This window comes from Pleurodeles waltl, chromosome 4_2 (assembly GCF_031143425.1).
Source record: "Pleurodeles waltl isolate 20211129_DDA chromosome 4_2, aPleWal1.hap1.20221129, whole genome shotgun sequence".
NCBI classification, from domain to species: Eukaryota; Metazoa; Chordata; class Amphibia; order Caudata; family Salamandridae; genus Pleurodeles; species Pleurodeles waltl.
The window spans coordinates 148,209,784-148,281,872 of NC_090443.1; the positions used below are offsets into that span (position 1 = coordinate 148,209,784).

The window sequence follows — 72,089 nt, forward strand, 5'->3', positions numbered from 1 at the left end:
CCTCTTTCTCATAGAATGGGTGGAGCATTACATTACTGAGAGGCAAGTTGGTTCATAGAGAAAAAATTACTTTTTATGTCTTTTATAAATTATAGAACTGAAGCAAATCTTATTCCTCTCAATTCTCCATGTGAACATTCATGTAAAAAACCCTACCTCTCGTAGTTACACTCTTAAAGTATGTAATTGTTGGAAAGATTATTTTTGTATTTAAATGTATTATTTAAGTGAAAAGTCATAGAGATAAAACTAAAACACAGACATTCAGACAAAATACATCGAAGCACAATGACAAAACAGCATGCAGCCATGTTTTTACAATCTGCAACTATGTTGCAAATTATGATATTGTACTTAATGAATTCAACAAAGTTATAACCTATCCAATTATTCGTAAGTCCTCAAATTCTTAGGAATTTAGCCTGATTAGACCTGCCATTTAATGTATAAAGAGCAACATCAAGCTGGTAAACTCCAGGATACTTAGGCCCATATTTATACTTTTTTTTGCGCCGCATTTGCGCCATTTTGTGATGCACAAGCAGCTCAAACTTACAAAATATGATTGTATTTTGTAAGTTTGTGCCGCTTTTGTGTCAGAAAATGACGTAAATGCGGCACAAAAAAGTATAAATATGGGCCTTAGTCCACTAATGTCAAATGCCAGACGGATTTGAATTAGCACATTCAGTGGCGATTGCTATTTCTCTTAGTGCAAATACTAAGGGCCTAATTTATAAAAAGTTAGCGCCGCCTTTACGTCATTTTTTTTATGCAAAAGCAGCTCAAACTTACAAAATATAATTACATTTTGAAAATTTGCACCACATTTTGGGGGTTATTACAACTTTGGAGGAGGTGTTAATCCGTCCCAAAAGTGACGGTAAAGTGACGGATATACTACCAGCCGTATTAGGAGTCCATTATATCCTATGGAACTCGTAATACGGCTGGTGGTATATCCGTCACTTTACCGTCACTTTTGGGACGGATTAACACCTCCTCCAAAGTTGTAATAACCCCCTTTCTGTCAAAAAATGACACAAAGGCAGCGCTAACTTTTCATAAATCAGGCCCTAATTGAGTTGAACGACCAGGGACTGATCGCTTGAAGGCTAAAATAATAACCTGTCTCCAAACCTGAATTTGACTATTAGAAATGCTATTCAACGTGTCAAACATTTCCTTCAAAAATCTGATAGGATAGAACAGGAGGTAATAGGTGAATTTGGTCTCCCTCCTCGATCTAGCAGCTAGCATGTCGGGCGTCATTACAAATTCTTATGTGTTGCAGCCATTCTGAATGAAGTCCCTATTATGAACCAAAAAAACCTTGCCACTGTAACACACAGAAAATAACCCGCATTATCATACTCAAGACAAGGTTCAAAGATAGAAGGTATGAGTGAAGATGTTAGTCTAATGAAACTAACATATATTTCATCATAGCTGACCAGTGATAAAGCTTAAAACCGGGTGAGAACCAGCCACCTCTTTCCAATGATTATTAGATATTTTAGTACTTTTCTAGATCACCTATAATCCAGAGAAACTAATAATCACTGAATCTTGTTTTAGCAAACGTTTTGCAGATACAAAAATGAGTAACGGAATTGTACGAAACAATATAAACATTTGGAAGGACCTACATCTTGATGGTCTTGCATCTCCCTATATGCCCTAAAAGTGTGCAGCGTCAATTTCAAAGATTTTGCTCATGCTTCTGAATTAGTGGCTCACAATTTGCTGAACAATATTATTTAAATCGGTTTACGCCAAGATGGGTAGTTACAGCAACACACAAGTATCATTCGTCTAACAAAGCATATTACAAATAATGTTAGTCTTGATTTCACTGCCCGACTCTATTTTCATCACCTCACACTTCCTGTCACTGGTTGCTGCATATTTTGCATCCCTTTTTCTCACTTTCATACTGTTTTCCTTTGAAAGCTTTCCGTCCCTCCAACTTTCTCCCTTTCCTTTCTTGCTCTTCCTTGCCCTGGGTGAAACTTTGATGATGAGAGATGAATCCCAATGGGTTATTTGGAGATTCATGGGCTGTACTCCATTCCACCTTGGCAACGGAGGAAGGCAGACCACTGCCCTGGCAGACTGCACTCTTCTATATTCAGAGTTTTCACCTGCCTCTCTGGGATCTCCGGGCCTTCAGAGGAGGCCCTCCCGCAGTGTATCCTTGGAACGGACTGTGAGTTTATTGAGAGGCTGCAATGTTTCACGTGGCCGCCCAGCAATCTATTCTGTTCTTAAAAAACAAGTTTGTTTCTGAAAAATAAAATACCAATGGTCCTGACACTCAGTTATCTCCCAGGGTGTGGCGGTAATTTTGATGTTTCTGTTCTGGACCCCCAGGCTCTTCCTGGTGAGTGGGGATTACAACTGTAATACAGATGAGGACTTCCTGAAGATTTCCAATAGCAATAGAGGTCAGGATTTCCAACTCTAGTCCAGGTGGGGATTTCCAACTCTAGTCCAGGTGGGGATTCCCAAAGTAACGCAGATAGGGATTTACAAAAACTAATGCAAAAGCTATGTGGTGTTGCACCGTGCTCTATTCTCATTCCATAGTCTTGAACATCACACAAGAAACTGCTTGGTGTTGCATTCCAGGTACATGGACACGGCTAGAAGACAACACAAAAATATTCCTATTGGCGCTTTCCATCAGTGACTTCATACATCTCAAGACATGCCTCCCAAACACTGAATCTTGATTTTCTTGAAACTACATTTACTAAAAAGTTAATTCGGGCTAAACGTTGCAAAATAAGCCTTGCGTAATGCAATTCAATAAATCGATAGGCATCTATCCACAATAATAGGGCATCTGGTACCACCACAACTTGCAAGTAAACACTCTGAGACTCATGCTGAGGTCCTAGCTGGAGCTCAACTTCACAAAAACAAGCATTTTCAATGCAACGGGTCTCGTATTAGCTCGAGTTATAGCTATTAGCAGCTTAAAGAAAAAAAAAGCAGCGCGATCGCACTATGTAAAATGCAGCACGATTATGCTGCGTGGAAATTAAACAGATAAAGTAGTCCGGACACCATGCTGAAAACATCGTGCCTCGTATGTTTTTAGTAGTTTACTGGTGCTGTGTAGGTGGGAAAAACACCGGAAAAGGCATGACGTATGCATGCCTTTCACAAATGAAAGCATGCGGGTTTTAAAAGACAACCCCATGAAACAATGTAAGTGACTGACGTGACATGGGCATGGTTTGAAGACGTTGCGCTCGTCCATAATCAGCCAATTTTCAGCTGCACTTTATAAAGATAAAATATCCTTATTGCTTTTGCTACTTTAAAACTGTTGTCCCTGTCCTGTGACATCCTTTGTTGATGAGAAGTTATTTACTATATGATAATAAAGGTTAACATAATAATTGAATATTTGTTCAAAGAGATTGCTGGGATTTATAAATGATATGCCACGGTACGATTCCTAAGAGGTGTGGGTTTGAAACAAGTGATACAATTCTAATTTTCTATCTGATGAGAAAAACAAAAAAAGTTGAATCTTTATGTGCATGGTTGAACTTAGAACTTAGCATTCAATAACAATACTACCCCTACTTGTCATCAGTCCTGAAGTAAATAAACAGCGGACTCCCATACTGCCCGCACTAAAGGTACTGTATGTTGGATTACAGGGATCTAACATTTTATACAAGTAATTTGCTACCATACCTTTTATAGGATGAGTAAGGCAACAGCAGCATAAAAGGCAATGAAGTTGGTAGTAGAAAGTATAAACTTTAAGTATAGGAATACTTTAGAATAATATAAAGTTACAGAATGCATTGGTGCAAATTAGAGTTGCACCCTGATCTCTAGAGGTTTCGCTTCTGGAACTTCAGGACGCAGCCACCAAAGATCAAGTATCTAAATGTACTGATACCAGTGGCAGCTAGCTCGTATATACGAAGGAACGGGGATACAATAAAAATAAGAAAATAAAAACACCTACCACTCCACAATCTTCTCTCCTCACGTCGCGTTGTCTCTCCCAGCTCTGACGCGCAACGGTCACGGGACCCAGGAAACTGCACAAGCCAATCCTGATGCTGGTTTCATGCTGGTCACAAGAGCGCTGGAGGCCTGTGCTTTCTCTAACCCAGCCTGGGTTAGAGATGTTCAAACCGTGCATGTCAGGCTGGCCGTGTCAAGAGGGCCAGCCAGAGGGACATGTGCACTTTAATCAAGTGCACAGCTCTCTGCTGCCACTCGGCAGCAATTGCCACGCCCTGTTTTGATACTCAGTTTATGACAGGGAGCTGTCGGCAGAGCGACGCTAATCTCCCCACGTGGAGGTGCCGCCCCTGATTGAGACCTAAAAAAAAGCTGTGTTGCTTAACAGTTTGCTTGATGTCCATTAAAACTACATGATGATTTAGTTACTATGCACTAGCATAGGTATTGGCAGTATATACTATTTAAAGAAAGGCTGCTACTACCATTCAACACAAGAGGATTCAGTCTACTAAATTTGACACCTTTGTCCTCCATCAGAAGATTTGTTAGCGGGAACTGGTTGAAAGGCCTGCAGAAAGGGAATAGGAGCTAATTTTATTGAAGACAACAGTTGTGCACTATTTATCCTGCCTGAAAGCCCCTTTCCCTTGTGGTTGAAGTTAGAATGTTGTTGGATTCCAAATATGTTCTGCTATTTTGGGTCAAAGTAAAAATGGCTACGCTATTTCCACATCCATGTGCTTAACCCCCTCCAGTCAAGTCATTTCAATTATGATAGGAGTAAAAACTAAAAGGGGAACAAATCATAAAGGGGGTCATTCTGACCCTGGCAATAGACTACCGCCAGGGCCAACGACCGCGGGAGCACTGCCAACAGGCTGGCGGTGCTCCCATGGGCATTCTGACCGCGGCTGTACAGCCGCAGTCAGATACGGGAAACCGGCGGTGTCCCGCCAGTTTCCCCCTGCCCAGGGGAATCCTCCATGGCGGCGCTGCAAGCAGCGCCGCCATGGGGATTCCGACCCCCTTACCGCCAGCCTGGTTCTGGCGGTTTTGACCGCCAGAACCTGGCTGGCAGTAACGGGTGTCGTGGGGCCCCTGGGGGCCCCTGCAGTGCCCATGCCAATGGCATGGGCACTGCAGGGGCCCCCTAACAGGGCCCCACCAAGATTTTCAGTGTCTGCCAAGCAGACACTGAAAATCGCGACAGGTGCAACTGCACCCGTCACACCCCTTCCACTCCGCCGGCTCCATTCGGAGCCGGCATCCTCATGGAAGGGGGTTTCCCGCTGGGCTGGCGGGCGGCCTTCTGGCGGTCGCCCGCCAGCCCAGCGGGAAACTCAGAATTACCGCGGCGGCCTTCTGACCGTGTAGCGGTATTCTGCCGGCGGGACTTCAGAATGACCCCCATAGTGTGGAAAGCACATATTTATTATTTTTATCCCTTTCAAACCTCTGTGAATTTTTCTGGAGCTTCATCATGTAATTGACAATTTGCTTTTATTAACAAGAGTACATATTCATTTATGTATTGAATTTATATATGACAAACCTAGACAGAAAGCAATAGACTGCTGCAAAAGTGAGTATGTTATAATGAGGCTATACCATGAGTGAGGAAGCACATGGCATGCTCAGGAGAAGGGACTTGGGAAGGGTAAGGCGGGGGTAATCAGGAGTGTATTGCAAAAGGGAGTGCAGGAATCTCCCTATTGAAGTTAATGGAGATGCCTCTATATGTGGGGGCAATATTCCAGAAAATGGAGTAGAAGAGAAAATGGAAACTTAGGAGGAGGAAGTGAGTCTAGTATAATCTAACAAAACTAGAATTTTAAGTAGTGCAATCTTTGGGACAGCTGACTGAGGTGATTGTAAAACCAACTGATGCAGGATGGGATACTATTAAAAACCCTAATAGACTTTGGGGGTGATTCCAACCCTGGAAGTCGGTGATAAAGCGGCGGCCAACCCACCAACAGGCAGGCGGTCCAAAAAATGCAATTCTGACCCTGGCGGGAACCGCCAACACAGACCACCATTTTAACACTCCGACTGCCACGGCGGGACCGACAAACAGCGCAGCGGTCACCGCCAACAGGCAGGCGGCAGACAATGTACCGCCCACCCTATCACAACTCACCAATCTGCCACCTTTTCCGGGGCGGGAGCCCCGCCGATAAAAACACGGCGGAAACAGACTACGAACGGGAAAACGCTCACCTCCACACACTCCACAAGGAATCTGGACAGCATGGAACCCGAATTAAACATACTACCAGCTCTTGTCTACCTGCTCATCTACCACGAGTACAAACGCCGGCGCAGACGACAACGGTGAGTACTGCACCTACGACACAGGGGAGGGGGGAGGAGGAAAGGTTACGTGCACACACATACGCGATACACCCACCCCCCAACCCACCCCCCCAATACCTACACACCAATGCAGAGCAACAAGTCAGAGTGACACCCCCCAAGCCCCCCAGAAGAATGCAAAGACATAATTAAAATGAAGTTTCAAATTTATGTATAAAATAGGTTCATTGAAGTCATGGTAAATATGCCATATGAAATATACAAAAGAAATAATGAACATAGTGCAAAGTATAAACATAGTCAATAAGTCCTGCACAGTCCGTTAAATATCCATAGTCCGTGGGCCAATGTGTACAAACACATGGGCAAAGCCCACACAGGAGACCGGATACCATTGGAGAGAACACTGCAGGGGCATCAGATGATAAAACAACAGGCACCTCAAGGGGAAGGGAAAGGGGGGCACCTCAGCCACATGAGTCCTCGACGCCAGATCCACGAGGGGCCTCCATGCCCACTGTACCATCCTGGGGAGTGCAAAGCCACAGTCCATCAGATGGATAACCGACTCCACTGGTATTGGAGGAGGCATTGTGCCCAGTGTGCTTCGTGAACACCTGCTCGACACAGAACCGGCACTGTCAATGGACCAGCGGTGCTTGAGACGGCGGTGCCCAGCGGAGCGGTGCTTGAGAGGAAGGCCCCAGCGGAGCGGTGCTTGAGATGGCGGTGCCCAGCGGAGCAGTGCTTGAGATGAAGGGCCCAGCGGAGCGGTGCTTGACAGGAAGGGCCCAGCGGAGCGGTGCTTGAGATGAAGGGCCCAGCGGAGCGGTGCTTGAGAGGAAGGCCCCAGCGGAGCGGTGCTTGAGATGAAGGGCCCAGCGGAGCGGTGCTTGACAGGAAGGGCCCAGCGGAGCGGTGCTTGACAGGAAGGGCCCAGCGGAGCGGTGCTTGAGATGAAGGGCCCAGTGGAGCTGTGCTTGAGAGGAAGGCCCCAGCGGAGCGGTGCTTGAGATGAAGGGCCCAGCGGAGCGGTGCTTGACAGGAAGGGCCCAGCGGAGCGGTGCTTGACAGGAAGGGCCCAGCGGAGCGGTGCTCTTCACGGCGGGGCCCTGTTCAGCGGTGCCTGTCTTGGCGGGGCCCTGTTCAGCGGTGCTCTTCACGGCGGGGCCCTGTTCAGCGGTGCCTGTCTTGGCGGGGCCCTGTTCAGCGGTGCTCTTCACGGCGGGGCCCTATTCAGCGGTGCTCTTCACGGCGGGGCCCTGTTCAGCGATGCTCTTCACGGCGGGGCCCTGTTCAGCGGTGCTCTTCACGGCGGGGCCCTGTTCAGCGGTGCCTGTCTTGGCGGGGCCCTGTTCAGCGGTGCTTGTCCTGTCTTTCAAGGGACCCAGACCTGGCCAAGACTCCCCGCTTAGTCGCCCTCCGACCTTGCGGTAGCGGGGCCCTCCTGTGATGGAGACTTGGGCCCGTGGGTGTCGTCCGTCACACCCGGTATGGGGCTGGTGGGGCCCTCCTGGTGCGCTCGTCTGCTGCATGTCTTCTCCGCCCTGCTGCCCTTGCCCTCCTTCGCTGCAGCTCTCTGGCCCTTGCCTCCCTTAGATGATGTGGCAGGTGACGGGGCAAGGCCACTCTCCTTGGTGGCAGCCGTCTCAGGCTTTTCGCGCCGGCCCTTAATTTTTCTTGTCCTCTTCCCAGGGGGTGGGCTGGCTGTCCCCTTGCTGCTGGCCGATGTTCCTTCCCTAGGAGCTGGTGGACTCCAATAGCCCTGCACTATGGTGATACTAGATGCAGGGCTGGTGGTGGCTGAGGTGCTCTTTGGACTCTTACCAGATGGAGGGGGTGGGTCAGGTGATGCAAAGAGGTTAATTTTGGAGAGGAAAAGTTTTTTAGGAGCAATGGGAAGGGTAGGTGCAGTGGGTATGGGAGTGGAGGAAGAGGATGTGGTTGTAGGAGAGACAAGTGTGCTGTCTTTGGGTGCAGGTGCTTGGGCTGGAGGCTGTCGTGAGGTGGATGGCTGTTGGGTGGGTGGCTGCCTGCGTTTGTGTGGTTTGGAAGAGAGGGTGACAGACACAGTGGGAGAGGACACAGGGGACGTGTAAATGGCAGTGGGGGTGGTGACTGCACGTGTGCTGACTGTAATGGAGGGTGTGCTGGTGATGGAAGTACTGGCTGATGGTGGTGTGCATGCAGGTGTGAGTGGAGACGTCACAGGGAGGGAGGAGGGAGACGACGAGGAGGGGGACACAGAGGTGGTAGTGACTGTTGGCATGTCTGCATCTGGATGTTGTTTGTGTGAATGCTTGTGGGATCTGTGGTGCTTATGTCTGGATGAGCTGCCCTTGGGTGTTGAGGTGTGTGCAGGCTGGTCTGATGGTGTGGATGGGATAGGCAGAGGAACAGGAGACTGGGACTGGGTGGAGGGCGTTAGAAGAGGGAGGCTGGAGACAGGGACAATGGCTGCCGTCAGTGCTGAGGCCAGAGCGTTGAACGATCGCTGATGGGCAGCCTGACCCGAATGAATGCCCTCCAGGTATGCATTGCTCCGATGCACCTCCCTTTCTACACCTGGATGGCATTCAAAAGGGTAGACTGCCCAACAATGATGGTCTGGAGGAGGTCAATGACCTCCTCACTGAGGGCAGCAGGGGTAACTGGGGCAGGGCCTGAGGTGCCTGGGGCGAAGGAGATGCCCACCTTCCTGGGTGAGTGGGCACGGAGCGAAGGCTGAGGGGCTGCTGGGAGGGCGGGGCTGGTGCGCTGGGTGGCGGCTGTACCTGTTGTGGCGGTGGGCACGGATGTTGCCGCCACCGCAAGGGAGCTCCCTTCCGAGGACGTGTCGGTGTCGCTGACGTCTCCACGGGTCCCCGTTGTGGAGCTCCCCTTGCCCTCCGTCTCACTGGTGAACTCTGAGTCGGTTGCATGGCCCTCCGGGGCCATGTGAGATGCAGCTCCCTCGTGCGCCGATGCCACTTCTCCTCCGCCTGATGATGCTAATGCACACATGCACAGGAAGAAAAAGAAAATGGGTTGGGGGAGAAATGAAGACAGGTTGAGTGCATGCATTGGCAACACCGTTGGCAGAGAGGACAGACACAGAAGCCCCCTGCACTACGCTGCGCAATCGGGGTACACTACTCAGTTCTTGTGACTCGGCCTACAGGTCTGTGGACGACAAATGCACACATGGGTGATGCAGGACCATGGATAGCTGTACTTGGCACCCTACAGAGGTGGGGGGCGGGGGCACAGGGCCATGCCTAACGGAGGGGACTAGCCTACAGAAAGCGCCCTGGCCTTGAGTTACCCACAGCCCTCCTCCCCAACCCAGACACCTCAACTGCGCGCAAAGATAGCAGAATGTGCTGATACTCACCCCCTTGTGTCTGCTGTGATGTCCTCACGCGCCCATCCAAATCGGGGTAGGCCACCGCCAGGATCCGGGACATCAGGGGGGTCAATTGGCGGCTGGCACCCCTCCTACATTGGGAGGCCATCCCCAGCAGAGACTCGGCGGTCTTTCTGGTCCCGCAGCGGATGTCCTTCCACCTCTTTCGGCAGTGGGTGCCCCGTCTGTTGTGGACGCCCAGGGCCCGGACGTCCTTGGCGATGGCACGCCAAATGTCGATCTTCTGATGGGCGCTGACCTATTTGACATGTACATGGTGGGAAAGGAAATATCATCACTTTTCTGCATGGTCGATGTGAGTGGCCCCCCCTCCCCAACCTTGCCATGTGGCACATGTTCCCATCTGTTGTGCGTTGCACTCCTCATTCGCTCCCCTCCCCACCATCTTACATCCACCCCACTCAACACAGGCATAGCCCATTCAGCGTGCACCCTGTGTACTAACCTGTTGGTCTGGAGGACCGTAGAGTAGCGCACACTGGGGGAGGACCCCATCAACAAGTTTCTCCAATTCCTCAGATGTGAAGGCAGGGGCCCTTTCCCCAGTCGCAGCAGCCATAGTATCTCCCAGACCGAGGTCACAGCAGCACTTGCAGTATAGGTCCTCTCCTGTGGATGATCAGGTCTCGAGTGATTAATCAGATAGAAAATGGCGGTCACGCCCACGGCGGTGTTTACTGCGGCGGTGCGTACCGCGACCGCCGGCGCACATCGTCATTGGCTCATGAAACCCATAGGGTGCAATGTTAACCAATGCGGCTTCGCACCGCGGTCTTCGACCGCCTACCGCCACGGTGTGCCACGCCAGCGCATTGACCTCACATCCCACTGTCACACTTCACAGGTCAGGCAGCCGCCATTTCCAGGGCCCACATGGCATAATTTCAACTGCGTCACACAGGCCTAGGCCGTGCATTGCCACTCATACAAGCCTTTCAATGCATTGCGATTCTTTTACTGTGCAAGCTGTGTGAACGAACCTGTGGTTTGCTTGACTTTCTGCTCCATGTTGTCCTTCCTAGGCACCGTCCGCTGGGACTTGCGAGGAGAAGGATAAATCCTCCCGTGTACCAACCGCTGGTGGACCTGTCGACAATGGAAGAACGACATGTTATACTTAGATACAGACTTGACAGAGCCACTATACATGAACTGTGTGCCCAGCTGGAGCCAGACCTGATGTCCCCCATCCGCCAACCCACAGGGATTCCCCCTCTGGTGCAGGTTCTGTCAGTACTCCATTTTTTGGCAAGTGGGTCTTTTCAGACAACAGTGGCCATGTCATCAGGGATGTCTCAGCCTATGTTTTCTAAGGTTTTGTCCAGAGTGTTGTCTGCCCTGATGAAATACATGCGGAGCTACATTGTTTTCCCTGAGGAGGATGATTTGGCTACCGTGAAGGGTGATTTCTATGCCCTTGGACATATCCCCAACATCATTGGTGCCATTGATGGGACCCATGTGGCTTTGGTTCCCCCCAGTGGAAGTGAGCAGGTGTACAGAAACAGAAAAAGTTATCATTCGATGAATGTCCAGGTGGTCTGTTTGGCAGACCAGTACATCTCCCATGTAAATGCCAAGTTCCCTGGGTCAGTGCATGACACGTATGTTATGAGAAATAGCAGCATCCCTTATATGATGGAACAGCTACAGAGACACAGTGTGTGGTTATTGGGTGACTCTGGTTACCCCAACCTCTCCTGGCTATTGACCCCAGTGAGGAATCCCCGGACCAGGGCAGAGGAACGGTACAATGAGGCCCATGGGCGAACTAGGAGGATCATAGAAAGGACCTTCGGCCTCCTGAAAGCCAGGTTTAGGTGCCTACATATGACTGGTGGATCCCTAATGTACTCACCAAAGAAGGTGTGCCATATCATCGTGGCCTGCTGTATGCTTCACAATCTTGCTTTGCGACGCCAGGTGCCTTTTCTGCAGGTGGATGGTCCAGATGGTGGTGTTGTTGCAGCTGTGGAGCCTGTGGAGAGTGAAGAGGAGGAAGACGACGGGGACGACACGGACAACAGGGATACAGTCATACAACAATACTTTCAGTAGCACACAGGTAAGAAACAGCCACCCCAATTTACATTTACTTAAGGCCTCCTGCGTCACTACTGTCTGTGTTTCCCCCCAGTTCCTTTTAAGTTAATTGTGACTTTCCCTTCCCTTTTCAGAGCTGTATGACCGACTTCGTGACTACTGCTTTGTTTGCCCATGGACTAAAGCTTATTGACATTGGTATGTTGTCATCACAATGTTACTGAACATAATTGCACCGTTATGTGTAATACATTTGTGAAAAATACAAGCAGACTCCTGTTATTTTAGGTGCAATGAGTGATTTATTTCAAGTGCTACATATAGGTAAATGATTGGGAAGCGGGGATGGGCGGGGGTGGAGTAATGTCCATGGAGAGTCCAGTTCTCAGTCGCACAGGTGCATTGTCCATATGCCTGTGGAAGGATGGAACAGGGGCAATTCAAGGTTGGACAGGGTGACTATGTGGGACAGTGGGATGACATCAGGGGGTATCATATGCTGGCGGGGGTCTTGCAATCCTACTCTGTCTTCTTGTGAGATCTCAGGTTCCGCTTGTGGGGTGGTTCTTCTTCAGCAGGAGGTGGGGTTCTGGTGGACTGTCGTTGTGTGGGGGCCTCCTGTCCACTAGCGCCGGCGGATGTTGTAGCCTGTTCCTGGTCCTGGCTAGTGACAGGGGCCCTTTGTGGTGCCACATGGTCCCGCAATGTGGTGACTATCTGGTTAAGGGCCAGGACTATGGTCCCCATTGCGGAACCGATGTTCCTCAGTTCCTCTCTAAACCCCATGTACCGTTCCTCCTGCTGTGCCTGGATCTCCTGGAACCTGGCCAGTACCGTCGCCATCGTCTCCTGGGAGTGGTGGTATGCTCCCATGATGGAGGAGAGGGCCTCTTGGAGATTGGGTTCCCTGGGCCTGTCCCCCCCCTGTTGCACAGCAGCCCTCCCAGTTCCCCTGTTTCCCTGGGCCTCTGTCCCCTGGACGGTGTGCCCACTACCACTGCCCCCAGGTCCCTGTGGTTGTTGGGGTGGTGGGTCAACCTGGGTGCCCTGTAGTGGCGGACACACCGCTGATTGACGTGTCCTGGAGACAGAGGCATGGGCCCGCTGGGTGGGAGCTGTGCTGGTGTTCCCAGAGGGGGTTGGGTCTGGTGTAGCCTGTGGCTGTCTGTGGGGAACTGTCCAGAGGTCCCCGATGGGCCGGGCTGGTCGTCTGGCTCCAGGGAGACAGAGCTGCTGTCATCGCTGGGGGCCTCATCTGGGGGTGGGATGGACATCTCTGGACCCTCTGTGGCGGTGTGGTGGCGTTCGGGTCCTGCAGGGGTATTAAGGTATGGTTATAGCTTCTGTGTGTGGCATTTCGTGTGATGGGTGGGTGTCCGTGTACCCAAGTGCAGGCATTCCCTTATGGGGGCTTTTGTGAGGGTGGCTTGTGGGGGTGATGTGTGTGTGCAGTGGGCATGCTTTGGTGATGGGTGTCCATGCTTTGTGGTCGCATGCAGGGCTTGGTGTTTGGATGGGTGGGTTGTGATGGTGAGCCTTTTGCAAGGAGTTGGTGTGATTGGGTGGGGGTGAGGGTGGGGGTATGTGCTGGCATGCAGGTGGGGTGGGGGTGGGAAGTAGTAGTTAAGATTTGACTTACCAGAGTCCATTCCTGCAGATACTCCTGCGAGGCCCTCAGGATGCAGGATGTGCAAGACTTCCTCCTCCCATGCTGTAAATTCTGGGGGAGCAGGTGGGGGTCCGCCGCCAGTCTTCTGCACCGCAATGTTGTGCCTTGATACCATGGAATGCACCTTCCCCCGTAGGTCGTTCCATTGCTTCCTGATGTCATCCCGATTGCGTGGATGCTGTCCCACCGCGTTGACCCTGTCCACTATCCTTTGCCAGAGCTCCATCTTCCTAGCTATTGTGGTGTGCTGCACCTGTGCCCCGAATAGCTGGGGCTCTATACGGACTATTTCCTCCACCATGATCCTGAGTTCTGCGTCAGAGAACCTGGGGTGTCTTTGGGGTGCCATGGGGTGGTGTGGATGAGGTGAGGGGTGGTGTATGTGTTGTGGAGTGTAATGTGTGTGGTGGTGTATGGTGTTTTGTGCGTGGTAATTGTGTGGGTGATATTGTGATTTGCCTCGGTGTGATGGTCTACTCTAAGCAGTGCTGTCTCTCTCTGTCCTTGATTCGCAATTGTTGTCGTAGGGGTTTGTGGGTGATGTGGGTGTGTGTTTTATTTTGTATTGGGTGTGTGGGAGTGGTGTGTATATGTATCTCAGGTGTGTGTGTTTCAAATTGACCAATGTGGGGATGTTTTGTAAAGGTGTGTGTATTTCAACCGCGGCGCTGTGTACCGCCAATAGAATACCGCGGTTGAAAGACCGCCGTGTGGATTTGTGGGTCGTAATGGCATGGGCGTATTTCTGTTGGCGTGACGGTGGAGGTTTGGTCATCGCCATTTTTTCGCTGACCTTTGGTGTGCCGGACTTTTGTGGATGTCGGGTTTTTGGAGGTTTTCAAGTTGCGGGTCAGAATGACCGTGGCGGTTTGCCGCGGCGGTGTTATGGCGGGCTTCTGACCGGCGGTAAGCGCCTTTTACCGCCGAGGTCAGAATGACCCCCTTTAATGCTTAAGTGCTCAGACACCTAACCACCTAGGAACATTAGAAGAGACTAACTTACGATCCCACCAAATACATGTAAGTCATTAATTCAGGCAGTGACTAAAGAAACTGTCATTTGATGAGCAATGACTAAGTGAAGTAGAGTATATGTTTTTCAATAATCCAGAGTTCAGAATTTCAGTTTTGTATACTCCCCTACAAATTAACAAATGTATTGAGACACCCCCAATCAGACATTTTGTTGTGGGTTTTTAATCAATATGTGAACACATCACAATATGTGAATAGTATGGTGACATTATTTGTTCCAGTTAGCCGAACATGCCTCAATGATAGTATAGTGTGATTAATAAAAATCTGATGCTTTGAATTCAATATGGATACTGGTTGATTTGTTACTTTAGACATTTGAAGTCTGTATGTAAATATTTAAAGAAAACAGAAGCATTATTGGCAACTGAGACGTATCTGATCACTAATGCTCGGATTATGAGCGGGTCAGTGTTTTCTAGCCCCTCTGCTAGCCCCTGTTTGCACAGAGGTTGGAATTCTGAGATGTGAAGTATTTAGCAAACATAGGGGGTTATTACACCTTTGGAGGAGGTGTTAATCCATCCCAAAAGTGACGGTAAAGTGACGGATATACCACCAGCCGTATTACGAGTCCATTATATCCTATGGAACTCGTAATACAGCTGGTGCTATATCCGTCACATTTGGGACAGATTAACACCTCCTCCAAAGTTGTAATAACCCCCATAGTAATTAAAAGGAGTGTTAAATACTTCACACTTAGTTAACTTTATGGAGGTCAAATCTAGGGACATTTAAGAGGAAACAGGGGAAAACAAAATGGAATTTATCATAAGATGCAGACTTTGAGAGTTTGGTGTGGTATCATACACTGCATGGTATCCTCCAAAAACACAGAGTAGCTGCTATTTATCACACCCAATAAACTCTGACCCCAGGACTTGAATTTTAACAAGTGACTTCACTTACACTTCTTACACACTCATAATTAGTGCCTTGGAGTGAACCACATAGGGTTACAATTTATTTTATCATTGAATACGCTAAAATTACTTTAAACGAGAATCATTTTATCTTTGATGGCACCTTTTACTTGCAAAGAAAGAGATTTCGAATGGCATAATTTTCACACCTAAAATAGATAATAATCATATTTCCAGGACAGGATTATGTACCATGAAATCAACCCCTTCTGTTCAGATATTAGAAATTGGGTATGCTACATAGACAACATACTGTTGATTAGGTCGTTTTCTTCAGAATATCCAATAGGGGAGTTCCATTAGTAGGTGAATCCAAAAAGTACTGATCTCAAGTATACACTTGAATTCCATAGGGGTAATATTGATTTAGTAGATCTTAAGATCAGGAAGAGAAGTGTTTAGTATATTCAAATTTATAGAGAAAACCAACTGAACATAATGCCATGCTCTGATATAATGGTCTTCATAGACATTTTTATTGACGTTTTATAGGTGAAAATGAATTGAGGAATAGAGACAAATAACAAAGAGGTGTCAGTGTTCGTTTCAGAAAAAGGTACAAGTGTGCACAAAAATGGTAAGTCATATGGATTGCAGAGAAAATGTATGGACGCTAGTACATATTATGAACTTTAGCTACAAATGGCGGGGCTTAACACCTAAATGAATATATGTTGTAAATTACTGCATAATGGATGTTTGATCCAACAAGAGAGAGTGAATGAAAATAAGCAGTTAAAGGAAGAAGTAAGGTAATAGAGAGTAAAGTGAAGTCAAGAGGTAGGAAAGGGGGTGGTAAATACGAAAGAAAGAAATCACCAAGTGGAGAGGTTGGAAACAAAAGGTGAGATATTGCCCACGAAGGTCTGGGTATTTATGGATGAATTTAGTCCTCCGAGAGAATTTGCAGGAATTTATCCAGTAAGCCCCATTTGTTTGTGAAAACACCGGGTTGCCCAGGTGATTTGCCTGCATGTTGTGTGTACTTCTGAGGTAAGTAACCCAGACACCAGCTGTAGAATGACCCATTATCTAACAGTTTCCATTCTGTGAGAATGACTTGATTGCGATTGTGAGTAAAAGATAAAGAAGAGCAAAATCAGATTCTAAGAGAGTTTGGTGTGTGCATTGTGTAGACCAAACAGCATTGTGGGAAGGTTTAGCACAAGGGATAGATAAAAGATATTAATAAATTGCACTTTAATTTTGTCCCAGTAGGTATAAGACACTTACGGCTGAAAACCTGTGCCCAAGGGTATCCTTTGCCTCTTTGCAAGTCCAGCACATGTGTGTGTCCATTAGCTTTGGTAGTATTATCTCTCTGGGGATCAGTAGAGTAGGTGTGTTGTGTAAAGTTTAGTTTTTGTAAGCAATAGGTCTAACGTCTTGTAAAGAGCTCGACAATAGACTGTAGACCAAGAGGCATATTTATGAGCCCCTTGTGCCACAGTTACATCACTTTTTGTGATGCAACGGCACAAACCTTGAAATCATATCTATGAGGCCATGCAGAGTTACTTTGCGTGGCTTTGAATGACCTCCTAGATATTGAAATAACGCACTTCAGCGCAAATCTATGAGTGTTGCAGTGGGTGTTCCCAAACAACACCCATGGATTTTGACATATCCCTAGATTTTCAAGACCTTGTAAATCTAGGGATGCACCAAAACTTTACACCTCTCCAGGGGAGGCGCAACGAGGAGCAATATCTTTATTTCTCCTCTTTTTTTCCTCTATGGGTGCTGCATTTTGCAGCACACATAGAAAGAGGAAGAAGCCTCCCAGGATTGTTTTTATGCAGGAAGGTGTGCCTTCTTGCACAAAAACAATCCTGCCTACAACACAGACAGGAATGTGCCATAAGCCATAGATATGGCGCATTCCTGCCATTTCCCTTTGTGGCAGGGCAGCACAGCAAGGTGACTTTCTCTACTGCCCTCCACCAAAAGCCCATACATATGAGCCCAAGAACCCACCCATGCAGGAGGTCTTCCAATATTCTGAATATGAATAGGGTTAGGTGAAATATTCTTACGGGAGCCCAGAAGTGTATACATCTCTGAAGCCGTATGGCCTAATCGAAGCCTTTGTGAAAGAGTTGTTAGTAATGTAGGCCCTATCAGGGGGCCTAGTCTGGAGATATTCACTTTACTGTGCAAGAAATGATAAAACTGAATATTGGGTGAGGAAAGTTTTGACTGAAGATTGGCAAATGTCTAGAGGTTCACAGCCATGATAGATATCTTTAATGAGGGGCATGCCTCTAGATGCGCAATAGAGGCTAAAGGAAGAGGAGTCAAGTGTCTGAGTTAATTTGTCGTTCCATAACGACAAGAGAGTGGATTTAGTAATGGGCAGGGACACATGTTTATCTATTAGTTTTTTGCTTTAGCAATATCCAGAAGTATCTGCTGTGAGTGGGCTAACTTGTGATGCAACCTAGGAGTGCTATAAATAGCAAAAGGAGAACATAGATGTTGCTCAATTACTAACCGTAGGGCTAAGATGATTGGTTATCTATTAGCCGGTGCACACCATGAGTAACAAGTTATGCTGTCTGATAGTTTAACCAACTCAGCAGATTAAAGCTGCAATTACTCTGTTTGAGACCATGCTTTGTGAAAGAGATTCTACCTTTCTTATTGTTCCAAAGGAAGCCTGCAGTAATTTTGTTGATTGAAACAAATACGAGTTGGTGAGTTGCATTGGCAGCATGATGGGAAGAAATATTATTAATGGAGTAATCATTATTTTCAAACTTTTCATACTGCCCCACCCTGAATTGTGTTTAGGAGACCAAGAGGGTGGTAGATCCTCAATTTTCTCACTGTTTTTTGTTTGTTGTATATCCCTGAATCTGATGTTATTATTGAACCATACACCTAAATATTGAATATTTTTGATTGCCAATGTTGCCCAGTATTACCAGTGCAGATGGGAAGCCATAGAGGGTTAAAGAGTAGGACCTCAGCCTTATCTATATTTAGGGAGTAACCTTGGAATTAAAAGAAATCTAAAGTGTAGCCTTTTCAGTTATGTGTCATAAAGTGTGAGTGTTGTCGCTCACCATCCTGCCCTTGATGAAACCTGCCTGCGAGACATGAAATATCTTGGCTTGGTGATGAGCAGTTATAAAGGCCTAGCCAGGATTTTAGCATAGATTTTTGCTTCCTAGTTTGTCAGGAAAATTGGCCTATAGATTTTCGGCAATGAATGATCTTTACCGTCTTTCGGGATAACCACAATAGTAGATTCCGCAGCAGTACCTCTCACCTTGCCAGATACAGCAAAGTAATTAAGAACCTATTCCAAAGGTGAAATGATGGAAGAGGAGAAAATTGTATAGAAGGAGATGGGGAAGCTGTCTGGTCCCGAGCTTTAGCTTTACCACCAGGGATTAATACAATAGCATCCAAAATCTCATTTCTTTTTGATGGTCTGCTTAGTTATAGTTTGATGGGTTAAGAAATGGATTTCAACTGAATTGTTTTAAAAAGTCGAGACAAGATTCTAGGGAACTTGTTTTTGAGAGAGTGTAAAGATTGGCATAAAAAGCCTTAAAAACATTAGGTATATCCTTAGTTGTTGTTTAGATTGCCCATTTAGGGCATTTTTGTTAGAAATGAGGTTGTTATTCCTCTTGAATTTCAAGGAGCCTGCAAGGGCTTTATTTAGTTAAATGTTTTTTAAGCCGGTTATATCCCCGAAGACTCGCATGTTTACTAATGACTGTGCGGTACTTGCATTTGGGACATTGAATGGTAGTTAGGAGTGCTGAGTCTTTGGAGTATCTGCATAATAGTTATTTATGTTTGCTTGCATTCGATAAGGAGTCCAGGGAGCGTCTTATGATTTATTTCCCTTAAGCAAGCATCTTCTTATCTTACCCCTGAATGAGCATTTAAGAGCGTCTCAAAGCTTCACCGGAGAAGAGGATGAATTCTTATTTCCTTGAATGAAAAGTTCTAATTCTTGCTGTAATGCACGTAAATCTGACTCGTTTTCGCTGTTCAGGCTTCAAGAGTGAGTTTTAGTCTGAAGGGTAAAATGCATAGTGTTATTGTGAGAGCTGCATGATCAGGGATTACAGTCGGTTCAATTGATGACGTTGTTTTCTCTTGGAGCAGCGAGGCATCAACAGATATTATGTGGGGGGGATAAAAAGGAGAAGTGCTACCTGTATCGGTGTGCAGACGCCAAACATCAACGTGGGTGTGGTCAGAGCAGAGCTTAAGCATGGATTTGGGGGCCTTACGTGGTTTGTACTTACAGGCAGAGTGTCTATCAAGAATAGTGTCTCTGATCAATTGAAGTCCTTTTCCAGGCTAATATGGGAAACAGATGGGAGTAGAGCAGTTTTGGAGTTTAACGAGGTCCAAATAGGAGGATCATCACTTTTTGGGTGCATACATGTGTAAATAATAAATGTTCCGCATTTGAGTTAGTAATAAGCCACCTTTCGTCTTTGTCCTGTTCCGATGCAATTATGAATAGACCTGAGGTTTTCGAGATGAGGATAATGACACCAGTTTTCTTTTCTATTGCAGCAGAACAAGTCAAATCATGCACCCAACCAGTGTAACGAAAGAGCCTCTTTATATCCTATTTTACTATCTTGAAGAAAAACTATGTCACCTTTAAGATTATTGCAGTAGTCAGATATTTTCTTCTACTTCAAAGGGTGGTTAGGGTGCTTTGCAGTTAAGTGAGATTACTTTGAAAGTACCCATAAGGTAAAAAGTATGAGCTGGAACAGTAGGACCGGTGATAGGTAGCGGTGCAGAATCTGACTACGCTGGAGAGTGAAGGGTGAAATAGGTCATAAGCCACTTAGTGCCAGACTTGTATAATGGGGTAGGAGGATATAGGAAAGGGAAAAAAAGAAAGAGAAAGTAGAACATGGTAAAGTGTGTAACGAAAGAGAATAAAAAGTGAGAGCGAAATACCTGATAAGAAACTAGAAACAAACCCCCAAAAATACCCAAAACAGAAAACATCACCCTATGAGTATGGCAGTCTCAGAGGGCCGAGGTCTGTTGATAAGGATTGTGTGTGTGTGTTGGGGGTGGGAGGGGGGTTAGCCACACACGGGGATTCCCCTGAGCTTACTGATTATAACGTAGCTGTGAATAATTCAAATGAAAGCTGGAAAGCATGGAAGCAGGGAAAAACAACCCCGAACATGTGCACAGACAAGGCTCAACAATGGAATGTAACTAGAGAACGTTGGTTGTATCTAGAAATGTGCATTTTAACAATGATAGAGAAGTAAAAACAGTAGATAGTTTGCCTTATTTATAACATCCAATAGATATTTTAAAAAAACTGTGTGTTAGAGTGAAATTGAACATGGGCCCTAAAAGACCTAGTATTACAAAGCACAACATAATGTTTGAACTAGATCATAATGTTTACCATGCAGTGGAGGAACCAAGGTCCAACTGCATCAAACAAACATTCCAACTGCAACTTAGCATTTGGAAAACATTAGGAGACCGCAATTTGAAAGAAGCATATCCTGTAATGACAACATGAATCAAGTCTGCCGAAGCACCAGAAGAGAAAAGGCCCTTAGAAAACAGTTGTAGCATGAATCCAGTTTGTGTAGATTCTGTGAAGGTGAAAAAGGCCAAACACTACAGATGACGTCAAGTATGATATGTACTAGGACATATAGATAGAAAAGGAATTTAAATCAGTTGTGAGGGCATCATCAGGCTCAGGAGCAGTGATGGGGAGGACTGTAATCGTGCTCCATTTGAGTTTCTAATGTATCCTCTAGAAATGTTGCCTAGTCAGTCGGTTCATTGAAAATCATAGTTTAGCCCTTGAAGATGATCTTAAATTTGGAGGGGCCAGTGAAAGAGAGTTGAATAGATTTTGCAATGAGTGTCTTCTTCAGACTGAGGAAACCTTGCCATCTAGTAATCATGCCCCTGGCAAAGTCCTGCAACATAGAGATCAGGGGCATAAAGCAAGCGCCCCTACATCCCCTGCGGTTTGGGGCGGCAACTCTCCAGGGGCACGTCACACTTTCAAGGGGGAGCTCCTAATCACCAATGGCCAATGCATGGATCTTATATATGTGAGACACCGGGGCTCCTCTTCACATTCTGCAGGGGAGCTCTACCAATGTGTTTTATGCCATGGATGGAGATTCTAGTGCCTTGCCATGAAACCGATGTGACTTTTGCTGATGTGGGCTAAGATATTTTCAGAGTGTTGGTGTCTTAAAGGTTTATAGGAATATAGCAGGGAGAGAGAAGCAATCAAAATAGAACCATCCTCCCCTTGCCCTTAGTATTACCATCCTTTACACAAGAGAGGGGAGCTTCGAAGCTAGCAAACTATGAATGTTATAAGAGTTTCCAAATTACTGGTCTCAATATATACCAATGTGGAAAGGGATCTGCACCCAGGTAAAATAGTGCGACCCTTGCATCACATGGATATCATAGTAGGATCCTCACCCACTAGTACCACCAGTGGCATGCTTCATCATTGGATCCTCACCCACTGCACCTGCTCATATTAGCCGAGTGGAGTTAGTGGCTTTTGAACAGGCAGTATAGAAAGATATTGAAGGTATTGACATTAAAACCTTGAACAATATCAAGAATCTCAGCAACAAAGAAAAACAAGCTCTACGTGAATTACAAACTGACACTGACATCATAATAAAACCTGCAGATAAAGGGCGAGGGATTGTTTTACAGTCCACCACAGCTTTGAGAGCAGAAGGCCTTAGGCGACTGGCAGATAAACACAACTATAAAAGATTAGTTGTGGATTCCACACTCACACTTGAAAAGGATATTTACTCCATGGTAGAGGAGGCAGAGTGTGAGGGGTGGATCACAAAGCATGCGGGGGATTTTGAGAGAAACACCAATTCGGTAATACCACATTTTTATACTCTGCCCAAGGTCCATAAAAATTGTGACCCACCTACAGGTAGGCCTATTGTATCAGGAATACGTTCCCTTTTGGAACCATTGCCACAATTGTGTGCCTATACTACAGAAGATAGAGACCTACATAAATGATACCAAGGACCTGTTGGTCCATATTAAAAATATTGAATTTGCTGACCAACCAGAACTCCTAATGGGTTTAGATATAGAGAACTTTTACACCAACCTTTCCAAGGAGGAAACCCTTGAAGTCATTAGGGGAGTACCTGGGAGTGGAGAATTGACCTACCCCACCCCCCTAGAGTTTGTGATGGACTCTGGGCATATAGCTTTGACAATAAACTACTTTGAATTCAAAGATACCACTTTTTCTACAAACACACTGTACCTCAATGGGGAGTAGATTCTCCTCAAGTGTAGCAGGGTTGTTTGTGCATAATCTAGAGAAGAGAAGAATTTTACATGAGACCAACCTGTACCAGAATAACATTTCAACTTGGAAGCAGTACATAGATTAAATTTTTGTGACATGGAGAGGGAATTTACAGACTTCCCTTGACTTCATTATTTGGCTCAATAAACAGGATAGGAATCTTGAATTCACACACACCATTTGTAAGTAATCACTAACATTCCTGGATGTGGATATTTTCTCCGAGCGAGGGACCCTGCAGACGAATATCCATCAGAAATCCACTGCTAAGAACATTCTGGTGCATTCTGACAGTCTTCACCCACGTCCATTGTGGGAAAATCTCCCGTGTGGTGAATTTCTCCACCTGCGGCAGAACTGTAGCCGCATAGATGACTTTAAACAACAAGCTGACTATTTGTCAGAAAAATTAAGGGCACAAAATTACCTTGAGAATATCATTCAGAAGACAAAGAACAGAAATGCCCTACTAGAAACATCAACTAGAGAAAAAACAGAGCCTCTGGTATGCGTCACCAAATATAACATTGTTTCAAATTGTGTCAAAAAGATCTTTAAGCGCAATTGGCGAATTCTAAATGAAGGACCCAGACAGAGGACTACCCTCTCTTTTGTAATAAAAGAGCTAAAAACTTGCGAGATATACTGGTAATCACCAGACCCATAGTCCTTATAAAACAAGTGAATATGATCCACAGGACACTAGGCCTCTCAGAAGTAGCAGGTCACTATCCGTGTGGTCATTGCAGCGACTGTAATTTGACCATACCTACGAAGGAAATTGACCTAGGTTTACATACTCCGTGGCAATTATGCTGCCATACTAATTGCATTACAAAACAAGTGATACATCTGATAACTTGTCCTTGCAAACTTAGGTATGGCGTTCCGAAAGGTCAGCACAAGAATCTGCAAACACAAGAGCAACATCAGATGTAGACGCAAAACCACCAAACTGGCAGAACACTGGACACTCAATTAAAGACCTCAGATAGGTGATACTGGAACATGTCACAGCAGAGACACGGAATCTGGAGAAAATTCTATTTGAGAAGGAGCAGCGCTGGATTTATAAAAGTATACACGCAGAAGAAAGGACTGCATATTGATATCCTCTGGTAGAACATGCTACAGTATAAAAAAACAGGCAATAAGGTCTTTAGCTTACTGCCCTGGAGCTTATATTATTGAATATGGACTGTTGTTTGTTGCAAAGTGGCGGCATAAGGTGCATATGTTCACTGCATCTAGAAATTGTCTCTTTTTCATTTTAATTTTGTGAATATATTTTTAATATATTCTTATTTTTTCATTGTATTTGGTTATATAAATAATCCCTCCAAGGTGGTGCTCCTAATGGTTACATTATTTTTTTGCCCCATATCTAGTGAATCCCTTGCACTTGGATTAAGGACTACATTTCCCAACTCAGGACCCCTTTCAACCAATACAGTTCTTAGGAGGTTGGACCACATTTCCCAACTTTCCCTCCCCATGTGACCCCACAGTAACCAATAGGAAACACAAGCTTCTTACTGGGATCATTTGACCTCGATCACATGACTCGAGCCTTGCTTCCTCATGCAGCTTATAGACAGCCTGACTCAGGGCAGGGCAGCGACGAAGGAGTACGGGGAGCTGAATAGGTGATTAGGATGATGATATCCTTTGGTGTAGTAAGTACGGCGGGTACCATGACATTCAAATTCCTTCCTCTTGGAAAGATTAGTTAAACATTAGGTTTTCTACCTCTATGAGTATGACTATAGGGATCACCCCACCCCCACTGCCTCATGGAGCCTGAATTCTCAAGAATTATGTAGGTGTCATAGACGCGACGAATGGTTTGATTTACCCTACCGTGTGCATGCTTAACACTATTTGCTATTTATTATTTTTTCATGTGTGTTATTTTTTCATGAGTGTGTTTATGCACACTTATATGTTTAGTCTATCATCTGGGGAAACTTACGTGACTGCCTGCTTTGTTTTGCACACGAGAATTGCAGTGTGCATAAACATGAACTGGGGCAGCAATTACCCCTTAAAAATATGTTTTTGTGTTTTTCTATTTCAGAGCCCATTTATTGGAAAAGGTCCAATGTGATCTGTATGATTTCATGCTTTTTATTTAGCGTACTGTGCAGACCAGCATTTGGAACTGGTATATGTTATAATCTGCAGAATTTCTATGGTGGTAGTCGGTCCTGAAGAAAGCCTGCTGATCCTGAGTGGCACTTGAGATAGGCTGAAGCATGTCAATCTTATTGAATTATAGATGTTAGGGGTAATTGCACCCTTTATACATCACACTAATTTTATCCCAACTAAAGGACCTTATTCATAAACAAGAAGTAGGATCCTGAAGGCTTTTTTTAACTTGCACTTAGGTTTTAGTAAGACCTGCACTTACAAACTGTGTCAAGCTTACACACTCACCCTATGTGCAGTGGGTGAAGATCCAGTGATGAAGCATGCCACTGGTGCTACTGGTGGGTGAGGATCCTACATATTACTGTGATGCAAAGGTCACACTGCTTTAGCTGGGTGCAGTTCTCTTAGCACGTTGGTATATATTGTGACCAGTGATTTGGGAACTCCTATAACATTTAGAGTTTGCTAGCTTCGAGGCTCCACTTTCCAGTAAAGGCTGATGTCAACGGTTTGGAAATCAAATGCCTTGGTGGGTCCAAGTTCTCTTATTTAAATGATGGAACACAATCAGCACAGTTCAGTCTCTCTAGGAAAGGTAATGTTCAGAGTCGATGGAATCAATTGCTCCAGGAATTCAATTGTTGATCGAAGCCTAATCCTCCGAGCCCTCTGTCAAACTAAAGATTGGTTTCTCCATCTGTTGCAATCTTCTAAATCAGTAATGTTGCATTTTAGGCTGCCAACTAGCATTTCAGAGTCTGTGAGTAGCTTGGTGTGGGGTTGTTGCAATTCTCTACAACACTGATCCTGCTCTCTGCATTGGTGAGACGGATGTTCAGGTCTTTAAGGTCCTTCCTAATTCCAGCCACCTCGATTTTGAATAGGTCTGTGTTGGTCTCAGTGCTCTGGTCTACCTCCTGCACCTTGTTTTCAGAATAGCTTCTAACATAGATGACTGATCAGATATATCCTTATTCTTGGAGTCAGGAATCAGAGGTTTCTGTTTAGATCTTTTAAGCATACTTTTATTACACCTCTTGTTCCTAAACTACCCTGACAGCAAAACCACAAACTACAGCTGAAGTTAATCTAGATAAAACCCTGACAGGACACCCGGTAATTGTGTGCCCAATATCTAAGTGCTGGAAGTTGTAAAATGCTTCAGCTGTACAAGGTGTCAGATAACAGCATGGAAAGGATCAGGATGAGTTAGCAATATGAGCAGGAACCAGGATTCCAAGCTGGAATTTTAAAGTCACAAAATTATCCATTGAATAAGGGGCTCAATAGAATTGAAGAAGCATTGGGGCCCAAAACCTAACATGTTGGCCTGAGCGAGCATGTACGAAATGTCCCGTAATGGCCACCTAGACATTTCATGTAGGGCAAAGAGTGAATAGAACTATCCCTAAAATCACTGACTCAGTACAACTGAAGTATATTAGCTATTATGGGACCTTCAAATGCTGTCAGTCGTAGAAGTTGAAATGGGCAGGGTGCACAGGACACCAGTATCCACCTGAAGGCAAGATATAAGGCAATATGAGGCCAGATACGTAGCATGTCAGGACGTGAGCCTAGTACAGGAGTGGCACTGGCAAGGAGTCCAGTGATCTTAAATTAGTGTAGTCTCCTTTGCGATCTGTCAGCCGAGTGCCACCATCTTGCGGGAGCACAGCAAAGCTAAAGCTCACCAACAACTCTTATGTATTTGTGCAGCTTCACCAATCAGTGGGTGAAGTCTCCAATGATGTGGTCATTTCCCCATTTTTATGTGCCAGTAGAGTTGTAAAACATTTTAAAACATAGAGCACTGGGAATGTGCCAGAGCTCAGAAAGGAGCTGCCATTTGCTTGAGCTCCAATCCACGCCCCCATGACAGACACAATTTAAGAGATAAGCTGCCTTATGGACAATTTTGACTTATATGACTGCAAAGATATTGCCCAATAAGTTACAAGCTTCCATGTAACTATATAGATTAATCACAAAATCTTTACAAAGAGCCTAATACAGTGATCATGAAATTCTCAAAAACTGAGAAATCGCATATTAAATAAGCAAGAAGTATGTCTTACCACTTTTGGTACAGACTCTAATGGCATTAGGAAATTGCTACAGAAACACAGACATTTCTTTATCAGTGTAGATTCAACATTGAACAGACTTTCTTTGCTTTTAAAAGATGGGTTTGTGGTTGCCAGTAATAGACCCATTATAAAAGATACATTGACAGAACTGGGGGATTTAAAGCCCATTCTTTGCAACATTCATTGTGCCCATTGTGCAGCATGCACTACTGTGAAGACTACTAAAACTTTTGAGGCTGAAGACAAAGAAAGGTTAAGTAGACAGTATTCAGACACCAGTACTGAAAATATTATGCACTGTATTGTCTATGTGGATTAAAATGGATTAGAAAAACAACCCAAGTTGTATCCAAAATAATTTTACTTCATGATTAGATTAGGCTGCGCCGTCTGGTGCTTACCCAATATTAGCCATAAATTCGGAGATATGTTGTGGGCAAGCCTTTTGAAGTCTTTCTTGGACTCTGAATGTGACAAGGAAAACGAGGAGGCTAATTTTGGTTTTGGTCCTTCTTTTTGAGATGTCTCTGAGTTCTTTTAAATAGCTAGCACAGCATATGATCTTCGTTGTTGCTATTCATCATTCCATTCAACTGTAGGATGATTTTTATTAGAATGAGATACATATGAAACACTTCCAATCTGGCACTAGAATTGGTTTGTCACATTGCACTACGTTACATTTAAATGCCTTGCAGATGCTGACATCTCATATGAGCATGTATTTTTGCTGTGGACATAGCTCTCCTTAGGACATGTAAAGAGAAGAAGACAATGACGTCAACTTAACTTTGAATGATGTCTTGTAGAGCTTTTGCACCAAGTAGTCCGTTGTCTATTTCTCTGCATTTCAGTTCGTTAGGTCGTAGCATTATTGTGAGCAGTATTTAGTTCCTCTTCCCATTGCTTATTGGTGTAGGAATATGGCTGATCTTGATATGGGTCACCATTCTTTAAACTGCATTACTTTCGAGTTCTGCTTATGCATACCTCTAGGTCCCCAAGTTATTACTTCTGAAACATTAGCCATCTCGTGGTGGATATGAGTAACATTCAATGGACTACCACATTTGTTTCTCCTAAGAAAATTGACATAGCATGCATTTGCCTTGGTCTAGATATCACATGTACGGCTTTAAACAAAGGTTGTCTAATTGTTTATTCTTTCAGTTGCGCATATTAAGGTGTGAGGAAATATATATGTGAATGTGGAAGTGTCTTTATGTCACCCGTTGGTTGAAGTACTTTTGAGATGTGTATACATAGTGATTGAAAGTAAGTACTGCTAACATGATTCACTCTAGGTCTTGATTACATGTAGGTATTTCTCACATTCTGTCATCTTCTCCAGCATCTTGGAGTTGAGGTTTCACAAGGGTGAGTGATTTATTCATTATTGTGCATGTTATACTATCTTGAATATTTTAAAATTCACAAAGAGGAATCTTGATCGACTTTTACTAAATGGCAGTTAGCAGAAGATTGTGAATGAACCGACTGGTTGATTTTTAGATCATATGGGTTCTGTTTGCCAGTTGCTGATGATCTAAGTTAACCTAAAAATGTATTTTGTTACAATTATGTAGCTAACAATGTAACGAAACAGTGACCTTATATGAAATTTCAATACATAAAGATTTGTTCAAAATTAAATTCTCTACAAGGCTTCTCTGGTGCTTGTATCCTCAATAAAATTGATAAGATTTGTAATGTGTGAAAGAAAACTGAGTCATTTTATTTTGCGTGATAGAGAAGATATTCACTAGTGTCATGAGAAGAGTCTCACATACTGGTAGGCCTAAGACATCAAACATCAATGTGTATTCTGCTATCTGTTAACAAAATAATGTGCCTTTTCCATGATAATGCTTTTTGATTGTTATAGGTAACACAGTTTAGACAGAAAATAGTTCACATAATTTGTTGGGTGGCATACACTGTGATTAACTATGTATATATGTTTCTTGCCAGCCTCTTTATATATGTGCTAGATTCTGTTCCCTGTGTAACTTGATTGGAAGTGTACTAATTGATTTGTAAATAAATACTGTAGAATTGATTGCAATAAAGTGTAGTACAGTATTTTTTGCAAATCAAAAGTTCCAGGTTTCTAATATTGTATCCCAACTGCTTTTTGCTTTTTATAATTTGACGGATGCCTGAGAGGAATGGTAGATGCACCCACATTTTGTAATAACTGTAGGTAATATTGAATGGTGCCTCTGGTTGACCTTCAAATTCAGACCATCTGGCCCAGATTCCTGGGCGATTCGTGGGCTGTCTTATAAATATAATATATATTATATAAGCATCACATTTTGACATATGGGCTATGCGTATTGCATATTTATTCTTATTTATTTAGCATCTGTAACATCTTGAAAGGAAAAGTTTTACAAAAGCATCAATGCAAATACAAAGGACGGTGTGATAAAATGGCTAACGAAGATGAAAATTTATAAATTGTGGTATGGGTTAGTTGCACCAATACTGTGCTTAATTTGATGAAGACAAACACCCATATTACTTAATTCATATTACAAGAGATAACATGTCAGTGTGTTTTTGAACTTCCAGTGAGAGGGACATGCATGAAAAGCTGGGGTTTGTGCTATGCTACGTGAATATGTTTGGCCAACAGGTTCTAGGTTGGAGAGTATTTATATAGAATGTGAAATAGGAGGCTTTAAATGCAAACATCAGTATGTGTTTGTGTATTATACCAGGTTCCAGTGGTTAAGGTACTTCAGTAATCCAGCCTGCTGAATATTACTGAGTATAAGGCTTTCTTGAATGGAAAGTGTGGATGGAGCTTATGTGTGTTCATTATACAATATTGTGCTGTAGAGGCAGTAGTAATTATGAGAGATTCAAAATCCATGTAATGGCTGGAAAGACAACCAAGGGTATTGTGGGGTCGCAAATATCAAGGTATAAGTGGTGTAGTGGATTCAGTAACATGAAGAGATGACGTTCAGTTTTAGAGGAGTATAATATCAGGTGTACTAGTGACATCCATGGATGGATGCTAAAGAACAGTTACTGAAGAAGAGTTGAAATACAAATGAAATAAGAAGACAACGTAGTTGTCATTGGCTTAAACACTGGGAGAGAACCCCAATGACGGGATAAAATTCCCAATGAATATGATGGAAAGGGATGAAATGTGAAGGGGAAGAACCCAGAAGAGCACTCACTGGGAGTGAGATGGGGTTTGATTCTTAGTTTGATTCCCAAGGAGTAAAGAGATAGTGGAAAGACAGAAGACAATCCTTTTGTGTGGTAGGCCTTTCATTCTCAATGAACTGAGAGAGTATACTAGAGTAGGATGATCGATTGCATCAAAAGCGCAGGTTAAGTCTAGAATTCTAAGGATGGCGTAATGTTGATTATGATGAGCAGTTTTAATAAACCTAGCTAAATCTGTGAGTGCTGTTTCTATTGAGTTCAGGCATGAAAGCCGACTGCTAAGTGCTGATTTAGTAGCTTTAAGATATATAGTGTGAGATTGTTGAAAACAATAATCCTGGCATATTGCAAAGGACTGGAAGCTGGGACAATAGCAGGTCGTTAGTAGGAGAAGCAGGATCAGCAGTGGGTTTAACTGAGTTTGAACCAATGCAGGTTTAAAGCAGGATGGGTCTGTGCCAGCTGTGAGGGAACGATAACTGAGTGATGTTAGAGAGAGAAACCTTTTCCTCAAAGGTAACATTGCTAGGGCTCAGTTACGTCTATGATTACATGCTGACCCGGTCGAACACGTCAATTAACATCTTCGCCTCTTACATGACTTGCAGATGACAGTTCAGGCCTTGCTTTTGTCAAAGGCAGCAGCGCTTAATTTGCGTCAATGTTTACAGCTGATAGCCCCAACGCATATTTTTCTTTCTTTCTTTCATCATTTGATTTTAACCCATAGTAAGAGAGAAAAGAGCAGAAAAAGGAAAAAGCAAAACTAGGCATCCTTGGTGTTTGGCAACTCTGGCATCTGGCAGTATTGAATGACAGGATTGCTGAACACCAAGACTGCCTAGTCCTGATTCGACTTCATGCCTCGTTCTTCCACCATTGTACACTTCCTGTCTCTGCTTCCCACTCTTGCAGCTCCTTTTAAAACCCTAATTTTTCCCTTTGTCACTGTTTATGTATCTTTCTCTTCCCCCCTTCCTAATGTTTCTTCACTTTGAAATAAGTCTCAGTCCTCAGAATGAGTATCAGTGCCCACCACCTGTTCAACGTAAACACTGGGAATGTGTTCATGAAGGAGGGTTATATGTTTGGAAGCAGGAATACAGGTGGTACAAAAATACGTGTGGGTGACGTAAAATGGCTGATATATGACACACAGATAGGTCTCATGTTTTTGGACTAATACTGTATAACCCAATTCCCATGGAATGAAATCCTCTTATAAAAATTTAATGTAATTGATCTTTAGAATTGTCGTAAAATAATAGTAAAAAAATATGATAAAGCAATCCCGTTAATTTATTTTATTGGCAAGCATCTGTAAATATTCAAGCAGAGATGTGCAGGCTCCCTCAAAACAGACAATATTATGTTGGGTGTGCATTGAAAGATTGTTATGTAACATTTTGTGTCTTCTTATCAATCTCTCTCTCCCTAAGGGGATTTTTGGAAATTACTTGTGTACCGATATCTATTTTAAAAGTCGACTGATATCTTATCTGTGTGCAGCTATCTTAATGGTGCACAGGAATGTAGCTTGTAGGCAAATATCTACCCTGTGACTCAGTATTTCACCTCTGTGCAGATATTCTGCTTGGGCATGCTATCTTAGTTGTGTGCAGATATTTTGACATTTGTGCAGATACTTTCGCAGAATGCATATCTTACCAGTGCCTTATATATTGAATTGTGTACAGATTACATGTTCCTTCAAATATAGAATTACTATACTGCAGATGTATTGTATGTATTTGTGTACACAGATTGATTACCAGAGTGCAGTAGCCTACCTGTTTGCCAAACGTTTACCTCTGTGACATGGTACAGATACCTCACCTGAATGTAAATATGTTTCCAGTTTATATACCTTGCGTGGCACCTTACTCCTTGTCTCATATGTTCCATGTATGAATATACACTGTGTGAACATAAACAAACTACGTACGGATGGTGGGTTTTATTCCATATTTGCAGATACCACTTTTCTCTATGCTTAACTTACCTGGAGCAAATATGTTTCTCTTGTGGCAACATTGTTATCACAGTGCAGGAATTAAGAGACGTTTGCACATCTGCACATACCTTCTCACTCTGTAAGTAACTTGCTCAATAGCTGTGCTTTACCTTACATGTGTCCAGGTATCCTACTTAAAAGCTGATATTGTAAATGTAGTTGGGTATTTTTGTGAAGATACTCTGCAGATAAGATACTTTTATGCAGTAAGCCTTTTTCTAACCCGTCTACAGTATCTCTGTTCCAACAGCTTATCACTGTATGCATTTCCTACGTACGTACATATGTTTTAACTATGTATGTAATACATACTTATTTATGCATAGACACGTTACCTTTTTGTTCATCAGTTTTCTGTATGGAGATAGTGTTACAGTGTGCAGATATATTTTGAGCGTTTAGAAATCGAGCTTCTGTATGTCTGTCATATCTGTCATTATATTATCTCTGTGCATTTAAATTTTCCTCTTACTGTTTTTACATGTGTTCATATGTCTTAATTATGTATGCATATCTTTCATATGCATATCTTACATATGCGTTGACAATGTACTTCATGTCTAGTTATCTTCCCTGCGTGCAGATACCTTAATTATGTACATATAACACAGCTGTTCCTGTGAGTAGATATGTTGCCAGTGTGTAGTTATCTTACCAGAATGCAGATACTTTATCTGTTTACAGATGCAGTATCTCACATTTGTGCAGTTTCGTTACCTTTGTACAGACTGGTTACTTGTTGTTGGTATCTTAAAAGTGAGATGTGTCTGTTTACAGATATCTTGCCTCTGTGTGGTATCTCAAATGTGCAGATATCCCATCATTTAATGCAGATCTTACATGCGTAAATAAATCTCACTTATGAGCTGATGTCCTCCATATGTGAAGACATGCTGCCTCGGTTGTGTATTAAAATATCAGATAGCCTGTCAAAGGTCAGATATTGTCTTACCTATCAATCAATAGGTCTTGTTTTTTTACCTATGTGTGGATGTCCCCCGACTGTGCAACCACCTTTCCTGCATGGTAAGATGGGAAATTGCACCTTTCCACAGGACTAGATCCTGCTTAAACAAGTACATACATATTGTCTATGTGTAAATATTTTAGAACTGTGCATACCTTAACTGTGTGCAGATTGAACAGTGCAGATTACCCTTGTGCAGACATCTTACCTGTGTGCAGTGCACTTGTATCTCATGTCGTATGATAACATATCTGCACTTAACTAAATACTCAGCCTGGTACTGTCCCAGAAATTATATTATAAATATGAGTACACCTTGGTGTTTGGTAACTACTAGATCACTTATTGTAGCACTTCAATATTTCATGGCTGTAAAATGTAATTTCAATTCCAAGAAATGGCTCCTCGTTTATTGTGTAAAATCCCACCGCAGCAGTTCTCCCTGAGCCCTGCACGTCTGCGACGTTGTTAGTTGTATGATTTGTTGTTGTCCAATAGGCCTTTGTGGTAAACAGAGCAATCTGAAATACAAATAGAAATACACATGACTAAAGAACACAAACACAGCGATGCAATGTGGAAAAACATCGAGTTTATTTTAATTGTCCACGTTTAAGGCCACCCACAGGTCACTCTTCACGAAAATCTTGTCATAAGGGAGGGAAACCTCGAAAGTGAGAGTAAATCTTTGCTCATCTCGTTGGGGGTGGTAGGGAGGGGTCTCTAGGCTGGCTCAGCTGATGTAAAACTTCATGGAAATATCCACTTAACCCCCTCCTCCCTCCCTCCCTCCCTCCCAATAGTCCCTGCTGTCCTGACAGACACTCAGCAAGATTTCAGAAATAACAGGGCTTTCAGCAGAAAAGGCTTGGGTTCAGAGTTTGCAGACACCAAGAACAGGCCGGACACTTGCAACTTTGTAAGTAGACTATACCAATATAAAGATGTTCATTTTTTGGAGTCTGTATGTGAGTGGAAACACAGCCTCTGTTCTGTTTTATTTGTGAGGACAAAGGGGGCACGTCCTGTAACTTAAGAGGAACACCTTCCAAAACAATAAGACTTATTGAGACATTAAGGGGTGCCTGGCTTTGTTGTCCATTGGAAAGGTTGTTTTAAGGAGGGGTGGCTGTTTTAGTCGAATGAAATTAAAAAGAAAATAGAGGAAGCTGCAGAAATGCAATTTCATCACGTGGGCAGGCGGTCCTGGCGGCAGCCTAGGCCGCCAACAGAAGAGCAGACAGCCTCGGGAAGCCGGTCCGGTGGCTCCTGTACTCACACGCAGTCCAGTCCGTCCCACAACCAACCGAAACAAACGAAGGTAAAGACCGGACGAACCGCGACGAAAGCGCCACCCTGCTCCCGGCCGCCGCCGAACGCCTGTCCCCGGGCCCTCGGGTGGCGCCCGAAGACGAGGACCCGCTCCTGTGCAAGTGAGTCTGCGTGTGCGAGAGGCAGAGGCCAGGGGAGGGCTGGCGAGATATTTAAGGCCCTCGCGATGAAGTGAGTTATGGCCCTCTTGATAGAAAGGTCATTACAGCGATAAGGGCGGCCATAAAGCTGCGCTCCTCGCATGCTTTTCCTGCGGAGTTTATCATTACGGCCTTATTAATGCACTATGATTGTGAATTATACACTCGTAATAAATAGGAACCTCGACTCGTGGCTTTAAATATTTTATGTCCGGGAGCCAGGAGGTGTGCCCTCTCTCATGTAGGCGGAAGCAACAAACCACGAAACCCTCTCACGAGAACGAACTCGGCTTTTCGCCGATGGTTATTGCAAAATACACATTTGTTGGTATCCCATCTCGGTCGGAATTCTGAGGTGCAACAGGGAAACTGTCAGAATAGGTGTAAATTGGTTTATTATTCATGCCATGTTTCAACGTGAGACTGACTACTGGGGTAAAGCAGGTCGGTGTACAAGAAAGCCATCTGTGTTTGAATGAGCGCCGATTATTCGAAAAGGGAGCATTTGAGGTACTGTGTGCCGGAGAATGCAGGACAACGTACCTTTAGAAATAATAAACACGTATATCTGCACCAAAGGGCGTGTTTTCTTTATGCATTATTATCTGAACCGCCACTGTGTAGTTAAAATAGACGGGCTCGCTGGCTTGACAAAGACCCTTTTACCTAGAGGCGAGCAAATATTACCTTCTGCAATTCAGCACAAAGGCCAAGAACGTGGTTTCTGTGTGGAGTGGGGGATGGGGTCGGGAAAAAAGATTATGCAGCACCTCGACCCAAACAAAGACAAATACTCGTTTTTTTAAGAAAGAATAGCGCACAGGCATTGAATGCTGATGTACGTGTGTCCTCACTCCCAGAATTCATGTTCTGTTGCTTGGGAAAATGTGAGCATTGTTTATGTATACTTAAAGGAAACTTAAAGAGGACCTCCCGAAAGGAGTGACTGCCACCTTAAATACCTGTGTTGGGGAAATTATTTAAAAACTTGTCACCCACCCAGCTCATAATACGTCCTTAAGACGAAGCCCTGTACAATCTTCATATAACTGATGACACATCTATTAAAATATTTAAAATTGTCATTTACAAATTTGAATCGTTAGCTGCATGCTTGTTTGCAATACATACATCCTATATGCCACTAAATACAATTAATGAGTTTTGAAAATAAGTTAAATTAACTTTTCTTACAATCGCAATACATATTAGATGTGTAAGGATGTATTAGGTTCCACGCAATTGCTTTGAACGGGATTGAGGCAAAAAAATCCACTTAATATCGGACACGCAAAACATAACCTACAAGCATCAAAGAAAGAGAAAACAACGAAAATTGGCACTGTTCCTCCCCTTTTTAAAGACATTTTTTAGGAATGAAAGATGTCCCGTTGCAAGCAATTACATTTCATAGATAGATAGATAGATAGATAGATAGATAGATAGATAGATAGATAGATAGAATGAATCATGGTACTAATTTTACATGTCAATAAATCAAATTGACCAAAGTGAAAGTGTGAAAAAAATCTAAGTAAAAAATGTACATAGCCCACTTTTGTCCGATTGGATTCCAGCAAAAACTCACTGCCCGCCTTCACGCTTCCGGTGTTAAAGTTATCTCTTTTCACCGACCCCTTTGCCATAGTTCCGTTTTTCTCGTCTACCTTCCAAACTGGCCTCAATCTGCGCCTTCCTGGCCTCCCCCGAGGATGGGGGCCTGCAAAAAAATCAGTCACTCCAATACCTCGCAATGCGCCCTTTTTTCCAGTCATCAGATCTGGAAACAATCCCTGTCCTCCTGGTCGGAAAAAAAGAGGGAAAGGAGTGTAAAACAAAGAACAACTACACAAAAAAAATGCAAAAAAAGCGAAGGGCTTGTGTAAAAGTTGCAACGCCGGTGGATTCCTGCCGTCCTCCCACGGCTCGGCCTGTTTTTTAAAAGCTCCCCTGAAGTAGGAAGAGGCGCAGAGCAGCCGAGATGTGCCTTTTCTCCTTGTTTACAGCTACAGTCGCTCCTGAGCCATAAATCTTGCTCGCAGCCCACAGAGACGCGTGTTTGTATGCATCGTTAGGGCCAGCTAATACCTAAACCATTAACCGGACCAGTGTAGGCTCCTACTTTCGCCGAGGAACATTAACTTACAGTTAAATTTCGCAGGGAGAGACGGCGAGAGAAAACACATCGCAAATTTGCATAAGTATATTCATCACTCGGGTTTGTCATATTAAATTAGTGGAGTTTTGTTCTTTTTTTTTTCCTGACCGCCTAAACTTTTTGCAGCCTTCCAGCGGTGAAACATTTTTTTTTTTTATTATTTATTTCTCTCTTTAGAGCAGGGTTGTCATAGAGGCGCGAACACCATAAATCATAAAATGGGGGGAGGCAAGGAGAAAGCAGCACAGGGACAGCAGTTGTTTGTGTAATAAACATCAGAGTACATTAGTGGGCTGGAGAACGGGGGAGGCGCAAACACTTTCGTCCAATGCGGAGGTTGGGATGAAAAAAATAAAATGTGCCCTCCAACTGAAAATAATAAGTTGGAAGGATGTTATTTGTTTGCTCATATCGGAACAAATCGGAATTGTTTACTTCCTGCCAACCTGTTTTGTCATATGGGGATTCTGGACCGAATGAAAAATTGGTTTCAGACTTGGAGGTATATTTGAGGAGTTTGGGGACTGGTCGAAGTCTAATGTGGCTTTGTGTTATTCTTATAAACATTTTTTCACCATTAGCCTATCGATCTCGCCTTTAAAAAAAATATCCCTAACTCACTCCACCTTTCCATTAAAAATGCTATTTCCTGTGCACTCACTAATCAATGCAAATTTTCCCTGCGACTGAGTGCATGGGGGCCTCGTACGCTGGGCTGTGGCTCACGTTACTGCTTTAATGCTGACATTCCCCTGGAACCAACCATAAAAAACGTAAAATAATTTAAAAAACAACCATTCACCCAAACCCACTGCTTTGGAGCACTTCCTTGCAGCGAATACTACTACCCAAAAATCCAAAAGGCAAGGCTTATATCTATTTGTTTTGCTGTGTAGTTCCCTCCCTCCCCGTCCCCCACCCCACCTTCTTGTTTTTTCTGCTGCTGCTGCACAGATTAGGGCTGTGAACTCCTGCCGCCGCTGCCGGCTCCCTCGCTCGCCTGCCTGTGAAAGTGTTAAAGGTAAGGAGGATCGGCATAAGATGCAAGCAGCAGGCTTTTTTTTCTGCTGGGGATGATTTACGATCGGGATCTCGGTTCAAACTGAGTTCACAGGGATTTGCTGCAGCTGAAGGCTAGGAGATGCGCCCGCCTGACAAGCGAGGCTGCCTGAGAGCGTTTTTTTTCAAGGAAAGAAAATGCTCTGCTCCAGGACTGGGCAAACAAATTGTTCAGGCGCAGAATGTTCACTGGGGTCGGGGAGGAGGGGGCGATTTGCTTTTTAAATGATATGTACATGACCCCACATTTTTCTTGTACGTAAAAAGCTACGTTTTACCTTTTTCAAGTAAGTGTTTCCAACTCACAAAACGAATATGGTGAGATCAAATCTTGGGGTCGAGAGTGTAAGGGGTTCGAGGGAGGGGGCTTTAAAGTTTACATTGCTGCATAGTAAACAGATATGGAAGGGTTGTTACCTGCATGCCCCTCAAAGGAAGTGTGAGAGATTATGTGTGTTCCTGTTTGTGTGTCTGTCGGTGCTTATACTCCCCAAAAACATAAGAACTCCTGTGGGACGCGGACAACCCTTACCCCCCGGTAAGCGACATTTAATAAACCACAAATAATGCTATGTGTTTGGACTATCATTCAGAGATGCGTTGGGTGTCGGCCCTGCCCTCTTCTTCCCTGAGGCACATCTTATGCAGCTGCTTAATGATCGAACAAATAATCGTCGAAAGCCCTTTTTGAAACACAAACTTGTTAAGGGCGGCGTTGTTGTGCGTCTAGGCCACAGTCGGACAGACCCAGCTTGCTAAAGTGTCACTCCCTGCCACACATACACTGGAAACATTTTGCTGCAACATTTCAGTTGTACTCTTTTTGTCTTTGAAAGCAGTTTAAAGGGAATCTAGAGCTGGGCTGTAGTCAGATGTTAGCCAATAAATAGGCTAGAGAGGGACATTACATTTTTTTCAGAGACTGCAGGTGAGACTGGTGCAAGGAGTCAACTGGCCGCCCTTAGACTTGCAGTGGGGCGCAGACCACTGCAAAGGGGTTCGTTGGGGATGCCAGCTGAAAGAAGTGAGAAACTCACGAAAGTGGGCGAGGCAATGGCGTGTTATCCATCTCCAGGCTAGGAATCGATCGGGTGGCACGCGAGTGCCTCTTTCCTACAGTGTCTTTTCATAGAGAGCACATTCCTGGGCACAGCCTACTGTAAGCGTTTGAGGCATTTTAGGGAAAAAGTTTTGTTAAACAGAAAATGCGAAGGAGTGTTTGGCTCGGACGTGCAGAGAGGTAGTTGGAATTGTGGCGGAGTGACATAGGAAGAACTTGACAAACGTTTGTGGAGAGTGAGTTCCTGGCATCTCTTTTATTTCATGCTGTGGATGAGAGCTGTAAAAGTTGGTGTGCGCAAGTACCAGATTGAAGCGTGACGCTCGGTTTGCGTGGTAGGGGGATGACGTATTCGTTGGTACCTATTATAAGCAGCACTCTTTGGCAATTGGAGTAGCAGTGCTAAGAAAAGCCCGTTGCGCCCAGGTGGCCCAGCTCAGATCAGTCCCCCACTGTTCAGGGTGTCGGACTGAGAAGTCCCTAGAATTGGGTAAACTCTGTGATTGGTTAGAATCATCCAAGGCCGTTTGGGACTGCGGCAATCCTTGTAATAAGCATCTATGTGCCGGCCTCACTTAAAAGATCCACACTTACTCCTGGGCCAAGCTCAGAGAACTGAACCTAGTCTTGACTCTAACACCGGTGGGTGAAAGTGAGTCTAATAAATCATATACATCATGTTGGAATACCGGTCTTCTCCATGCAGAGAAATTCCAAATTCGGACTATGAATTATCCAAAACTGAAGTCCCGGAGCTCGCCCCTTCCTTATGTCACTGGGTAAATATCCTCAGCCCATCCCAACCTCGGCACCCTGTGCTGAGGGTTGGCGGCTGGATCCCTCCATGTGTGTAACAGGTCAACAGGTAGCCCACCCTGTAAGGGTTGGGTCCAAGACCCTCACAAGTAGTAATTACCTGCTCCCATAAAAGATGAGGTCTGTACACCTCATGGACCTGGGCTACCAAGCGGCGTGGGGGGTAAAGGCGTTGGCCCCCTTTAGAAGGGGTCAGTAATTGAATAGATGGACATAGAGAGAGATGGATGTGTAGGCTGACACGCACAGATAGATGGATCTTGTGAACATAGAGATTGAAGGCCTCAGTACTGCACAGGCCACTCCCTCTACCCCGGAGCCTTCCCGTGCTCCAGCTGCGGGACTTCTAACCTCAGATTGCTGTTCGCCCGACGGTGAGAGAGTTCAACTGAAGTCACTGGCATAAAATAGTGAAAATAATATTTACGATGTAAAGGAGCCGCTCATTTCTTCAAATGAAAGCTAATCAGAAAACTAAACAGAAAAAAATAAAGTTTTAAGTGGGATACACATCCTGTAAAGTTTGCTGGGCTGAAAGTAAGTTCTGGTCCAGATCCGGGGCCAGGTCGTGATGAGGGAGTGACGGTGATTTGCTAAATCGGTGATATAGTCTTTATATTTAATAGCCTCAGCATACCTATGTATGAAAAGGTAGCCACTTCCACTGGCCCGGGGGGCACCCTCTACCAGACAGTGTCGCTTCCGGGCCCATAAAACACATTTTGGGGGCTCATCTGTTATGGCTCTGAGAGGACCCATTTGTTCTCCCAGAGCCACGGATATCGTCCAGAAGACACGGCAATCCAAACAAAAAACTTACAGTTCTGCAAACACATTTAGTAAAATCTTGAAGCCTGCGGCCCCTCTTGGTTGTGCAGGCACAGAGGTGTGGGACAGGCAGCGGATTTCAGGTTATATTCGATCCGCTTTAGCACGTAGCCCGCCCCCCTTTGTTCCCTCGCACTCTCTCTCTATGGTAATTATTCTGCAATCGGCTTTGTTCGCCCCTTCCCGACGAATCCAAGGAAATCGTTGTGTTCTGAATTAAAGCTCGTCCTCCCCAAGTGCAGAGGCGCTCCTCCAAATCCACACCCTTAGTACTACCGACCCTCAACCCCAAACTTAAGTCACATTTTATAAAATAAACCCCACATTCAGCAGACGAATGACCCCACAGCATTTACAGAAAATGGGGAACAGGGGACCTATTTTAAAAGATGCTTTTTAGCATTTTGGGGGGCACCTGAAACCTCATGTCCGTCATCTAGAGTTACAGATAATGCATGCCGAATACTAGGTCATACGGTTATCGATTACACGAATAAACATCGCACCCATTGCATGGTTAGGAGAGAAAGGCGCTGCCATTTTGGGAGTATGTTTAAAAAAAAAAAAAAACAGCACTTGCAGGTGACATCCCCGGCGGAGACGGCATCTCCCTGTCAGCAGGTTCTGCTGGGGCGTCAGGACTTGGGATACCACAACAAAGATAGTTTTTTGGGAGCTAGCAGTACCTACCCCGACAGGAACTTTTTTATTTCTGTAGCCTCGGGCACAGCCAGCACTCGGTCCTTTGTCACGTCCCAGCTTGCCTGTGTTTGTGTGTGTGAGAGGTAGCCAAAATATCCCCTGCAGGTGCCACGTCAGAGCACGTCAGAAGGTGGCCCTCTCTCGTCCCAATTTTCTCCCCCAAATTAAAATTAATTTCCTGTTTTCTTCTCTCCACTTTTCCTCCTGTCAGCAGGTTGGGGACCTCCGCGTGCACCTTGCTGGGGTGGCTGCTGGGATGCTGTGCTAAGTGGCTGCGCCTCCGCCCAGGGATGCGTCTCCCTCGCTTGCTGCCTGCCTGGTGAACCTAACTCAAGGACCCCCCCTCTCCGGGGAGTGGCCCTTCTTCACATCGACCACGTGGTTCTTTGGGGGGTCCTCCCGTTTGCTAAGGTGAGGGGCCCGGGGGTCTCCTGCGAGGAAGAGCTGGGAGATGCAAAAAGCCCTCTACTTCGATCAGCAGGGGTCTTTTGCAGACTGTCACTACCAAGAGCCCGGCGTCATGGGTTACCTGGGCCACGAAAGTTTCACAACTTCCGCCGAGTACCAGCAGGCGCACTACTGCATGCAGCCGGACTCCTCCAGCGCCTCGGCCAGCCACACAGTGGACCAAACGGGCGATGGCAGTCTGACCAAGGGGTGCCAGGCAGCACATTCCCCCGAACTCGTCCTGCGGCCTCCGGTGGCCCCCTCCTCCCCACTTCCGGATGTCAGCGCCTCCAAAGGCTGCCCAGCCCAGACACCTCCCGGGACAGTGACCAAGTTTTCTGCTCTTACTAATGGTACCACGAGAACCTTTAGAAGCAACAGTCAACCAAAGCAGATATTCCCTTGGATGAAGGAAACCAGGCAGAGCTTCAAGCAGAAAAAGCATCCTCCTCCCCCTCCTTTAACAGGTAAGGACCTGCCACCAAAGAAAGTTTGTCTCACCTAAACAAGGGTCAAATCAGGGTACCAGCGCGCTAATCGTTTTCCTGTTCCATTTAAAAATAGTTCTCTGACCCACCCAGTCTGTTTGGCCTTGTTTCTCAAGCTAGTAGTGCTACAGGGAATCTGCTAGCAAGGGACTTAGTTTACTGTTCCAATATGTCCGCCAACTTTCTCCTCGTTATATTAGGAGCCACTGTGACTTTCTAAGTGTATGTAGGGCCGGCAAAGGTATACACGACTTCACCGGATTAGTTTCCATGCGGGATTAATTGGTTTTACACTCTGCTTATAATCAATGTCATGCCTAGCAGACAACGACTTATTTGGATGCAAACACCAGGTTGTACCGCGCTTGTTTTCAGGGGCAACGCTTGAAAAAAGGCTCCCATTGGATGTGTGACTAAATGGCTCGGTGCATAATAGGACGGATTTACGAATAGTTGAGTTAGTGTGATGGATATATTTATATGTTGGATGGACGATTTGATGGATGGATGGGTTGATGGAGTATGAATAAATTGTGGGTGAATTAACTGGTTAATTAGTTGATACTTTTGAGCGCTAGACTAGAGAATGGCTGAAGGGTGAATAATTGGGTCGGTGTTTGTATGACCGGTTAGCTCAGTCGAACGGGCGGATTGATAGATGGATGAAACCTATAAGCCTTCTTGGTGAATGGGAGGATAGTTAGTGGACACTCGTTGGCAGGATGGATGGATTAAGGGAGGAAGGTTTGGTTGATAAAAGGACGTACACGTGTGCGAGTAGATATATAATAGGTGACTGAATGGATTGAGGGGTAGATAGTGAACGAATGTTATAGGATAGGATCACAGATGAATTCACGAATTAATAGTTGGATGAGTGTGTGGATGGACAGATTGTTGGATTGGATGTTGCATAGGCGGTTGCTAGCTGAATATTGCATGGATAGATAAACAGACATATGGATGGACAGTGGACATTCAGATGCATGGACCAGTGGATCTGAAGATAAGTAATATTTGCATTAATAATGTGTGGGTAGGAGGAATGGAGGATACATGAATGTAATAATGGATGTGCTGGAATTCAAAGGTGGATTATGGTATATGGGTCGATAAATAGGTGGCTGATGGGATAGCTGGATGGTGGACCCTAACGGGTACATAGCGCGCTTTATAAATGATTGATTGATTGATTGATTGATTGATTGGACGGACGGTTCGATTGGGATGTGAAAAAGGGGCTTGGAATGGGGGTATACAAGTAGATGGATGGATGGATAGATGAGCAGATTCGAGGGTGGATAGATTTGAGGAAGTGAAATGGATGAATGAGTGGATGTCTGAATTTGAGCGTGGGCGAATGGCCAGATAAACTTAAGTGGATGGGTAGAAGGGATGCCCGCGTGGGCAGTGGGCGGCTTGGTCTATGTGCATGTGTTACATAACTGTTTGATTTTTAACCTACAGGGGACGACTCTGTTGATGAAAGCCCACCCGGCTTAAACTCCAAGAGGGCCCGCACAGCCTACACCAACGCCCAGCTGGTAGAACTGGAGAAGGAGTTCCACTTCAACCGGTACCTCTGCCGCCCCAGGAGGGTGGAGATGGCCTCCTTGCTGGACCTTTCCGAGCGGCAGATAAAAATCTGGTTCCAGAACCGCCGCATGAAGTACAAAAAGGACCACAAATGCAAGGGAGGGGGCAGCCCCCCTGGTGGACAGTCACCTAGCAGGAGCCCTCCGCTCCACCCCTACTCCGGCCAGGGGGCCATGCTGGAGGAGGCGGGCTACGAGTTGCCCGTGGAGAACACCTACAGCAAGACCCCGAGTGGCATGTACGGGTTGACGGCCTACTCTTTGCCCCTGTATGAGAACAACTCTGCCCCCAAAAGGTACGGGTCCGAATCAGTCTCCCCGGATTATGAGCACTTCTCCGTACAGGAGGATGGCAGCTTCGGGGTCCCCAACCTGCAGGGCAGCCCCAGTTTTCTAGGTGGAAACTACTTGGACCCGGTGCCTGGCCCCCTCTACAGCCTCCCTCACCCCTCCTCAATGGGAACGGACTACAGCTGCTCTGCCCAGGTGCCCAGCAAGCACCACCTGGGGCCTTGCGACCCCCACCCAACCTACACAGACCTCAACACTCACCCTGTGCCTCAGGGGGCCTCCCAGGAGCCCCCAGTACTGACACATCTTTAGGTGGCCCAGGTTTTCCCACTGTGATGGAAGTCGCCATGTCTACGGTGGCCTTGAAGGGACGTTCTTGTGCATCCTGTACTCAGCAGTATTAACAGAGCAAGTTACCTCTAGTTATCGATCGACATTATAAAGCTATGCATGAAACATGTTACAAACCCCAGTGAAGTGTCTTATTTAGCAAGAGTTCAGTCACATTTGCCTACGTTATTTGGCAATTAAGGAGTGATAACAACTAAGGGATCAAATCGCCATTTTAATTGGAATGACGTTTTCAATCTGTGTAAACAGCAAATAGCAATCAATACATAAGCACGAATCTCTCGCATATACATCCCCATCCATTTAAACTGTACTTTTTGTACAACAGATCAACAGTCACCCACCACTTCTCCACCACACACACACACACACACACACACACCACCACCACCACCACATCACTCCGGCGCCTCACTGCACCCCGGGGTCATTTATTTTTGGTGGGCATCTCTCAGGACCTCAATGTAAAGCAGAAGTTATTTATTTATGATTGTAGATTTTCAGCCGATTTTTGATCTGTGTATTTTAGAAAATGTAATTTTTTATGTTTATTTTCGAACACCTATTTAAGTCCAATCGCTGATTTATTCTCAGTGGAAAAAACAGTAGCATTTTTCATTTAAAAATGTTTTGCCTTTCCTGACAATTCGGAAGAATATTTAAACGTTTACAGTTTCGTACAATAATAAAAGAAGTATTTGAAAAAATCAAAGGTGGCTTTTCTTTGAGGATAGTTTGTGGGGGAGGGTGGCTCGGTCAGTGTGTGTGTGTTGAGAGGGGGGTGTTGGAGGTTGACTCGAAACAGCGTTCTGTTGTTCTGTAAAATCACTTTGCCAGCTTGTAGTGACTGGGGGCTGGCTTTCACCCGGCTCTCACCCCCATTAATCACCGAGACAGAGCGCACTTCACACGGCCCCTGCAGCCTTTTCCAGCTCGCTGTTAGTATGCAACACTGCAGCCACCCAACTTCTGTACTATGTCTGTACAATGGCGTCTGCCTTGCTAAAAACTTCAGTCTTCCTCTGGATATCAGGTCAGATCTTTATTTAAAGTACTTCTCCTATGTGTCTGTTTGAAACAGAACATATGTACACGTTTGTGTGAGTGTGTGTGCGCGTACGCGTTTGTTAGATAGGTGTACTTTTTTAATTGAATGAGTGTCGTATTTCTATATATATAGTTTTACACTTTCTTCAGGAAGACGTCTACTTGATTCTTTAAAAAAGTAAAGCTCTGCACGTGAATTGTTTTCGTCTGGACGTGGGCGTTTTCTGAATTCAAGTTTTGTGAGTATATTGACTGGGATTTAAAAAAGGCACAAGTTTAGTTCAACTTCAGGATTGAAATGTGACGTTTATGTCCATAGTTCATATTCCTTCTTTTGAAAAAGTTACAGAAATTCAGAAAACGCAGTTTGTGCAAATCACGTTCAGTTCAAACAAGTGACGACATACTCCCAAAAAGTGGCCCAGCTGTTGAAAAGGAAGGCAGGATTCCAGATCATTTTAAAGAAGCTCAGAAGTATACATTTGAAGTTTGGTCAATTTTTCAAGCATCGGAGACATTCTTCCTAGGAGGATTGCTGTTAGACGTAGTTATTTGAATCAAGGGAACATTTCAATTTGCTAAAGCGTTAAAATACTACCCAGACTCCCAGTTTACGATTTGAAATACAGATACATAAAATAATTAGCTCAAAATGCGACTGCAATGCACATGTCACACCAATGTTTAGCCTTCCGGCAACATGCAAACTTAACGAAAATAATTTCTGCTCAATTATTGTTCAACGTGCAACTGGATTCATGTAAAGAATTTTATAGAAAATAATTTGATAAAAGATCTTTGCAACTGTTCATGTTAAATATTTTTAAATACTGTATATTTATATTTTGAAGATCACTACAGAAATTTAACTCCAGGAACTCTTCTTTAAAAATTAGCCATATCCTAATACCTGGTTTAAAATGAAAATGTCTTATGATTGGTAAACAATGTCAATCTGCATTTACGTATCATATATTCGACGCCTCGTCAGGGGTAGTAAGCGCTATATAAATAATGTTACAATATATTGCTTTTAACTGAACTAAACGCAGACGGAAGAAACAAAAAAACTAAAGTTTTCTGGCGAGTTCCCGTTTACTCCAGGAAATAGTCTTAATATGCTTATTTGGTATCAAGAGGGCTTTTTTTTTTTAATCCTCTTTATAAAATGTAATGGTAAATTTAGCTCATTTGTTGAACCAATAACGCAAACAGATCATGCTTGTATTAAATATAACTTCACCTTGGGTCTAGAAAGCCAAGGGACAATTTACATTGAGAGGGCACTTTCTTAGCCTAGGCTTATTATATTAACACGTTACGGTCATGAAATCATGCTCAGGGTCGAAATATAAAGCGAAACCAAAAAATCACTTCTAAATATGTTTTAGTTCAAAATGTACATCCACGAAATATTCCAAATGCATTTTGTAATTCATAAAACGCTATTTCCATACTCCACAGTTAAAACCAATTGGAAGAATAACTTACAATTTAGTATGAAGAATGCGCGTATATTTTGGAAACTACATAAATTCAAAATGTAGTCATTTCTTGAAAGTATGTTCAAACAAACGTATTTGTCCGGCGAAAAAATATACTGAGCATGCAGTCTTAAGTGCTGTTTTCAAATGAAAACATGCAAATTTTATCTGAGCAAATTGCTTTATATTCTGGCCACGTAACGTGGCAGCTCCAGAAAATGTCGGTGAGCGAGATTATTTCATATGCAGCATGACAACGTTGTCAAAAATATTTTGACTTCGCCAGTATTGATTTCAGATATTGCAGGCAGAGTGGAGCAAATGGTGGCGTGCACTTTGCTGTCTAGGCAGCATGGAATAAAAGCCCGCGCTTTGCTGCACATATTTAAAGTGCTCTCTGGTAAAGAGATTATATCTCCATTCCTGGAATTTGATAGCAAAGTCCCGGCCTAACTCAATTTTACACGGTGAAGCGGCGGGGTCAAAAGGAGCCTGTGTGCCGGTGCTGGCTGTGAGGACAGACAATGAGGTGGGCTTCTTAAGCGGCCCACACATGGCAGTGGGCTGCAAAACACCCACACACCCCTGTCTGCTGCGAACTTCCACAACCAGCAGGCCTCGAAATACACAACCTCCTAGAAGCGGGTTCCCTACTCCCTAGTCTTACTTTCTTTTCGTATTCGTTGATTTACCTTTCAGTTGTGCTGCTATGAGTTTTTGAAAGAGTAAGACACTCTCCACCTCCACGCGCGCACATACTACGTTCATAATTATATTACATATATATGCATTTTCGTTCACTTTCAAATGGCTTTAAAAGTAAATGACTCGAAATCAAAATACATCTTTTTCTGTATGTATGTAGCACCAATTATCCGAAGTGCCCTCCCCCCCCCAAAGGATATGATGAATATATTCCAAGTATATACCTAGATATACAATGCATTTGCTTAATGTGTGTATAAGTAAATAACATGCCTACACACATGCGTGTATATAATATGAATACGATTGTGAGAAGATAAAACGTGTATATACATACACACGTAGATACAATAGGAAAGCGAGTATATGTTTTAGTACATTATGAGTTTGCGTATATGTGTGCATATATGCAGAATGTGTACATGTATCTATAGAACATATCGATAGTACATTATATGTGTGCATATATATTATTTGTGTTAACGTTTATCTATATGTACAAATCAGGTGCATGAATTTCAGTGAATAAAAAGTAACGTAAAGAAACATAATTGAGGCACTCTCAGATAATTATATGCAAACGAGGGGCAAAGCGAGCGAGATATGGAGAGAGTGGATGTTTTGCTATCCTGCTGCACGGGCAAGCAGGGAAAACAAAGGACGAGATGGGTCTCAGGTCCATGAGGAAATTGACATAAGCCACAAGAGATAAACACGTTTATCGTATTCTAGAATGAAACATCAACTTGCAAAGAAAAATTGGGCAATGTTACAAAGTAAAATGGGTTACATTTTATAATTTTGTACTGGACGGATTTCGGGTATCACACTTAAAGCGTCACTAGATTGACACAAAACACCTTTGACTACGTTGCGACAACCTCGTCAGCTTATGAGGGATTCCCTTTAGAAGTAGGATGCGCACAACGGAGGGCGCAGCGCCATTTTGCATGGTATGAGGAGTCTGCGTATGCGCAGTGCCGAAGGAAGCGTGCATTTGCGTTATCAAGAAACCAGGCCGCAAGCACAGGTCTCTAAGTAGGCAAGACACCCCCAGAGCTCGCAGGATCCAGGGCCAGAACGTCTGACCGTGGCTACCCGTCGGACGTGTGCGCGGTAAACCGGGAGCCGCCATCTTGGAGTTCCATGAGGGAAGCAACTCAAGCTGGGAAGGAGAAGTGCGTTCTTAATGCTGATTGACTGAACGTCTAAGCTCGAGCTGCATCATTTATTAAAGCAGCAGTTAACACCCACGCAACCTTTTTAAATAATTTGTCTTTAGTACGTTAAAAATTGGAACAATTGAAACCCATATTTTCTCATATTATCTACTGCGTTCAAGTGGTCACGTGAGTTTTTCAGCATACTAAACATTATTAAAAATGAACGTCATCTGTTAACAAAACACTATCCTTAGTTCTCTTTAGGCATGCTACGAAATATAGGCAGTAGAAAATGATTTCCAAGGTGTGAACACCCACGAGTGCGCCTATTTATTTTGTCCTTATTGATTGTGCAAAAAGGAATGGCATATTAATCCCAAAGACGTGCCAGCATTTGGAAATACCCAGGAGGGCGATATATAGGAACATATTCTGGGCCTTCATGTCCCCCATTACCGTTCATTGGATTGAAGTCAATTTTAAGAGGGAGAAAATAAACCTAATCTCAATTTTTGGCTAAAAAATAATAATAACTGATAGTAGGTATGCGCAAGGGAACAGGTGCAACCGAGGAATATGGAAGAGAATGTGGGTGTGACTGCTGATGTCACGTTGTGTTCTCATAACCACACGCACGATTGTAGCAGAGCCTGAATGGAAAGATGCAGGCGTGGCACTAAGGGTGCGGTCCGGCTGCTCACCTGCCTATTCCCGAAGATAGGGAAGCAGCTGAACTTTTCGAAAGAGCACGAAGCAGGAGCAAACAGGCAGGTTTTATCAATGCCGAAAAATATATCTGGTCATAAAAGAAATGTTGTGTATACCTCGAACGAACACATATTGGATTAAGGGGATCGAGTTCTCGAGGTTCATGACTCACCGTTGTTTTAGTAGTAATGAAAGTTTGCCACGCCAGGACGTTCTTGTCCTATCCTAAATATGCATGTTTATATCACACATACTAATGTACATATAATTTGCGTCTTTGGATGTATATCCGTGCACACATCCTTAACTAGAAACTCATACTCGGGTATAGCCACCTCTCCTCTCCTCCTTTGATGGAACGAATTTGAGCACGTACATTATGGAGGAGAACCCAACATTTAAAACAATTAAGAGCATGCACTGCGGCTGTACTCAGAATGAGTGCTAATTTGTTGATTCTTGCAAAAAAGATTTTGCTTAAAAAGATCGTCTTTAAAGTAGAACGGAGTAAACAATTTTGAGATCACTGACCATATAGTTAATGCCTCTCCATTAGCCGACTTTGTGCATTCAAACCTCTGCCAATTGTAGATTTGTTTGATTATTCAAATTCATACGATCCGGTGTACAGCACGCACGTTTTATGTTTTATGATCGTGTGTTTGCATACTGTTAATGAGGTTTCAAAAGGGTGTTGGTGTGCTCCCTCATTTTTTATTCTGCATCAGAAAACAACCCTTCAAAAGCACGCCATACACTGATTGCGTGCTATGTTAAATTCACCCATTGTTTTTATGACGGAGACCAATGGTGCAGATTACACTTTGGGTGTGCTATGCATTCCGCTTTAGCACACGGACGAGCCCTTTCCTACTCATAAAAAGGCTGCCCTTACCCGTTTGCAGCTGTCTTCCTAAGCACGCAGTTGTCTAGAGAAATTCGTGACACTGACTGCTAAGTGCACAATTGGATCTGTGGGCCTGCATAACATAACTCGAGGACTTCTGGGTTTTGTTAGAGGGTGCATACAGAGTTTTCAAAAGGTGGGTTTCTCTATTTTTATTGGTTTATGTAGCATGAGGCAAAACAAGAGGTGAGGATTGAGTTTATTTTCAGTCTAGGCATGCTAATGCCATCACTTCATCTTCCAACTGGTTCTCTCTCTACCTGCTTGTGTTTGCCTCTTTGAATAGGAGAAGATCAGCGGTATCTAGCGACAAGATGTTGACAGTTTAAGAAATACAGTTCTAAATACATATGAGAAGTATGGCACCAACTGCAAAACCTAAATAGGACGTGGTGAGAAAGTCCCCCTAAGAAGGCTTGTTCTTTAAAATCATAGAAGGATCATCCCTACCATTGGCATTTAGACCCATCTTAAACAACCATAAGGCACTAGTGGCATGTTGCTACACTGACTTTGATTTCTCTTGCACCTGTGGTATTCAGCCTTAGAGGGCCTGGTGCTGGGGTAACGCAGAAAGTCTCCTTTGCATTGTGTGGCAAGTAAGAGTTTTTTTAAAAGCTTCCCTTTGTGCATCATGTAGGTGGCAGCTCATCAGCCAAAGGTAATTGTGTTCAACTATCTCACTGCATTTCCATTTTTTGCTACATAAGCTAATTTTGGCACAGGAATATGAAGTACCCAAGATCACACAACGTGGTCAAGAGGGGGTGGGTGGAGTAGAGATCATGTGTTCCCGCCTGGTGTGACAATGGAATACACAGCCACCAGACCATGTCATCACTCTACATTACACCATCCACCAAAGAGTCAGGTTTGGGAAAATATTCACAAAGTGTAGTTTGCTGCATATTTTTTGAACTTGTGTTTTTATTTACTTTTGCTGAGTAATTGTTGATTTGTCTGACATTCTTCACCCAAAATGTGTAGGACACTGCAGTATCATTTATGTTTGAAAATAGGATTCAAAACAGAGCTATGATCAATGTGTTCCTTCATAATTATTAATTGCAAAGTATCTTAACCTGCCAAGCAACATTCTCAACAATTTGATGGTATTGAAGAAGGGGTTGTGTTGAGCCTGGTGTCAGGTGTTAAAATGGCTTTTTATTGAAACCTGGTGTAGGTTGAAGGTGTTGGGAAAGGCGTTTGCTGAAACCAGTTTATGGTAGGGGGCTTTTTTGAAATAAGTTTGAAAAAAAGTTTGCTGGCGTTGGGCAGGAATTTTATTGAATCCTGCTGTGGCTGCTGGTTGTTTTGGCGTGACATTTTTGTTAGAAGGTTATTAGAAGGTCACCTGCGCTGGGGAGTAGTTATGTTAAAATCAGTGCAAGTTTGCTGATGCAGGGGTGGTATTTTGTAGAAACTAGGTTTAGCTTCCTGATGTGCAGATATGACTGTTGAAAACTGTTTGAGGTTGTTGGTATTAGGATTTTATTTAAACTGGTTGCGATGATAATTTTTTCAGATAATTTTTAGCATAATACAGGATTTCAACTGGGAAGGGATTTTTGGTGTATCTAGTTTTTAGACACTGCTGTATTGGTGGCATTTTGTTGAAATCAGTCTATTGCTGCTGGTTTTGACATGAGATGTCAATAAACCAGCTTTAGGTAGCTCCGATTGCGATTATGTTGAAAACAAATGTCATGCTGCTGGTGTTTGGATTGAGCTTTGTTGAGGCCCCTTTAGGTTGCTGGTGTTGGAATATGCTTTTTGAGACTGGAATATTTTTTTAATCCAGTTTTTGGTAGCATTACCTAAGAATTGAACCACAGTCAGGAAGGAGCTGGGTGCAACAGTTTTTCAGTTTAGGTCTGTGAGATATTTGTGAGGTCCCCAGGTGTATTTGTGCCAGACTGTTCCTCAGCACTGCAGTGAACAAACACAATTTCAAACACTTCGATTCAAATAGTTTAACAAACAAAATATAAGACAGTGGATTGATATGACCATTTAAAAGAGCAGTTGCTTTCATATTTTATGGGCTGCTGATAAAGTGACTTAATTGATTCGTGAACTTCTATATTGGGCGCAAAAAAACTATTTTTTTCACCAAAATGTCAAGCTGTCTAAAATCTTCTTTTTTGCTGCGTCCCTCTCTAAGCCTTCTTTTTCACTATCAAAAATACATACCTGCAAGAGAACAGTATGCACATAAAAATTTATTCTTTCAACATATGCCTACGCATTTCACAGATACTGAATTTTATGGCGGAGGCGTGGAGTGAGTTCACAGTGGTACAGTGATTGAAAGGGACAAAAGTGGTTGTCATTTCAAAAGCAGCGTTGCATTGTGTGTGAAGTAAAGCTATAAAATATGTTATTTTACGTGGATTGAAAAAAAAACATTAAAACAGACAAAGATTATATACTACTGTGAGTCATGTTGACTTTGCAAAGGTCAAAAAAGAATTCCACTGACATCTTCTGGATTAAACATTGTTTTGCTTATTACTGGCTAAGAAAGTCAGGTAATCGCCTTTTAAATTCTAGCCTATACAAAAATATCTTCCTGTATTTATGACTTAGTCGTTTCCTGTTAGTGAGGCAGTTTTCTCCCACCCTTATGTCTAGAGCCTGTAAGATAGGGTATCCCAGCGAGTATGTATTAAAATGCTACTTCCGGTGTGGATAGCTGTCTTCTCCTGTGTATATCTCTTAACCACCCTCTCCATGGCGGCATATCCAAAGGAAAACCACCTTTTCTGACTATGTCTGATAGGGCCTCACTCTGTCACTGCCAGACATCGCTTCTGTCTTGTATTTGTATCAGTGACTCATCCTCTTTGTATGCATACATGTGATTCTTCGTGTGTAGAAGTGCTCCTGTGAATGTCTAACTACGCCTCCTACTGTCTATATATCTCACAGTTTCTCCATGTGTGCATAGCTGACAGTGCCTCATCTGTTGTATGCCCAACAGTTAATTCTTCTGTGTTGTGTGCATGCTTGCACTTTTGAGGGACTCCCCCTCTGTGTGCATTATTGGAGCAGTGCATTTCCTAAAGGGCAGCCACCACCAGTGCATTTGTCCAAAGTGAATCACCAAATGTGTGTTTTCCATGTATCATAATGCACCACTCTCTGTTTGTATCTCCCGATCCGTGACCTCACTGTTTCTCAAGGATCGAGCCAACCTACCCGCACCCGTTAGGAAACTGTGACCCACCTAAGCTTGTCCGTTACTCAGTTACATAGTGCTCCCTTTGCTTAGCTGATAACCCCATTAAAGTATGATGCCCAGTTATTTCCCAAAAGTTATATTAAAGATCAAGATTTATACCACAAACACCACATAATGTGACTTCCACACATATAGATACACATGTGTGTATGTACATATGTTGACACACACATTAGTACATGCAAAGACCATGCAACAGCAATCCCGCATACACCAGCTCCCCTGCATCCATGCACACACCACACACAATGACATAGACTGCTGGCACGGATATACTCCAAAGTTTGAACATACACGAAGGCATGCACCCTATCCTGGGCACAGACCTGACACATACACACACACACACACACACACACCAATCATGCAATCTGACAAAGCACACACAAAACACAGACATACACATATGGAAACACACATTGCTGGCATGTATACAGGCAGGACACAGGCTCAGAAGACAGTGACTGCTGGTCGGACTTCTCAACATCCTTTTTGATCCATACCATTCTTTTTCAATTATGTTATCCATTTGCTCCTGTGAAGCACTTACTTAAGGTAAATTTCTCCCTTACCCTTTGCCGTCTTGGCTGCCATATTCCACCCTCATTCCCAATTCTTGCCTCGTCCCACTTCCTTTACCATAGTCCTCCCCCACCCCGATGTCTGCATCTCCCAGTCTATGTGCATCATTTTTGCCCCGGATTCCCTGTGTGCTTAGTTATTAGCTCTTAATTGAAGCTTTTGTATCCCCTGCCCTGTGCTTCTCTTTCCACTCACCAAGCAGTGCTTAATTGGTGCTTGTCGTTTCCAGTGCTGAGCACGGGCACTTATTTTTCAGGGCCAGGGCTCAAGCATTTGCTGCAACCATAAGACACACATGGGAAAGACAGAGGAAGAGAAAAACGAAAAAGCGTCACAAAGGGAGAAAGTAGAAAGCTGCAAAAGTGAGCTGAAGGGGCAGGGAGTGGCTGTAAGTGGATTGAAGAGTCCAGAGATGGCTTTAGGATTACTCTGCCTCTGTATTCCTTGTTCACACATTTAATTGCAGCAGCCACGTGTTTAAGAGGAGGGCTTTGTGCACCAGCACCTTTTTATTTACAAATTAAGCACTGTCACCAAGTGTTCATGTCCTGAACATTTGTGCTTTGTTTCTTTGCCCACCTAACCTTTGTGCTTCACCCTACCCATTGCTTTTGGCTTATAAAAGTTTTTCGGGCCCCCCACCCCCCATATCTCGTGCTTAGAATTTCTCCATGCCAGTGGTTCAGATGTTTGCATGTTTACCCCTGGTGCGTTGCTTCAAGCCCTACAGCTTGTGTTTGTTTCCAGGCTCACCCCACATGCTTATGATCCTTTTTACCCATTCTCTATTTATCTCCCCACCTCTACTTGTTATGCCCCTATTCTCTGGTGCTTCATTTTAAACCCCGTCATTTCCTTTTTGTGCCCCTGCCACCCTTTCTAGGTTGTTCTTTTGTTAAGAGCATTCTAAAACAAACGTACGTGCCTCCACTCCTGTCTGGATTACTTAGGTCTTTTCTAGAACCCAGGTAATATTTCTCAACCCATCTCTACCAACAGAAACGCAAGAAGAACTTCCCAGAAGACCGAAACTAGAAGAACAACTTGCATTTGCCCTCCCATTTGAAAGGGCTGATAAAGTAGTACACGCAGGTAACTGTGTGTATGAACATGCTATAACTGGTTTTAACCACAGAGCCAACAGGACCCAGTCTAACTATAGAATTGTATCTGACAATGCCATATGCGTCTTTGCCTAATCATCTCTCATAGCAGATTGTCCAGGAAATAAGAGAAATAAATCATGTCCATTACAATTTTCTTTCAAAGAAAGGAGTAATGATTAAAGTTTCTTCAAAGTGCTTTAGGTACCTCCTCACAAGTATTTTGTTCTAGGAACAGTCATTTTCTACCTAGTAAATAACGCAGCGGTTGACCTCATAAAAGCCAACTTTTAACTATTTCCAAACTATCAATAAAACTTTCGACCCAACAACCCGCTTTATTCAGCCCCATTCAAATATTTCTACCGGGCCCTACATCAAAAGAACACAAATGACAAACACTCAGGCAACATAAAGTGCACAAACCACCTTGCTAAATGTTGCTGCCTTAGCGTATTTCTTCTACAAACTTACACATTAAAGCTAGATTCAGTTACATTTATCCCTACACAAGCCAACACATTATACACAACACTTCCATATTCATGTGCACAGCAGTGCATCAAAGCCATTTACATGGCTAGACGTTGCAACCGCAGTTGTACATCCATCGTTTCAACAAACCTGCTTATCATAAACATTCAAGACTAGTTAACTTAAACAACCTCACGCACGCAAAATTGCATTAAAGGTGTATATTTGTTTAATGAGTCAGTTCAACAAACAGTCTAATCGGGGCAGGCAACTTATAATGTTGTGCTCCAGCAGAATACATTTTTTTAAATTGCTCTGGCACACACAAAACACACTTCCATACACATTATTTACCACCAAGATTTCTAGTGGCATCAGACAATGCTATGTCACCCATTATCTAGTGAAAACCATAACTGAAGAATTCATTCAGTAGACTGGTCTGAGAACAGGCCACTTTAGCCCCTGTCAAGGAGGATCCCAGCACTATAAAGGACACCCAAAATGCAACAGCACGCATGTAGGATAAGTACCCTATACATATCCTGGGAACATGTACCACAGCGTAAACAAAGCTACCCTTGGAAACATTCAGATAGACACAGAAAGATAGCACCTATGAATAAACACTCACACGAGCACAGCCCCTAACACAGATCCCACACAAGTGCTCCACACACACCACCAATAAACGCATATCAGAGTTGAAGTAACTTGACAGGAACGCAGGTAAACATGAAGTTTACATTTACTGTCCGGTAAATGCACCTCACTTCAGTATTTTAATAAAGCTTCACAGCCACAACATTCTGAATAACAAGGAGCAAGTTTCTCTAACACCTCAAGGTATAAAGCAACTGCCCATTGAATGTACACACCCACATGCACACTCACCACAAAATCACCACTGTTACAGACAGCAAAAAACATGCAGTAAACATAAAGACATTGTCATTCTTATGAGTAGGTAAGTCAGGGGGTTTGTGAATGATAAAACTCTTTTTCAAAAGTATTATGCCGATTCTATGATTGTGTAAAGCTTTTCCAAATGGTAAAATAGATTTAGAAAATCATTATGATTCATTATTGGGAAGGGGCCTCTCTGAATACTAGTATCTTATGGTATGTATTACCTTTTAGTGACCAAAATCGTGAAAACGTTAATATTTTACCACCACTTCAAAGGAGGTGGTATCTCATTTGGAATCAGAGAGTAGTATTTAAGGGATCTCTCCCCCTTTCTGAATGTTGAAAAACACTATGGGACCCCAGCTTACTATTAAAAAGAGGCTTGTAAAACTTTTTTGAATAAACATATCCCATTTTCCTGTAGGGATAACTAGTTGTATTAAAAAAAATGAAACGCAATCACTGAAAAACAATCACAGACATGGTAGTCTGCGGAACCCGGTAGGACATCAGCCCCATGATGACAGTGAATCGTAGTGCGTCACAAATTGGGACCTATCATTAATAATAATGAGGTAGGGTGAATGTTGCCCCACTACAAAGCAGTATTTTGTGAACTGACATATTAGTACAGAGTTCAGTCCACAAAATACCCATGCATTCTGTACAAGCTGGTGTGCAGATTGTGCCCATGTTTTTTACTGAATGCATTGTAACTGCAACTGGCCCTTAGTTTCTAAAGAGACGTTTATCTATTTCTGCAACTTATAGTAAAAAAATGCAATGGCAGTAAGATGTCACCCTTCTCTGTCATGTCGAGTATTATGTACATTTCAGGGTAATTATATTACTTTTGAGAGAGGAATCTAGGCACGTGTCGAAAGCAAAGCAGGATTCATGAGAAATTTTTACCAACGTTTGACATTTTAGACAAACTGCATGTAAGCAACACTTTCATTGATTGTTTAAGCAAGAGTCTGCAAAGTCTAGTGTACAGTCTCCAGCTTTCCCTATGTTTTCTGTTTAAGCCAGCATGTTTTCCTCGGAGTGTCAGTCAGGTGGTGATGAAATCTGAGGTGTAGTGTGTTTTTCTTGTAAATTGCCTTTGAAACTGTTCTCATTGCCAGTTACAAGCTGGGTGAATGTTTTCGATGTTTTCCATAGGCAATTAAATGGGCTCTTAAAAGTCCCAGTTTTAACGTAAAAACTGCACGCAAAAATGTCAGAAAATACTTGCTGGTCACGATTTCAGTATTCAGGAGAATCATAGGAAGTGTGTGAGAGAATATCTTTGCACACCTCAGTCAAACTTGTTTTATTAAACACACGAGTGCGTTCTGCAAACACCTTCATTACTTCTCCACAGCAAACCTTTGCACCAAACTCTTTCTGTTAATAAAAGTGTAGGGGCAGATCTGCAAAGATGTCATAAAATGCAGCATATCATCCAATCTTGCTGTGATCCGTTGATAACGAGGGAAGGAGCAGAGCAGTGCCATAGTTACAAAAACGTGGCACTGAACTGCTGTTTCCCTAGCATTGGTGCACAATCAGGATGTCTAGTGCCATGCACATACCTTTGCAGCAGAGTGCAAAGGTGTCATCATAATGTGTAGCATAGGTTTTTTGATAGAAGGGTGTAAAATACTATGCCTAGATAAACTACAAAACTGTTCTCACTTTGGATCTGTGCTGTACAGTGCAGCAAACATACAAAGTCAGAAAAGTTTAGAGAGACAAAACATTACTCCTATTTAACACTAACCTCGAACAGGCGTTATTATTTTGGTGCAAAGCGCTATCTACAAATGTTAGTAGTTAAAGCTGTGCATCCACAACCATGGGTGATCGCTTTTGTGCGCCATTGACCACCCACTTGATGCAGAGCAATGCAAATCACTGCTACCACTACTTTGCGTTTTTTTTCCAGCACCACTAAAGATTATGCTGGAAAGTAAATCCCAAACAAACACTTCCACAGTTTTGCATGATTTGTTTTATGCAAAACCTACCCAGAATGCCGGTAAATCTGCCCCAGATGTGTACCGGGACTTTGAGCTAAGTATGAACCCCCAGGCAGCTCAATTACGAAAACTGGATTCTTCTTCCTCACCAGTTCAAACGCACCCATCCAGGGATCCCTGAGATTCTGCATCACATTTTACTTGCTTCTTCAGTGTGCCACTAAAGTACCTGGATCCCAGCTTGACTGCAGTTGAATAGAGTTCAACACCAGACAGGAAAGCTACCAGCGGGGCCAGTGAAAGCGACCTTGTTGCACACACCAGCATCATGTTCCTCATCCTTCATGTCCTCAATTAAGCACTGGCCAATCCTCCATATACCCCGACAGCAAATGTCTACCTCATACTCTGAAAAGAAACAAATCTGATGTACTCTTTTCTAGTCACCTCAACAGTTGTGAAAAGAGGGGACTTACACTCCTGGGAGGAGTGCAGTGACCCAAAACTGTAACTCAGCTCTCTGCTTCTTCCGTGTCGACAGACCATACATAGGAGCACTGTACAGGGGAGAGTCACACAAATGAGCTAAAAGTCCAAGCTTGGCCTGATAGTATAGATAAAGAGTACAGAAGGAAAGAAGGGGTTCTAGAATAGTCAGGTGTGTAAGGAAGCGAAAGGGGGAGTTTATATAGGCACCCAATGGCAAGGTTTTGCTGGAACGGAGACTTCAGTCCCTTGGAAGTACACAGATCACTATACAACTTGCTGTTAGGCCAGCTCCCTTTCCAGCATTAAAAGTTACATAATTAAATAAGGTATTTCCAGCCACCATTATTCACTTATTGCATCATCATGATATTACTATATGAAAGGAGTCGCAGTGATGTTGTAATTAGGATATGAATTCATTGATGAATGAAGGAAGAGAGAGTAGCATGCAAAGCATAAAATATGCCCTTGTTTCACCCTGTTCAACATCAAGTTGATAGAAAGAGGCTTCTAAATATCTAGCTGAAAATATTAAGTTACATTTCGGTAAAGCTAGAATTAAAAAACTAGCTAGAATTAAATTAAAAAATAATAGCAGAGAAAAGACAATTGAAATTGTGGCCACCATTTGCCAATTATCTTTAATTCTTCTTCTTACCCTTCTTAATCTTATTATTTCCTGATCACAGTCTGTTAATGTTTTGAAAATATCAAACCTTGCAATGAATTTCAAGAAGATACCCTTTGGCCTACATTTCTTGTCCCATGGTAAAAACGGCACAGCTATGTCCCAGCTATGAAGGGGGATTACAGAGGATCAGTAGTTAAACCATATTAACTCTCTATGGATTGTCGAATACCAATTAAAGATTGCTGCTACAAAGTCAATTTCCAAATTCCATTCTGCAATTAAACCGTTTTCTTACTGCAAATTATTGCAGATAAATGAATGCGGTATCACTGCACGGCTATGAATACTCTGTTTTCACTCACATCTGTATTTTCAGCTCACTCGTGATGCAGATCTTAGAGTTCCATGCTTCCCTGAATTGAAAACTACAATGTCTTTTCATATCCACACAATTTACAGCCACACAATTCTTCCCATTGTAAACACTATTAATGTTAGTGTGAATTAAGGGAATAATTACCCCAAGAAAAATAATGCCTTCAGGACAGTTCGTCATGTGGCATAAATACTGAGAAACTAGTGACTTTCAGTGTTAGTCTAGGTCTGAAATCATTACCAAATTTTTACAATTACCACAAACCGAAGCAAATACAACAAAGTATATTTTGTGTGAACCTGTGCAATACCGGTTACCGTTCCCTTTTTCTTATATCTCTTCTAGACCGAAGAGAGAATTACTTTTTTTTTTTTACCCCCAGTGCGCATGTCCAGATGTAAAACACAATATGATGAGCACTCTTTTATCACTATTAGGAGGTAAGAACATCAAACGTCTACTTTTATTTCGAGGTGCAATTTTATTCATCCCACGAAAATATACTTCCTTCAGCAAACAGTTCTACAAGTAAACATTATTGAGAAAGAGCAGAGAAGAGGTGTTATCACAGGAATGGTGCCAAAGTATGAATTATTTTGCATAAATACGCGGGAATTAAATAATGTTCTTAAATGATGAATTTTAACTGATATAGAACTTAGACACTTGATTTGCATGTAAAACAGACAACTTTTACATTAGCGTATTGAGAGCTCTGAATTGAGAGTACCCAGTTATCTCATCTTTTGCAAACCATTCTGCCTCCAGCCACAATGTTTAACTAAACCTCAAAACTGCATTATTGGACCATAATTCAAGGTTACCTGATTTAATCTGCATGTTGCACTACTATTGTAATATATCAGTATTGTCACAACGGGCAATGTGTGCTTAGGTAATTGCCCTACCTCCATTACTCATATGGTAACATTGAAAAGTAAGGCATATGGAATGGCAACTATGGATGTTCTATGGCCCCTGAATGAATGTGGTAAACATAATGATTAAAAAATGAATAGATAAAAATCACGAACCTAACAAATAACCAATCTAGTTTTCAAAGATGGGACTACTTATTAAAATAACCATTTGGCCTGTCCCATCTGAATTCGGGGAGCGCCATGCTTCAAATGGCTCCAGCATGGGGGTAAAGGCAATGCTTGATTTTGAAGTAAGTAAGTACATAATTACGTGCAAAGATACAAAAAGTGCCAGAGCTGCCGACTTCAGGCTTTGCCAAGTACCAACGCTGCTTAAGTATTGATTATAACTCGTGCTTCTGTCTTCCTCCACGCACATTTCTCCCTTCTCGCCTTTCTCTTGCTTTTTGCATAAATTTGATGATGAAACGTAGGAGCAGGGGGCTTACCTGACGCTACAGTAGAAGTGTTACCCACATTCTCTCCTGTTTGCGGTATATCGCGTCATGAAAGCCAGTGAGTCACACGGTGACCCCATCGTTATCAGGCCATCTCCAGCCACACAGCTCTGTCAGCAGAGAGGCCTGCTCAGCCCTTGGGAATGTGTATAGGTTGCAGGAGTGAAAACACCTCCCAGGCCCGCCAGGACTGAGGAAACAGAGAGGCGCGGAGGCAAAGCGAAGAAAGAGAAAGAAACCTGCGTTTAATGAAGAGGTGGGAACTTTCAGAGTTCACAACTCAAACTGAGAGCACAAAAAGCTGTGGACAGACACACATCTCCATTCAGACCTTGCTGTTTGCTTTCAGTGCGTTTAAGCAAACTTATGAAAATGTCCACACCAGCATGTCATAGTAAAACTAGCCTACTCAACCTCTGCCCTCATTGACTATTTTTTTAATTACAAAACCAAGTTCTGAAAAAAGTAGGGTTTCTGTCATCCAGTGTGTTGTGAACCACGAAAAACATTAGGGTGAAGTGCTTCCCAAAAGTTAAAAATATATGAAACTTATCGAAAAGCTGTAGCATATTTCAGAGTGTGTTTTACACAAGCACCTATTTTTGTTCAAAATAAAGCACAAACACCCGTTTTGGCCACCCAGACCCCCTACATGGTATTCACAAGTCACCTTATGTTTTGCAGGTATTTCAGTCACAGATATACACCAAATATTGTAATGTGGGTTTTATTAACTGACCTGTAATTTGAGGGGAACGTAATAAAAACAAAAAAAACAAATTTGAAATGTATGTTTTGTAGTGCAGTTAAACATATGTTTGTTTAATAATTTATTACATTTCTAACATACTGCAGTTCACATTTAACAATACAAATAATAGAAATAAATCCAAACCCTTACAGGAAGGTGTTTATGAATAGACAGTTCAATATATTATGTTATTTAATACTTATAAAGAGCGACAATCGCCCCCAATGGGACATCTTAGCTTTTAAATCTGCACTTCGGTACCATGAATCTGGACCACAGAAAAAGTCAGATTATGCCTGAGAGAAAAGCCAGGTCTTAAAATGCTTTCAAAAAAGATTTTATTTTCTGCTTTTTTTCGGAGAGTGGAAGCTGATTCCAGGCCTTAGCAGCAAATCCTGAGAACGAGCTCCCTCCTCTAGTCTTTAGCCTGAATCTGGAGGCTGCTACAGGTGGGGGACCGCAGCGACACCGGTCATATTTTAACCAGACATACAATTACTCAACTTTCATATACAAAATTATACAAGAAAGACCCAATGCAAGCCGGTTTCTTGCGTTAGAGAATATAACATTCTCCGGCCGTATTTATTACAATTCACAAAAACGACAAAATGTTTTGTTTTCCACATAAATACGACAATAAGTATAATACAGCATAGTGGTTGCATGGTCATATCTAATACATAGAATCTTCTATCAAATATTCCATAACTAATACATGAATACATAAAATTTCATATAAAATTAAGGAGTCATGATTGACCACCCTCAGGCCCTTGTGGTGCTCACTGATTCAATTGACTTGACTTAATTGACTTGGACCCAGAGCAAGACTCTGCCGGTCTCTCCATAAGTTGTCTTTACCAAGGCGAACTCACTTGTCCCCTCAAGACAGAGGGAGCTTGGGCCAGCATAACAGCTGGACCCCCAAACAACCATGCCAGAGCTACCCAAAACAGGGATTCCCCCTGGCACCCATTGGGAGGTGGGCCTTGGCCAACCGGGCCATACCTTGGTCCCTATACCAGGCCACCATCCCCCGTATCCCCAGGGCCGTGTGAAGGAGTACCCTGGCTGGCTATGGACAAATCGCGGTAGCGGGCGTCCCCAGCCTTCCAGTAGTGACCGCAGTACCCCTGCCCCGGATTGAGCCAAATGCTTAAACAATCCAATTCATCCTGAATTCGCCTGCACATATTCTTGATGTCAAGGTTGTCTACCTGTTCTTAGTGGCCAAACATGACTCCTCTGCCACAGACCTGGGTGGTTTCCCGACCAACCAGGCCTCCCCCCAGACTCTGGGACGACCGGAGACCATGCAAATGGTGGAGTGCTGCAGCACCCCGTCTGTGATCTCCTGGGCAAGCCGACGTACCCCATTCTGACAAAGACCTCCCTTCACCTTTCAGTAGAAGAAAAGTTCACCTTTTCGGGCTCTCTGTTAACCTGGTTCTGGGCAGAAAGGTGACTTCGCCTGCTGCCGGCAGTATGACCGAGGATCCATGCACAGGCGGTAGCCATGTGACCTAAAGATCAGATTTCAAAGGAGATAAAATAAATATCAGTAGACATCCAAGACAGTGCAAGCCAATTGTAGTTACATAATTTTAAGTCTCATGAGGCCCTTTTTCACTCAGGCCTTTTGGGTGAAGCTCCGTTTATCCCAAGCATGAGGGGATGACCCCCTCCCACACCTAACAGTGGGTGAACTTAGTGAGCACTAATAATGATGATTTGGTAATTACTATACCACGGTCCAAGACAGACCAGGCAGAAAGGGGCGAACAGTTAACACTGGGGAGGGCTGGTGACTTCAGTGGTTGCCCAGTATGTGCAGTTAACAAGTACTTGCAGATTTGTCCCCAGGTTACTTCCACCTCTTTATTGGTCCATGCATCTGGGGTCCCACTTACTAGGTATCAGTTTTCCCAAGTACTGCAGAAAGCCTTACTGGCAATTTGCATGCATGGCAAATTTAGTTCCCATTCCTTTAGGATAGGGGCAGCAACATCAGCATCGGGGGCAGGGCTCAATACCGAGACAGTAAAAGGGATTGGGAGGTGGAAGTCACATTGCTATAAACGCTATGTATGCCTCCATATGATCTAGAACACCTTTTGACACACGTCAATTACCTCATGCGTAACGGGTTTTCCTTTCTGTTCTCAGCTGTCTCTAGGCACTGGCTCGTGGGGAACTAGCAACTCTCGAGCCACTCATAAGTAGCTCTCCTATGTGCTGGCCAGCCTATCGAAAACTAGTGCATGTTTAAAATGACTCATGTGCACTTGTACTCATGTGGTCAATACCAAGATTCCTACAATATTCCACAGCTCCGGATAATTTTCAGCGACATAAGTAGTCTTTAGTACCATTGTGGCAATGTTTTAGTTGATAATGTCAGTAGGTGTGGGGATGACCATACTTAACACTAGCTAGGCCAGGCATGTGCAATGAGAGTAGACCTCTCAGTAGCCCAGATCACATGTGGATGAGATGATGTCTGAAACACCCTTACAACACACTGACAAGCCTGGTGAGAAATTCACACATCAACTGACTAATCTCCAGAGAGCTCATTCACATCTTCTCATGAATACTCACCCACGGGCAGAATTCACCCAGACGTCCAAAAGTTGCATGCTGTACGTCAAAAGTATAGAGTCACAATATGTGCACAAAACTGATACTCTTCGAGCAAGCAAGACCAAGATAAAAATGTAAACAAGGACTGTATCACAGCTATGGATTACTTCCAAGGATTTCTGGAGTGTGTGTAGCTCAAATCATGCAAGGAAGTGAAACAGACTTGTCTTCCACAGGTGTGCTCAGGGCGAGTGGAGGCCCTACCGAAAAAACAGGCGAGCGTGCCTGTATGTTGACCTACAAGAGAAGAAATGTCATCAAACATAAATTAAACACACCAAGCACAGTCAATGGGAAGGTATTCACCACCCGAAGGGAAACAATACGGGTAACAAACCCACATGCATGAGAGAAGTGCACACACAGTGAGTGCAAGCATAGCCCAGAGCGCACAAAAAACCACCCCAAGCGTGTTCTCCAGACGTGTCAATCCACTTTGAAAATAAAGTGTGTCGAGGTCTTGTGTGAAATCACTAGCCAAATCGGGATCTCCTCTTGACCCGTGTCCTGCTAGGATAGCGGCCAGTTTGAATATGGTGATTGCCCCAATTGTGATGGAGTTCAATCTCCTTAACCTTAACTAAGCTTCTGGCAAGTTCAAAATGTGCACACGTTATGCCTTTCCTTAAGAAATCTTCAGCCAACCCAGCAACTCTTTCCAGCTATGCCCAGCTCCTTGTCACCATCACTTGCCAGAATTTTAGAAAGTTATATCAATTCCCAATTGTCATCTTTCCTTGAAGATTATAAGATCTTATACAACTCACAGTTGGGTTTTAGAGCGTCCAAGAGTACGTAGAGAGCTCCGGTGGCAGTCTCTGATACTGTCAGACTATCTTTAAATGTTGGGACCGCGATCATACTGGTCCTCAACTGGACTTGTCGGTGGCCTTTGATATGGTCTCTCATCCCATTCTCATCCATAGACTGTATGAGGCTGATGCATGGGGAAACACCTTGCTGTGGCTCAGGGATTTTTTAGACAACCAAACCCAAAATATTTGTCTTGACTCCTTCAGGTCCAAAACCTTAAGAATCAAAAGAGTTCCACCGTGTTCCTGCCTGAGCCCGACTCTATTTAATATCTACATGGCGCCTCTAGCACAGATAGTAAGAACTTATGGATGTGAGATAATTTCCTATGCGGATGATACACAGTTGCTTATTTCCTTTGAGCCTGACTCAAGGAAAGTTCAGTCACAGTTCTCCCACTGTATGCGTGAAATTGCACCATGGGTGACCAATAGTTGTCTCCACTTGAATGGAGATAAAATGGAGATTGTGCTTTTTGGCAAGGCACAGGAAATTTGATCAGCTGACTGGTGGCTCTCTGAGCTTGGCCCAGCTTCTTCTCAACAGGTTGTAAAGACTCTGGGAATTAAAATTGAACAAACCCTATCCATGAAGTCCCAGCTTAACTTTATCTGCGGTACCTGCTATGCCACCATGCAGCTCTTAAGGAAGTCTTTTCTGTGGATTCCCTCAGATACAGAAAAAAGATAGTCAAGGCTCTCATCACCAGCCACCTAGATTACAGAAATGCAATTCGAGGGGCAGCTAACAACACTCTGTTATCAAAACTCCAAGTAGTGCCGAACATTGCGGCCCAGCTAATCTGTAACTTGCCTCGCCGTACTTCCATGGCTCCCGTTTTGAGGGACCTTCACTGGCTGCCCATAAAAAACGTGTATATTTTCTAGGACATGTTGCCTGACACAGAAAGCCCTGATCAAGGCCTTGCCCACCTATTTACATTTCAAGCTTTGCTTGTATCAGCCTTCTAGGTTTTTGAGATCCTCCAACATGGCCTTTCTCAAAATACATCGCATCTGTACGGCCAGAAATGGTAGCAGATCATTTTCCTGTTTGGCGACATCTTATTGGAACAAACGCCCCTTTTCTATTCATTTATGAGTGGATCATGTCAAATTAAAAAGAAATATATTAAAAACATGGCTGTTTAATGCTTCTTTCTAATTCTCTGGGGATTGTTATGCCGACCTTCAGTGCTTGTGCCTAGATGCTCCAATGGGAGTGAGTTGCGCGCAATAGCAAGTGTTCATAAAGTAAAGTAAAGTAAATCTGCACTCAACAGGCACACACCCTTCAGAGCATATATGTACCTGTAGACAGTTATCCAACTGTAAGCTGCTTAAAATATAATTCTGTGAAATTAAAATGCTGCATTTGGAAATATCACACTATATTCCACTTGGGCATTGTTTATGCCTGGTTTCATTTGGTTCTAGGATTCTGTGCCAAGCCAGGTCATGCAATTTTAGCTGACACGGCTTTATGTGGAATCCTAATGTTGTTTGGACAGTTCAAGGCACGTTAAACACGTATTGCGTAGGTAAGCAGGGATTTGGTGCTATGCAATTTAAATTTATTTGGTGCTGCCCTCCTGTCCTAGGTTCAGAAATTCAGCTTGTGCCCTTAAGTTGATAGTCACTACTTTTTGCATCACTTTGAGTCGGAAAGCGCCACTTAGCACCAGCACTAATCAATAACAAATCTGAGCCATAATATTCGGAATGCAATGCACAGAGCACCCTATACCGTTTCTGCTTCAGGGTAAGGGCACGAACCCTCTGTGGTTTACTTATATAGAATATGCATACCTGAATTTGGCTTTGAGACGATATAGCGAATATGTGCTGTAAGCACTTTCTACGCTGGAGTTCCTTGTACAAACTCTTAGGAAGTGATTTATTCTTAGGTATACCACTTTATTGTGGGTAAATGGCACAGATTAGCCTTTAAGTGAAGCCCGTGCAAGTGTGTTTAGGAACCACAGACTGTTGATGTATATGGAATCAACATATTGTTTACAAAAATAACAAGATTTATTTTAGTTAAATCTGGCCACATTTTAGCCTCTATTGAGAGTGCCATGGTAAATCCATGTGTAATGCAGTTATTATGTTACCACAGTTGACAAACGGGGTTTACCCCTGCAGTTTTGATGTTTAAGTCCAATGAGGTTCGTTGTGAGTGGTCTGGTAATGGTTGTGATATTCATCACCTACCTCACCCCAAAAGTTCTGGATATCAGGGGCATTAGTAATTCAAGATGGGAGAGTGGAGGCCTAATTACTGCATTATTCTAAATCGATCGTATTACCACATTATTTTCAAAGGGGTGCTTTGCAGGGGATCCAACACCTACCGAGCCGTGAGGACAGATCCCAGGATGTCTGCATTCACTGCTAACATAACGCGACTCAAGCTGAGCTAAAAAGTCTTTGGCTGCTAAACATCTTTGAGACCCTTCACCTAAGGACGAGTGAAGTGACACTGCCTTTACATTTCACGCCACTGTTAGCTTTGATTTGAAATCAATGAAGCTAAGGGTAGGTACGGCTTTTCCTATAAGTGTGTATATTCCAGGGTTAAAACGCATGATAAAATGTAAAAATACTACTTTTTAACCATTCAATGATAGCCCTTTATTTAAAGTGGTCATTTTTTGGAGAGAGTGCCAGCCAGCTGGCGTTCTATGGCTGAGGCCCAGACTGTGGCACTGTGAAGATCTGACAATACCAGCGGTTTTTAGGAACTTTGGAAATTAAAGTGTGTACTAATACTCACAATTGAGACATGTACCTTATTGAGACATCGTGGAAACTAGCACAGTTTGCTTGGAGGCGGCACCACCTGCACCAGTGATGCGTGTTTATTGGTAGACATTGGAATGAATGCCGGTTTATCTTTTTGCACGTTTTTGAAACTAGCACTAATTGTAGTATGGAAGTGTGGAGGAATCTTATCCAGCTTTGATTAAAATGAATTACTTCATTTACTTTAAATTCACAACTGCCATAAATGTTCAAGAGTTCCTTAGTGAGGAACCCTGCACCCTCCTTGTAGTAGGCCTTTCGGTTATATTATGCTATACTTAAGGTTACAGATACACAGTTTTTTTTTTAAATATGCAATTTACTGTCTGTTTCTAGAAAATTCGTTTGAGACATTTTCCAATTTCATTAAGTGGTCTTTAAATATTAAAGGTCTCATTAAGATATGGCCGGAGTTTGCTGCTGGGGTACCGGCGGACCAGAATTAATTTTACTGGGCAGTATCTCCGCTGCAAGTTCCAGCCATTACGAGTTTTTCCCCCGAAATGGGGAGGAACTGCTAACATCCGGATTTACCGGGTCCTTTTCCAAGAAGTGTTGCTCCATTTCAGTGAGAAAAATTTTGACTTTTTCCCACTTGCCCATAGCAGGCGGAATATGTCAGCGTGTCTGCGCGTGGGGTTGTTACTGGGGCAGGAGTGACGTGCCGTCCATGGGGGGCATTAACTGCTCCACCATGGACTACAGCAGGCAGGGCTGTGAAATGCTGTTTGCTGCAGCCCAGGCCCCTGCAGCCGGTCTGAGAGGCCCGGGGTCACCGGCGCAAATATCGATCCGGAGATTTCTGCCCTGAGAGACCCAGGCCCTGAGACCCTCCTATTGCGATTTGCATTATTACTGCTCTGGTGAAATAAGACAACTCCTAAGGTGGGCCTTAGTTTTTAGGAAAATGCTACTAGGTTGATATGTCTTAATCCTTTTTGTGTACCCACCTATTACATTACGGAACAACAGATTACTTTTTTAACATTAAAACTGAGGAACATCTTTTGTTTGTGGAATGGATGGCACGCTAATTATATGGCATGGACTTGCTAATACTTTTGTCTTACCCCTCTGATCTCAAATTCTGACATCTGATCTCAATTTCTTTTTCCCTCCGCAGATCCAGAAATATATTCCTGTTATTAAGGCGCCTTTTCCTTTTGGCAAGTGCATTCAGGATTGTTAAAATATTACCTGATCGTTGTTATTCCATGTTGCTGTGGTTTTCAGTGTTTTATAATTTAAATAAAATAAAAAAACATACACAATGTGTAGTACAAAAAAAAATATTCCAAATGACCACTGTCACCCAACACAAGCCCTGCACATATTTGGATTTAATTTGTTGAAGTTGCACAGGAAACAGACATTGAATGAATATCTGCTAACCGCTGTTTCTTACTCCACAATCCTGGTGTGAAGTCCTACAATTCTAAAATGTCATTGAAATGTTCAGTTTCTGGCCTGTGTTGTGTAGAAAAATGTATACTTATTCTAGAATCTCCAGGTATCACAAGTTGCTTAAAATTAATCAGCTAGACATTCTGTTAGATTGAAGACTTTACCTTTTATTATTGAAGACTCAAAACACTTCACGGTCAGGTCAACTTTTCATTTACATTTTTTATATTGTTTTGTTCTTCTTGAATTAATACAAGTAACACGTATAGGCTATATGGTTGCTACACATGAGCATTTGAAAGTGAAAGCTCTAACACAATATGGCAATGTCTTTTTTTCGAGTGTTGCTGTGTTGACACCTACTGAGTTCTTCTCTGAGTCTAGTGACTGTTGCATGCCCTAAATAGGGCAAGGCAACCATCACTTTGATCAGGCAGCCCAATGTTGGACAGGCCCCAAGGTCAAAGGTTTATGATGGCAGAGACGTTGAGGCATCACCTCCAGAAACTTGAGGAGGTTTGGCAGGGTAGGTGAGTCGACAGATGTTTGTGGCTCATCTGCCCACCCAAACCTCTAAACGACCCATTCTTAGTTCACCCATCCATATAATTAGGTTCCAAGCGCTACAATGTATTTAAATATGGACAACCCCAAGCCACTCTGCTGAGTTTCACCCTTCCTTTTTTAGGTCTTGCTGTACAGACAGCTTTTAGGTGTGAAGACCTCTTGTAAACTTACAGTGGGCTTAATGTACGCCCATTGTTTACCACTGGTTGACCTAATTGACACCCATGCGCTTACTTCTTATTCTATGGGTTGCCTTCTTCTTGTGTTTACCCGTCACATGAAGCATACCTCTTTGCCATTCTTTTGATTGGTTCAATTCAATGCATCCACAGCTTCATATCAGACAACTGCTTTTCGTTTAGGCTCCAGTCTCCCCTATGTGCTCTTTCCCCACCTTCTCTTCTCCATCTTGCTCTTCTCAAGCTTCTCCATCGCTACTCGTGCCCATCCGCATCTCACTGTTCATTTTTTAAATGTATTTATACACTGCAGAAACCGCACTGCCTATGCACCCCTCGCCCAGACCATGCTGCCCCAACCCCCTTCCAGGATGCTGCTGCTACTGTTGATGCTTGTATTTATGTTTTTCATTGCTTCTCTTGGAAAGGCTAAAAAAAGACATTACAAAATATGCCATCTTAGAACGAACATATTGTAGGTCCAGAAAAAAGAGATGTGTAATGAAATAATATAAAATTATCACTACGCTGCAATTTTCAATAAAATATATGTTGATCGTTAGTTTACATACTGCACATTTGGTAAATATTTTGATATTATTAAATACTGCACAGCAACTGAACATTTCAAAAGAACACGAGAAGACGCGAATGTTGTATAACATCTGGAATTCCAAGAACAAGTCAAGGCGCTACTCTTTCAAATGGTGGTTGAAATCCCATAAACTCAAGACTTCCTTTCTTCTGATGTTGCAGTCCTTCTTTATGCCCGGCCAGCTAGGTGCCTCCTGGTAGTCCGTTCTCTATGTTGCCGTCAGCATCTCTACAATAGACCCCATTCACTTCTTCATTTATTTATTTCGTGCAGGATTCTCTTTGCCATGTTGTCTGTCTGGACCCCTATCCCATTCCCCGTGGTGAGTACTGTTAGTGATGCTAGTTTGCGTTAGTGTTCTGGGGTGCTTTTTTATTTCCAGAGTTTTTTGTACAGTGCTTATTTCTGTCTCCCCTAGTCACGAGCTGCTCGCCCATTTATTTTTCTTATTTGTTCTTTTCTTCAGATTTGGTGTCATGTTGCCCCTTTAAAACGCAACACTTGCATTTTGATTACATTATTTGGATTCTGCCTGTTTATATATGTGGGTTATACTGATATTATCGTTCAAATATCTGGGGACAAATAACACGCTGCATGTTTGTTTACCGATGTGCATTATTGAAGTACACTATGGCCATCATTACGAGTTCAGGGCTATATTTAGATCCAAGTACAAACGTATTTATACAGGAATCGGATCTACCAGACGTGTGATAGTTAAAACACCCTCACAGTTT

General features: G+C 43.4%; 1 protein-coding gene across 3 annotated transcripts; it reads left to right on the forward strand.

The window, feature by feature from the left end:
- The first annotated feature begins 33,837 nt into the window (after positions 1-33,837).
- On the forward strand, positions 33,838-45,135 carry LOC138292415 (homeobox protein Hox-D3-like). 3 transcript variants are annotated; one of them, XM_069231000.1, is made up of 3 exons: positions 33,838-34,589; positions 41,463-42,165; positions 43,654-45,135. In XM_069231000.1, exons 2-3 carry the CDS (start codon positions 41,703-41,705, stop codon positions 44,382-44,384), a joined length of 1,194 nt encoding a protein of 397 aa, XP_069087101.1. In that variant the 5' UTR covers positions 33,838-34,589; positions 41,463-41,702; the 3' UTR covers positions 44,385-45,135. The 3 variants fall into 3 exon arrangements, with proteins under 3 accessions (XP_069087101.1, XP_069087102.1, XP_069087100.1); XM_069231001.1 differs by having other exon boundaries at positions 41,466-42,165; XM_069230999.1 differs by having other exon boundaries at positions 33,977-34,075.
- Positions 45,136-72,089: the final 26,954 nt, after the last annotated feature.

Coding starts and splice junctions, on each gene's coding strand:
- LOC138292415 (XM_069231000.1), top strand. CDS start 41,703: ATGCAAAAAGCCCTCTACTTCGATCAGCAGGGGTCTTTTGCAGACTGT. Junction 42,166..43,653: donor TCCTCCCCCTCCTTTAACAG/GTAAGGACCTGC, acceptor TTTAACCTACAG/GGGACGACTCTGTTGATGAA.